The following is a 72,089-nucleotide window of genomic DNA, read 5'->3' as shown; positions in this document are numbered from 1 at the left end:
CAAGATAATTGTCCATTTTGTTTAGATTTTCTAATATTGGGGATTAGAAGCTTTGAAAATGAGTCCCATTGATTCTTTGGATTTCTTCAGTGTCTGTTGTTATATCCCAGTTTTCTTTGCTAATTTTGTTAAATTGGATGTTTTCTCTCTTTTAGCTGGTTTGGTTAAAGGTATGTTTATCTTATTGATTTTTTTTCAAAGAGCCACCTCTTGGTTTTGGATTATTTCCATTATTCTCTTTGTTTCTAATATGTTGATTTCAACCCCTAGTTTGATTATTTTATGCCATCTACTTTTCTTGTGTATATTTGCTTCTTTTTGTCCTGGAGCTTAGTTGTGCTTTTAAAATGCTGGTATGTGATCTCTCCAATTTCTTTATGAAGGCCTTTAGCAATGTGAACTTTCCTTTTAACACTCTTTTTATTGTGTCCCATAAGTTTGGATATGGTGTGCCTTTACTTTCATTGAAATTTATGAAGTATTTGATTTTGTTCCTTATTTTTTGTCTAGCCCAGCTATCACTGAGTAAAGAGTTGTTCCGTCTCCATGAGTATTTGAGCTTTTTGTATTTTCTGTTTTTGTTGAAGGTCAACTTTAATCAATAGTGGCCTGATAAGATAAAAGGCATAATTTCAATTTTCTTGTATCTGTTGAGGCTTAATTTCTGACCCACAATATGGTCAATTTCCAAGAAACTTCAGTGAGGTAATTAGAAAAAGGTATATTCTTTTGTGTTTGAGTGAAATGTTCTATTGGTATCTGTTAGGTCCCTTTGACCTGTCTATTGTTGAGAGTGGAGATTTTAAATCAGCCACTATTACTGTGTAGGGTTCTTTGTGTGATTTATGGCTTTGTTTTTTTTTTTTTTAAATAGGGCTGCCTTTGTATTTTCTACATAGATATTCAGAATTGAAAAGTCATCTTGGTTTATTTTATTTTTATAATGATGAAGTGTCCTTCCCTATCTCTTTTGATTAAATTTGCTTGAACATCTATTTTATTAGATATTAGAATGGTTACTTCTGCTTGCTTCTTGAGTCTGTTTGCTTTGAAAACTTTTTTTTCCAACTCTTTACTCTGAGATAAGCTATCATTTTTTTTTTCTGAGTTGTGTTTCTCGCTTGCATCAGAATGAGGGATCATGGTTTTTGCATACATTCTATTACCCTGTTTCTTTATATTATATAGTTAAGACCACTCAAGTTAAGAGATATTAATGACTAATGATTGCTAATTCCTATTATTTTGATCTTGGTGGTGATACACACACACACACACACACACACACACACATGAGAGAGAGAGAGAGAGAGAGAGAGAGAGAGAGAGAGAGAGAGAGAGAGATTGCAAATGTGTGGGGTTTTTTCTTCCTTTGTTTTTTCTGGTGTGTGTTTATTTATTTCCTGTCTTTTGGGCGGGGTGTGGTTTGCCTCCTTAGGTAGAAGTTTTCCTATTATCTTCTGTAGGGATGAGTTTGTGGTTTTAAATTTGGGTTTTTCAGGGAATATCTTGTTTTCTCCATTTATGGCGATTACAATTTTTGCTGGTCATGGTAGTCTGGACTGATATCTGTGGTCACTTAGAGTGTGCAGGATATCTTTCCAGGCCCTTTTGGCTTTTAAAGTCTCTGTTGAGAAATCATGTGTAATTTCAGTAGGTCTGCCTTTATATGTTATTTAGCCCTTTTCTTTTGCAGCTTTTAATATTCTCTTTTTGTTCTATAGGTATAGTGCTTTGATTATTATGTAGCAACAGAATTTTATTTTCTGGTCTAATCTATTTGCTGTTCTGTAAACTTTGTTTTATTATTTTTTCTTCTATGATTTTTTGAAAATATTTTCTGGGCCTTCTAGTTGGTAGGCTTCTCATTCCTCTGCTGTTATTATTCTTTGGTTTGTTATTTTCATGGTGTCCTGTATTTCTTGGATGTTTTCTGTAAGGGATGTTTTATATTTAGTATTTTCTTTGACACATATATCATTTTCTTCTATCACATCTTCTATGCATGTGATTCTCACTTCTGTCTGTTGTATTCTGTTTGTGATACTTGTGTTTGTTGTTCCTGTTCTGTTCCTTTAGTTTTCCATCACAGTGATACCCTCTGTTTGCGTTTTCTTTATTGCCTCTATTTCCATTTTCAGGTCCTGAACAATTTTATTCATTTCCTTTACTTATTTGATTCTATTTTCCTGTATTTCTCTAAGATAGTCCCTTTTTTTCCTCTTTAAAGTCCTCTGTCATCTTTATAAGATTAGATTTAAAGTCATCTTTTTGTGCTTTGGTTGGGTTGGGATATCTGTGGCTTACTGTAGTAGAATATTTGGACTCTGATTATGCCATATTGGCGCGGCTCTTAGTAGTTCTTAGGCTGGCCTTTAGCCATCTGGTTATAACAGGTGAAACAGAATGTTACTGGGTTCCCCCAGGCCTCGTTGAAGGAAGAAGCAGAGTCATGTGTCTTTAGATGGGGCTCAAAGGACACCAAGATGCTTATCTTTACTGGCTGTGCTCCAGGTGAAACTTAATGTTCCTGGGGTCCCCCCTCTCTGAGAAGGTTAGCAGGCCCTTGAGCCTGACAAAGGAGTTGGGAAGACAGTGTGCAGCTCACCTGGGCTGCCTCTGCTCTAGATTGGCCCAACAGTCAAGGGACTGTCTAACAGAAAGGGGTCTAACATGGATGTTCCTGGGTCCCTGCATCCCTGCTTGGTAGGCAATGAAATTCTGGGGACAGTGTGAAGCTCACCTCTACTTGTTTTGTTTCAGGTGGACTCAGCATGCAAGAGATTGGAAGGGAGGAGTCTGACTAGATGTTTCTGGGGACTGGTATTCGTGAATGTTCTTCTGACACAGGAGGCCTCTTCTGAAAGGCAGGTAATGGAGCTCAGAGGACAATATACAGCTCAAATCTGCCGGCTATGCCCCAGGTGGATCTAGCAGGCAGGGTATTGGCAAGAAGGGGTCTAACCTGAATGTTCCCAGAGTCCTGCAAGACTCCAAGGGAAGGAAGGATGAGTTGTACACCTGACAGTAGAGCTCAGGGTTCAGTGCTCACTTCCCTTCTCTGTGCCACAGATGGATGCATGAAGCTGAGGGTTGGCAGGAAGTGGTCTAACCTGGATGTTCTTGGAGCTTCCCTGCAGGGCTTTTTGCGAGGGCAGGGGATGAAGTTCTGAGGACAGACAGCATGCAACTCACCTTTGCTTTAAAATTCTACTTTTCTGTTCAAAAATGTTACTTCAGCCATCATTTCAAATATTTCTAGATTTCTTTCCTCTGAGAACACTTTAATTTTTTTTCATTCATTCATAAATAGTAATTTTTGTAGGTTGAGAGATTGGGTTCATGATTTTCTTCCTTGCAATGAGTAAAAAATGAATATCATGTCCATTGTTCAGCTATCCTCACCAGTTTCTGATGAGAAGCTCACTGACATGAGAATCGCTTCCCTTGTAAATACGTACTCTGTTGCACTCACTGTTTACAAGCCTCACGTTCTTGTCCTTATTTTTCAATCTATATTGTAATCTGTACCTCCTCTTCTTTGTATTAGATTAGTTAATTTTGTTAATACACAATCTAAGTCCTTAAAAGAGCATCAAATAAAATATATAAGATCTCTTTTATTAATTATTTCTAGAGACATTTAGCAATGTCTCCTGTATATTCTACATAAGCCCCCAAAGACAAGAATGCTAAATTCTTCATATATTCTTAGAGATTTACTAGTCTCTGCTCATTATTTTTTCATTCTATTGTCTTTATTTTCATATTATGTTCAACTTTTCCTATTCTGGTTCACTGATTTTTTTTCAATTCCTGTCCACTATTATTATTATTTTTAAGGTTATATACTAAGAATTTTATAGTGGAGTTATATTTTGAAAGTTTCTCTGTCTTTGTCTCTCTGTTTCTGTTTCTCTTACACACACACACACACACACACACACACACACACACACACACACACAAGTATAAACCTCTTCTCTCCTTGCAAATAGCATTGGCATTTGGGATATCAGCTTTATCACCTCTGAGTGAAAGATAAGAGGCAAAAACTTTTCTATAAAATTTATCATTTTGTTTTTTTCTTGAGACTATCATGTTTAGTTTCCCTGTCTCTCTTTCTCTGACTTTACCCTTCTAAAACATACCTCTATATATTCACAATGTTTATGTATTTGTGTTTGTATGGCGGAGGAATAAGCAAAGATGCACTGACTACATTTTACTTGAAGGCAACAGAATACAACGGATGTTGTTATTTTAATAATGGCAGAATAATAGTTTATGCTGAATTATAAAGGAATTTAAGATCAGACAGGAATCTAGCAAATAATATATCAGAAGAATTTATTAGCCATGAGATGATGAAGAGAATAGTTTAAGGGAAAGCCATTAGAGAAATATTGAATATTATTAACTCCAACCCCAACCTGCACAGACCACGAGATGATTTGAGAATGTAAGACAAGTGTTGAGTTTAGTACTCCCTAGGCAAAGGATCAATTGATAGCTAATAATTCCCAGACCATTTGGCAGACTATGAGCCATAAATGACACTTTTCCAGTAGGAAAATTCTGCTCATAACATTGTAGCACATCAATTAGAATACAGCTTTCCAGAATTTTTTGTGGACATTGGTTTAGAAATTATTTTGCCATTCAATGCTGTATACAGCACTTCTCTTGGCAAAGCACAATACTTCTTGATGTACACATCCTTATTAAAGTGACACTCATGCATTCAGAAGGCTTCCAAAATTCTCATATAAATCAACAGAATTCAAAAGTAAAAAAAAAAAATTTAATCTGTCAACCACTTTTTCATTGTGACATCACAGTGATATTTCCAGTTGCTTTGGAAAATCTTTAGTTTTTGTTGTTGTTTCTACAGAATAATATTGAGTACAAGTCCTGAGATTTTGTAGAGAACAGAATAGGCCCATTAAAATAATTAATTTCATGATTCATTTTAAGTGCTTAATAGCATATGTTTTCACTCATTTTAATGATCTCATTTTGTAAGTTAGTGAGCTGATTATAAATAATTTCATGAACTGTGTCAATATTGATTTCATTCAAATGTATAAAAATTTAGAACATGAGTTTAAACAATTTATTAATAGCTGTATAATATTGAGAACTGATTATATGGTTACCTTAACTAAATTGAATATTGTTAAACATAGTATCAGAATGGCATTTGAACACAAACACATAATTACACATTATAGATGATCAATAAAATATTTAGATTATGAAGAAATAATATAATATGATTTGCAGCAGTTAACAATTGACTTCAAAGAGTTGCCTGAAGCAATATAAATGTTTTAAAGTGTTGGCTTTCAAACATATAAAGGTGGGTGGCATTTGCTTGGATGCAATTTCTGGGTTGAATTTATGTTTTTAACTACTATACATTTGAAATGTACAAATAAGAAATTGTGACAAAATGCTAGTGTAAACAATGCTATAACATTGCAGAAATTGAAGCATGCAGAAATAAGGATTTATGCAAATATTTTCAATAGATTTCAGCTTTTTATATAGTCCTAGAATTTACATAGTATTCTTATTTTCAAACCACGCATTTATCATAAGTCACTTCCATTTTTATTAACCTTTAGAACATAAAATATTAGATATACTCTTAGAGGTTAAAAAGTAATTACAGAAATTATGTATGTTAAAAATAAATATATTCTTATTTTTGACCATGAAATAATCACATTGACATTGAACCAATATGATGAAAATATTTTGGATAACGTTACTTCATTTCCATTGTTAAAAATCATTTACTGAATATATGCAAAATTCTTTGTATTACAAATATATAGCTTTTCATATTCTTTTTATTGATCTGACTACTCTTTTTGAAATGTCCAAAACTACTATGCATTTTAAAGAACTAATGTTTTGGTCCAAGACCTTTGGCAAATTTTATGCAATATATTATATAAATACAATGGATTCTCTTAACTCCAAAATGGAGAGCTTCAAAAGGTCCATGGAAGATGCATTGCTTTCTAGCTAACATATCTGTCACATATAATAGCTAGTTAACTAATTTGCTAGCTTCTGGGTCATTTTTTTCTAGTAGTTATATATAATTTTTTGAATTCATACTCATAAAAAATCTGTTGATGAGATTCAGCTACAGAGGAGTATTTCCTGACTCATAATATTTCAAAAACACGTTTCTGGAAACTTTACTATATTAAATCTTATTAATACAGCGGTCTGGAGCAATCATTACTGAGTTGTCATCAGACTGTACAGAGTATAAATCTAAACAAATACATCGAATATAAAAAGCATTCTTTATTAAAACCACCTTTGTTTCAGGCTCTATTACCTCAATATGTGACTTTGGTGTGTTGAAGGAGCCCTTCCATCATGTCACTGTAGCTGGCCACTGCTAACTTGCATTCCATCAAATCTGACACCAATAAAGATGGCAAACCTGAGAACCTACATATCTCTCTTTATGATGACATTGGGTCAGCGTGAACAACTAAGGCATAGCTTCATCACAGAAAATGGAAGACAAACAGTCTTATGATTCAGACAATTAAATATAATCAGGATATCTATGGTGGCTTTTGATTGATAGAAATATCTTGCCCCTTCCTCACACACTTTTTTTTTTTTTTTTTTTTTTTTTTTGCTTTCTAATCACCCTTTATCCTTCAGTATCAGATTACTGAAGATGAAATCACTTGGTAACTAAATGTCTACCCTTTAAGCAAAGTCATTTAATCAAATGGACTTGAGATTTATATGTATTAGTGGTTAACTTTTTTAGCTTGCTTAGAATGCTGACATCTGATCCTTGCAAATTGCACCAGTTTTTAAAATGTGTTTCCAAGGGAATGAAAAGCCTGAGCTCCTGAGCCCCACAGACTGTTAAATGTGATTTGCTACAGCTCATATTACTGCAAGGTGGAAACAATGACAGCAGGAGCAAAATCAACTTCTTATACAACTGACTGTACAAAGACACCCGTGAGCTAATGAAGTCCTTATTAATACATTGCCACTGTGCATAATGGTCTCTAAATATGAGTTTCACACCTTAAATACAGCAGTCCTAGCATACCCTGTCATGACAAAATCTGATTTCAGTAATGTTCACTAAATTCCTAAACTAAAGCATGACTCTATATGAGTTTCCATGACTCTAATGAGCAGAAAAAGAATGTCCAGTGCTATTTTATTTCAAATCAAGGAAGATACCATCTGCTACATTCAAATGAGAGGAAGGCAAAGTTCATTTACCTTGCAGGCTGCTGACATGCACTCCCTGGTTCACTTGAGTAAGCATCTCTGATTTGGGGGATGGAGTTAGCCAGCTGCCTTGAAAGGAGGAAGACACTTTGACACTTTTGTTAAATGTGGCAAATTGTTAGAGATTTCAGTTCATTTTGTGGTTCATCATCCCTTCCTCATCCCTTAAATGTATCAATGACTACGTGAACTAAGATATATATACAGATGAAGCAACTTTCATAGTTTTATGCTGTTTCAGAATTCTCCTGACAGAATGAAGTGGAAATCTGAATGCAAGTGTCTGGCTCTCAATCTTGTGAAACTGACCAATCAATGCCTTTTGTGGCAGAGTCCACAGTTAGTAGCTATCACATTAAGAGCTATCCCTTCCTTTGGGCACTTCCTACAAAGTCGGGAGCATTCTACTATCCCAACATTGTTCATAATATGTATAAATCTTAACTGCACTATGAATTTCAAAGTTCATTTTAAAGAAAGCAAGATGAGTCTGAGCTGACTGCTGTACAACCTGGCAAGCCCTCACCCCAGTGATGTCAGGTCTCAGATCAAAACTAGAAAGCTGAATATATATAAATTTATATTTATATAAATTTATATTCATATAAGTTTATATTTATATAAATTTATATTTATATAAATTTATATTTATATAAATTTATATTTATATAAATATATAAAAATATATAAAAATATATATTTATATTTATATAAATTTATATATATATTCTGTGGCCTTTTTATCTGTGTAAATGGTTATGCATATATATATATATATATATATATATATATATATATATATATTGTTTTATACATTCAGGTGCTTTTCTTGAAATGTATGTCTGTCCATTATGTGTGTGTCTGTTGCCCAGGGAGGACCCTAGAACTGGAAATACAGACAGTTGTGAGCTACCATATGACTGTTGAGAATGAAAACTAGTTCCTTGGGAAAAACAGTACTCTTAAGTGCTAAGCTATATCTCCAGCCTACAGTGGAGGATTTTAAACACATCACCACTACACATTCTGGTGTCTTCCCTTGAGACAGGATCCAACCAGACCTTAAGTCCCTTTAGTTTTTGGTTACTCTCAGTAGACCTGGGAATCCACAAATCCCTCCCTAAGCTGGGGCTCAGGCAGGCATGACCATTCCTGGGGGTTTTCACTTGAGTTCTGAAGATCTGGACTTGGGTTCAGACATTCAGACTGCAAGCCCTTTTATTCACTGAAACCTTGTGATTTTGTGGTCACTCACATGTACACAGTGAAAGTGTGAGACAAAAGTTAACAAACATTTGATTGAAGTGCTTAATATTCAGACATGCATCTTGTCATTATTCAAATACTGCTTTTTATAATATCATCCATAGAGGAATTTGAACAAAACCAAGGAGAAAAAAGGCAAATGAATGCATTACTACACTAAAATCTAAGCAATTCATAAAACTGAGTAGGTCTGAAAAAAAAACAAAATCATATGTTGAGATATTTTTTATATCATTTTGATGTGATTTTTTGAAGTTTCAGTTTTGTTTGTGGTTATATATATATATTCAATCACAGTGTACATATATATAACACAGTAATATATTGCAGTATATAAGTCACTAAAGATGCATGTTAATAGCACCTATGGCATCACCATCTATCCTGTGCATTTCTGATCTCACTTGACCATGAAAGCAAAGCTGGGTCTGACTGGGTTAGCACTTGGAATGGAGACATACTGAGTATCAGGTACTAGGAGCATTTGTTCCTGCAGATATCTAGAATTGCTTCCCAGCACCCATATTGCAGTTTACAACCACCTGTGACTCAAATTCCTGGCTTTTAAACTCCTCATTTGACCTCCATGTGCATCAGGAGTTCCACATCAGAGGTATGTAGTACACATACATACATGCAGATGAAACACACACTCGCAAAAAAAAATTCTAAAACTGAACTTTAAAAAGTATATTTATACTTTTTAACATGTCTGCATGTAACATAATGCAGATCAGTAGTCGTTATTTTATCTGCTTTTAAAAAAACTCATAATTTTATAGGTACACTATGACTGAAATAAATTCTTTACTAATTTCTACATTGCTTTGGCCTGAGTTCCTTAAAATGTCAACAATAAATAATTTCAAAGCTATTTTTAAGGAAGAGAAAGAAAAGCATGAGCTACCAAATGTAAGACACAGGGCTGCAACTTTCAGAATGAAAACAAAGAAAATCAGAGTGATATATGTTAAAAGGTCTAACATTGGAAACTTAGAAAAACAGTAGGGACATAATTTACCCAGGTTTGTTTTTTTGGCAATCAATGTGACTTTAATGTGGTAGGGAAAATGATATTAGTCACAAGAAAAATAGTAAAATTAAATTGAGGAGGAAATGAGACTCGGTGGAGTTGCTGGAGATTTTTCCTGACTCTTGACTGAGGTGAGGTTTTCTTGAACCAACTGCATTTTCACTAGAGCTTCAGCATATTAATCAATTGGCTTATTCTAAAGCAAATTCATGTGTGCAAAGAGCCACAGAGTCAATGACTTTAAATAATGATTTACATTCCAATATAACACCATGTTTGAAAGACGTAGCCATTTCTACTTTCTGTGCACACCAGGATGATAATTTCAGCCTCACAGGATCAATAGTGTATTAGGAGCAAACAAAAGAGTTGAAACTCAGCCTCAAGAGCAGAGATTTTTCTTCAGGTGGAAGGTGGATTTCAAAATCTGGCTCACACACTCTCTTTATATAAATTTATATAAATTTATATAAATATATATATATATGTATATATAAATATACAAATTCTGTGGCCTCTTTATCTGTGTAAATGGTTATGCAAGCCCATGTGTAGACTTACATATACACATGGACCATACAAACACACACACACACATGCAGACAGAGAGAGAGAGAGAGAGAGTGAGAGACAGAATTTGTTAAAGGAAAAATATAAAAGTAATCAAATATTTAACATTATCTGTCAACCTCATCTTTCTGTAATAGAAAATTAAGTGTTTTAGAAAGAATAAATATAGCTTTCTTAATATAAATTTTAAATATGAGTTGAGAACAAGAGAGATGATCAGAAAATAGACCTATCTACAGCATGAATGTAGGTTTTTCAAAAGAACTATCTTGATCCTTTTGCGTGATCCCATATGCAATCAACTTACCATGTAAAAAGTCATACAAATTCATCACTCATTTTGGAAAAAAATATGAATTGACTTAACATTTTTTCTATAAGAAGTCTGAACAAATACAGATATCTTTTACTAAGAGGTAAGCAATTTAAATAAAATATAAATTATTAAATATAAAAGCTCCTACTTATAAACCTGGGATAGTAGTTTGTTAATTATAGTGTTCTTGCTGGTCATGTGTTTTAATATTAAGATCCTGTTTATAATAGATATTTTTGAAGGCTTAATATGTTAAATTCAATGATATAATGAAATATGTCTAATGTTTAAAATTTGGGGCAACTTATTTATATCGATTCTATGTGTATGATTTTTGTATCTGGAAGCATATCTTTACTTTATGTACATACATATCTCCTGCAGTCCTAAGAGGAACTGGTCTTATGGATGGCCATGAGCTATGATGAGCTGAAAAAAAATCACTAACAAATCAATAGCAGGCACTGTTATTTATCACTCAACCATTTCTCCAGTTTTATTCTCTCTAGTTTTAGATGTAGAGCTTGCTCTCCTGTGGTGTCTTAATCCATAGATTTAAATTCAATTTCATATGTAAGAACTGATCTTAATTCCACTTTTTCATTGACATTTTTTCTTCTTTATGGTTAAGAATTGATTTTGTTGATTTAAATCACTGATTTTATGATTAATATTTTCTTTCAGCTATTCTTTATACATATGATCACTAGCAAATTATTCTTTTAATTTTCCTTTATTGAGAATATCTTAACCATGTAAGACATAGTACCACAAAGATGTCTCCTGTATAATTTTGAATAACGTATGTTGTTCTGTATTAAAACTTGTACTACTTATGGAGTTTATGGTTTCAGGCAAAATAGGTGGTTATTGTCACTTCAATTAATCCTAGTTAACATGTAATTTCTCTCTGCCTTCAGTGTTGTTTCCCTGTCTTCTCTTTCTCTCAAGTCTTCCCACCCTCTTACCATCCTCCCTGCAAGTGTGATGCTGAAGATCCAAACACACAGCTGTTTGCTAAGCCCGAACCATATAACTGAGGCATGCATTCAGAAAGATATTTTACTTCAGTTTTTAGAGATTTATTTATTGTTTCAGTGACATGAATTTTTTAATTTTTGTTTTTCTTATTCATCTTTTCACCAGCTAAGTAAATTTTAATTGTGCTGATTTCTAACTGTAGTTTAATTTTCTATAGAACACTAGCATGGCCCAGGCAGATCTTGAACTTAACATTGTCCCAACTCTAACTACCTGCATGTTGCAGATTACAGGTGAGTTTTCCACATCTGATGAGTTGCTCTACTGAGTACATTTATAACTCTAATTAGACTTGACTAAACTTCCAATCATTGTTGCTTTAAGACTTTCAAACTGTTCACATCTGTTGCTAATGTCCTTTAGGATTTTTAAAATTGTATAATAAATCATATTGCCACTGTTGCATTTAGGAAACTTTAAATATTTCTTTTGGGGTACTGGACACAAGGGTCATAAGTTAAGTTCACATTAATTTTATAGAAGACAAAAATTTGGTTTTCAGTAACTGTAGAGAAAATACCTTATGTGCTGTATGGATGCAGCACCTGTCAATTAAAGATGATTGCCCTGTAGCCTAGGCAAGACTAGATGGTGAGACATCCAATAGGGAGAAAAGGTTTCAGAAGAGTGTGAAGGATGAATGATTGTGTTTTAGATTTAGATGAAGATGGTCACATATAAGTAAGGATCATTTAAATAGACATGTGGCAGAACTTAGAATAACAGAATTATTAAATTATATACCAGTCTGGGATCATGCCTAGGTATATGCTGTAGGTATTTGTAAATATAGTTGAGTCTCAGAGTCATTATTTCTAGGTATTTGGGTTGGGGAGAAAAAACACATTCTTGTAGAAAACCATCACATACCAGACAAGTAAGAATCACATGTAACTAATACTTCTAGGGTTCTGGCATCCTCTTCTAGCTCTTCCAGGCACTGGTATGCAAGTAGCAGACAGGGCAGACAGACAGACACATGCATACACACTTGCACACAAACACAAATAAAAATAAAATCTTAAAATTGTTCCCTTCTTCTTCATATTTTAAAAGCATACTATTGTAAGTTCTGTTAATTAAAAGATTATATGTGAATGAAGACATCTCCTATCTAAATAGAAAAATATATGTAAATTTTCCACTCTTTAAAAACTGATATGATACATTAATATCTAACACATATCATTATAAATAAAGTGCAATTTTATTAGAAAAGACAGACAGACAGACAGTCAGACAGACAGACACACCCACACACATACACACAGAGGGAGGGAGAGAGAGAGAGAGAGAGAGAGAGAGAGAGAGAGAGAGAGAGAGAGATATTGACAGATTCTCACTGTGTATCGTTGGTTGGCATGAAACTTGTAGTGTTGAGGAGACTGGCCTTGAATTCAGAGGCATTTGCCTGCTTTTGCCTCCCAGTGCCAGGATTAATCATATGCACAATCACATACAGATTAATTGGAACATTTAATGTTTTAGGGAAATTTAATTATTTTCTACCAGATATGGATCTTGGTAATATAAATTAGATATACAATTAAGGACAACCATAGGTTTTTAATCTCTCTGACACATTTGACTTATAACCAGCCCAAAAGAAAAATCTTAGTGGAGAAAATGATCAGATTTCATTGCATGAGTAAGAACTAAAGCTGAAAAAAATTGCATCTACCTATATACCAGTTTTAGTTATTCAAATATTTGTTGAATTTATTCTGTTCAAGGTGAGTTTAGGAGTACATCTCAGGTAGCTAACTGCAGTTTTAGAGAAAAGCACCAGAAGTTTACAGTGTTTGAAATCTCATGTTAAACAGCTAGATCTATCTATCTATCTATCTATCTATCTATCTATCTATCTATCTTAAAATCATTCTGTATCTGCTTTGCTGCTTTCTACTGTGATTAGATCCCTACATTCTTTTATCACAGTGTCTAGGTTTTTAATTAAATAGTAACTTTAACAACATGAATATCAATCACAACCACAACTAGCATTATAACAGCAATATACAACACAGATTAAAGCACACATACATATTTCTCTTTCTCTCTCTCTCTCTCTCTCTCTCTCTCTCTCTCTCTCTCTCTCTCTCTCTCACACACACACACACACACACACACACACACACATTTCTAGACCTCCAAAACTTTCTGAACATTTTTTTAATTTTTAAAAATTTTTAATGTTATTTTTTAACTTATATTTCTTCAATGTTAGGCATTTTGCCTAAGGTCACCCACAATTATTCCTGAGAGTCTCTAACCTCCTGAGTCTCTGTTACTTTCTAGAAGGTACCCCAGATTCCAACTACTGCCCATGCTGCTTACCTCTTGGGCCTCTATACTTTTCTTCTGTACCTGCCTCCATATCTGATTCTGTTACACTTTTGCCTTCCTGATCCCTTCTCCCACTCAGGTCCCTCTGTCCTCTGCTTCCTGTGAGTATTTCCTTTCTCCTTCTAAGTGGGATTGAAGCCGCGTCACTTGGATCTTTCTGCTTGTTATACTTCTTATAGTCTGTAAGTTATATCATAGTTATTCTGTTCTTTTTGGCTAATATCCAATAATCAGTGAGTACATACAATGCATGTCCTTTTGGATCTTATTTATGTCACTCAGAATTATATTTATTAGTTCCATCCACTTGCCTGGAAATTAAAGATATCTTCATTTTTAATAGTAAAATATTATTCCCTTGTGTAAATGAAGCACATTTTCTGTATCTGGGTTGTTTCCAGTTTCTGGCAATTACAAATAAGGCTGCTATGTACATGGTGGAGAACATATCCTTGTAGTTTGGTGGGGTATGTTTTAGTATACGTCCAAAAATGATATAGCTGGGTCTTCAGAAAGGACTATTTCTAGTTTTCTGAGGAACAGCCAGATTGATTTCCAGATTGGTTGTACCAGTTTGCAATCCTACGAGTGGAGGAGTGTTCCTCTTTCTTCACAACTTCACCAGCATGTGCTGTCATTTGGGTTTTTGATCTTAGCCATTCTGACTGGTGAGAGGTGGAATCTTAGGGTCATTTTGATTTGCATTTCTCTGATGACTAATGACTTTGAATATTTCTTAAGTGCTTCTCAGTCATTTGAGACTCTTCTGTTGTGAATTCTCTATTTAGCTCTATAACATATTTTTTCTTTTGAGTTATTTGATTTTGGAGTTTAACTCCTTGAGTTCTTTATATATTTTGCATATTAGCATTCTGTAGTATGTATGGTTAGTAAATATCTTTTCATATTTTGTAGGTTGTTGATTTGTCTTATTGAAGGTATTTTTTGCCTTACAGAAGCTTTTCAGTTTTATGATGTCCCATTTATCAATTATTGATCTTAGAGCCTGAGACACTGGTATCCTGTTCAGGAAATTCCCCCTTGTGTCATTGAGTGTGAGGCTTTTCCCACTTTCTCTTTTATTAGACTTCTTAACAGAGACCCTAAAACCCACAAGATCCTGGACAAATATCATCAAGACCCTAAGAGAATACAAATGTCAGCCCAGGATACTATATCCAACAAAATTTTCAATCATCATAGATGGACAAACCAAGATATCCCATGACAAAACCAAATTTAAACAATATCTTTCTACTAATCCAGCTCTTCAGAGGATACTGGAACAAAATATCTAATAGAAGGATGGTAACTACACCCAAGAAAACATAAGAACTAAACATTTCACAAAAGAGAAGAGCATCATACACACAAAATACCACCTCCAGCAACAAAAATAACAGGAACTAACAATCATCTGTCTTTAATATCTTACAACATCAATGGACTCAATTCCCCAATAAAAAGACAAAGGCTAATAGACCAGATACATAAACAGGATTCAGCATTTTGCTGCATACAGGAAACACACCTCAGTGACAAAGACAGACACTACCTCAGAGGAAAAGGCTGGAAAACAGTTTTCCATCAAACGTTCCCAAGAAACAAGCTGGAGTTTCCATTCTAATATCCAATAAAACAAACTTTCAACCAAAAGTTAACATAAGAGATGTGGAAGGACACTTAATATTCATTAAACGAAAAATTCACCAAGAGGAAGCCTAAATTCTGAGCATCTATGTCCTAAATGCAAGGGTAACTACATGTATAAAAGAAAGTGACTAAAGCTCAAAATATACATTGAACCTCACATAATAAAAATGAAGACTTCCAAACCCTACTCTCACCAATATACAGGTTGTTGAAACAGAAACTCAACAGAGACACAGCAAAACTGCAGATGTTATGAACCAAATGAATTTAATAGATATCTACATAACATTTTGCCCCAAAACATGAGAATATATCTTTTTTTCTCAGCACGTCATGGAACCTTCTCCAAAACTGACCATATATTTAGACATAAAACAAGACTAATTATATACGAGAAGATTGAAATAATCTCATAAATTCTTTCAGATCACCACGGACTAAGGATAGACAAAACAAATCAATAGAAAGCTCACATATTCATGGAAACTGAACAGCTCTCTACTCAATGATAACTTGGTCAGGAAAGAAATAGAAAGAATTCAAAAACTTTATAGAATGAAAATGAAGGCATATTATACCCAAACTAATAGGACACACACACACACACACACACACACACACACACACACACACAAAACAGTGTTAAGAGGAAAATTCATAGCACTAAGTGCCTTTATAAAGAAATGGGATAGATCTTATACAAGCAACTTAACAGCACACATGAAAGCTCAAGAATAGAAATAAGTAAACACACACAAGAAGAGTAGAAGGCAGGAAATAGTCAAACTCAGAGCTGAATCAACCAGTTAGAAACAAAGAGATCAATACAAAGAATCAATAAAACCAAGTGCTGATTCTTTGAGAAAAATCAACAAGATAGATAAATGCTTAGCCAAACTAACTAACTGGCACAGAGACAGTATACAAATTAACAAAATCATAAATGAACAGGGAGAGATAACAACAGATATTGTGGAAATTCAAAATTACCAGATCCTACTACAAAAGCCTCTACTCTACAAAACTTGAAAATCTAGATGAAATGGATGGCTTTCTTGACAGATTCCATATACTAAAGTTAAATCAAGATTACATGAACTATCTAAACAGTCCCATAACCCCTAAGGAAATAGAAATACTCATTTAAAATCGCCCTACGAAAAACAACCAACCAAACAATAAAAGGGCCAGAAAGTTTTAGTGTAAAATTCTACCAGACTTTCAAAGAAAAGCTAATACCAATACTTCTTAAAATATCCCACAAATATTTCTAATAACTTTGCATTTTAAAACATTAATGAATGTTCTTAACTAATTCATAAAATAGTAAAGGAATAAGAATGGAAACTGAAGGAAGGACTGTCCAGAGACTGCTCTACCTAGGTATCTATTCCATGTGCAGTCACCAAAGGTAGACACTGATGTGGATGTCAGAAAGTGCATGCTGACAAGAGTCTGATATAGCTGTCTCCTTAGAGGTCTGCCAGAGCCTGAAATATACAGAGGCGGATGCTCACAGCTAACCATTGAGGTGATCATGGGATTCCTAATGGAGGAGTGAGAGAGAAGACTGAAGGAGCTGAAAGGGTTTGAGGCCCCATGAGGAGAGCAATAATACCAATCAACCAGAGCTCCCAAGGTCTAAAACACCAGCCTTGTAGTATATAGGGTGGGACCCATGGATCCAGCTGTATATGTAGGGGAGGATAACAGTGTCAGACATAGGTGGGTGAGGATGTCCTTGGTCCAGTGAAGTCTGGATACCCCAGTGTGGGGGAAATCATGGATGGGGAGGTGGGAATGAGAGGGTGGGTGGGGGGCATATCCTCATAGAAGCAGGAGGATGGAGGATGGAATAGGGTGTTCCTGGGTGGGGGAGAAAGAGGATTGCATCTGAAATGTAAATAAAATATCCAATAAAAAATTAAAAATAAATAAATAAATACTATAAAAATAAAGAATATTAAGTAAAAAAAAAAAGAATGAAAAATTGTGTCATCTTATTTGGACACATTTAAATTATCTAGCCTGTGTAAGGTTGTTCAAAGTTCACACATAAGACGGAATATACATCACCTACAATGAAAACACCCAGAAGAAGTGCACATAGTGTGGAGAGAGCTTTTCATAACAGAAAGAGTACTGAAATATAGTTTATTTTGAGAGATCCATTCCTTAGAGGGAAAGAAAATTGCTCAGGAACTCAGGCATGTAAATGGGCAAAGGCTTCCAACACCAGGTAAAAACAGTTTGAAACAAGAAATATGGAGAGATAGCTCAGTTGGTTAAGCACTGCATAAACACAGAAACCCAAGTCTGAATCCTAGCCCACATAAAACCAGGCACTCATGGTGTCCCTAAGGAATGGGAGGATGAGACACAAGGATTTCTGAGGTGTTTTTTTTTTTTGTTTTTTTTTGTTTTTGTTTTTGTTTTTTTGTTTTTTTTTTTTTGTCTTAGTTTCATCTTAGCTCAGGTAGCCTAGAGTATGCACTAGCAGAAAACAAGAGAACCCATTTCGAAGTCACTGAAATATGAGTATTGACACCTGGGCTTTTCCTCTAATCTCACTCATTTTCTCAAATGTGCATATACATAGCATAGACACACAATTGAAGCATTGTTATTTATTATTTTTATATGTTAGGGAGATAATGTTCAAGCTTTATTTTGCTATTTTTATATTTACTTTAAGTCTATGTATGTATGTATATATGTATGTATGTATGTATATTTTATTGGTTTTAGTTTTGTTTTATCTATGATAAAAGCTGGATAATACAGAGATAATTTTACATAGAAGTAAAGAAAGTTATAAACATAGAGTCCACATTCTGGGTGTGGGGTGGAACTTTCAAGGCATTATCAAGACCCTTGTTAGGGGCAGTTTCAGATATGATGGAGATATCTGTGATCTGAGTTGTAAGACTTTGTCATCATTTTATGAATTATAAATCAAAATGAGCAGCATTTGCTCATAATTTGAGTACAAATTTAATAGGAAATAGAAGAGAAAGCTGACTATAAATCTTTTCCAGGAATATCAATACTCAGTTATTTATTGAGGTAGAAAACCTTTCAGAGAATCATGTAAAGGAATATAAGCTGCCCATGTGTTGAACACCTTGCATTTTAAGTGTGTCATCAAATCTCATCCACAGCGAGCCCTGCTTACTTAGTGTGTGCTCTCAAGGTTCCATTTCTCAAACGGAAGGTGACTATGCTTCACCAATAGACATGGCCATAGTGTATGTGGAACCAAAAGCCTATTTCATAGAAAGGATACAGACAAGAGATAAGGGCATGTCCACTCTATACAACTAGCATTGTGTGTACAGTGAGATTGAGCTAAGAGAGAGAATGGCCAGAGAAAAATATGTCCTGTATCAAACTTTAAGGTAGAATATCATCAGGAAGTTTTCTTTCTCTTTTATTTCCTGTCACCATCCTCGAACCAAACGTTTATGTCTTATATCTCTTTTTATCCCCATCCTGGGAAACCAATGGTGTCATTAAATCCAAGTGTGACCCCTTTGAGGTGGAGATGGCCTTTCAGTCAGGTGATTTCTGAACTCTGTCGCAGTTCAGAAAACTCCTGTTTACACACACAGGCTCTACATTGCAACATTTATATCTGCATCTGGAAATACACTAGAAAAAAATGAATTGTGTGACACAAAGCAACACAAGGCAATATTCCTCACATGAAAAGAAGAAAACTTAGACATACTGGAATGCATTTGTCATGACTAAGGTATGTACTTTCTGGTAAAACTTAAATATGATTCATTATTGCATGTAGTTCACTTCTGATTGATAATAGACATAATTTCAAGCTCTTTTCCATTATTAATCAGGATAGAATTTGGAATGTTAAGGCCCATTTGGCTGGCCCCCAAATTCAAGAGTATTAACCATATTTATTATGCTCCAAACTCTACCGCATTTACAAACTGACAGTGATTGACTTCAGCACATGATTCCTATTGAGGAAGGGACAGTTCAAAGGATCTATAGTTTATTGCTTTTCATGTTACTTTAGCAATACATGGCCGATTCCATCCCTATATTTTGTGTCAAGAAATAAACGTTGATCATCTTTCCTCAAATGGCAGTACTGGATATGTGCCTGCTATAATGTGGCTGGCTGGGCTAACTATTTGAACTGGTTTCTAGTACAGTTCCTGACTTCTGCATCATATTATACACAGTCTGCTGGTAGCTAGATTTTAGAATGTAGATATTTATCTCTTCAGGTATGTAATATTACCAACAATGGGGTCAAAAGAGCTAAATTTTGTTCACAGATCTGAAACTCTTGAATCTTTGAAGGTGTGTATAGTGACAGAGATGAACTGTTAAGCAAAATCATTGGTAGAAAATCTAAGTTGAGTACGAACGCACATGAAATTCTAAAAGCCATCTTAAAAAAACTGGAAGAGCTAAAGAAAGAAAATGTATCTTTGGCAGTTTTTTACTTGCACTTTCTAAAGTGTTCTGTTAGTAAAATGCTGTACATGATGCAAAATAAAATTTAACAAGTTGGTTTTGGCACATAGAGCTGAGCAATGTTAAGCTGTCCATTGAATAGCACTCTCTGTTACACCATTACCGATTGCAGGACCAGCCTTTGGCTTTAGAAAGGCTGTAACAGACTATTGCTTCAGTTGGAACCAGAGTTTGGCAAGATTTTTCAGGAAAAGTCCAAAGAGTAAATATTTATGACTTGGTGGGCCATGGACTCTGTCGTTGGCTTCCTAATAGCAGGCGCAGACAAAGTGTAAACCAAACACTTTGGCAGTATTCCAGTTAAACTTACAGTGTAGATGTGGGTAGATCCCAGACTTGGCCTAAAGGATTCAAAATGCTAGCTTTGACCTAAATCAGAGATGTAGCCACTACATTGTCAGCCCACTTCACTTGCTGAAGACCCTGGGGCTCACCCTCTAGAAAAAAGAAAATTTCAAAATAAATCAGATTTAACCTTCCCCAATGGCATTATTCTAAAAAGAAAAAAAGTCTGTCCAATTAAAATTGTCTTTAAAATGTCAAGTGTTATACATTCCCAGGCTTACTTCCACAATAATTGTGGGATGCCTTAAACATAAGCTCTGCTTTGGCACTTCTGTGTGTATCTCTGAAGCCAAACAGGAAGAAGCTATATTTACAGACTAGGTAGGCTATATAAATTGTATGTGCCATATATTATGTCATATTTCAATAGTCAAATAACTCATTATAAGCTGTTCTGTACACATGCATATATATGCATATATCTAATTATACAGTTATTTATGCACTATTTTTCAGAAAGAGAATAAAGATATTTTGCTTAGCTCAGTTTTCATCATTCTAAACACATTTTGTTCCATTGTCATTTGCTCAAATGTGCACATATTATTTTAAGGAACTGTATAGCCTCAGAAAATTAAGCAAACTATCTGGAATACAAGGCTTTTCATAATTATTAAATGTGTTGGGGTATCAAAGAACATATTCTTCTAAAAATCTGAGTTAAGTAATAAAACATAAAGTCTAGTATACATATACATATATTTCAAATAATTGGATCAAAATCTCTGAGTGTGACTTTTTTCAATATATGTACAAAGTACTATCATTCAGCTAACATTTATGATGGTTCCAGTAGAATCTCCTACACTAGATTCAGGAAATTAATGTACATATTGTAAACAATGTGGTTTTTTTATTGGTTATTTTATTTACATTTCAAATTTTACCCTCCTTCCAGGTTTCCCCTCTGCAAATCCCCCCATCCCATTCATCCTTCCCCTGCTTCTATGAGAGTACACCCCCATCTACCCACCCACTCGCCCCTCACTGTTGCATCTAGCCTACACAGGAACAAGGGCCTTCCCTCCCATTGATGCCAGATAAGAAAATCCTCTGCTACATATGCAGCTGGAGCCATGGGTCCCTTTATGTGTACTCTGGTTGGTGGTTTAGTCCCTGGGAGCTCTGAGGTGGGGGATCTGGTTGGTTGATTTTGTTGTTCTTTCTATGGAGTTGCAAACCCCTTCAGTTTCTTCCATCCTTCCTCTAACTCTTCCGTTGGGATCCATGTGCTTGGTCTGATGTTTGGCTGCAGGCATCCATATCTGTGTTGGTCAGGCTCTGGCAGAACCTTCCAAAGGACAGCTCAGGCTTCTGTTAGCAATAGTGTCTAGGTTTGGTATCTGCTGCAGATGGGATGGATTCCTAGTGGGACAGTCTCTGGATAGCCTTTCCTTCAGTCTCTGCTCCACTCTTTGTCCCTGCATTTCCTTTAGACATGAGCAATTCTGAGTTAATAATTTTGAGATGTGTGGCTGGTCCCATCCCTCAACAGAGGGCTATGCCTAAATGGTCTCTACAGGTTTTGTTGGGTATTTCAGAAACTTGAATGGAGGTGTATAGTAGTGGGGGATGGGGAACCCAGGGTAGCCAAAAGAAAGTCCTAGATGCCAGGGAAGCAAGAGGTTCCCAGGACCCAAGGGGGATGACATTAGCAGAACAATGCATTTATTTCAATGCTTTGGATAAACAGCTTCTCTCTCTCTCTCTCTCTCCTCTCTCTCTCTCTCTCTCTCTGTATGTGTGTGTGTGTGTGTGTGTGTGAGAGAGAGAGAGAGAGAGAGAGAGAGAGAGAGAGAGAGAGAGAATGAAGCTTCAGTGGAGATTTTAAATGATGTACTTTGTGCTACTAATGATTCACACATAACAATTCACAACAACCCGAATGGAACTTGTTGACATGAATGTATTGAAATAAGAATATCTCAGATCGCTTGCTATACTCTCAACACAAAAGTTTTAAAAAAAATTCATTATCCATTTCTGTGTCTACATACACATGTTATATATTTTAATAATTTATATATGTAATAATAATGCATATAATAATTTTATGTTAATTTTAAAAGCCTATCTTGTGAACTAAAACTACTGTTGTAAGTTTGTGCCAATTGCCTTTAGAAACCAGTTTTTAAGATTGAGTGGACCCTTAGTTTCACTGATTTGTACAAGTTTATAAAAATCAATGGTATTTTAGTATGAAATGTTCACATATTTGATGTGACACCTAAGAAATCTTAGAATTTTTCTAAAATGTGTTTGACTAATTTAAAATGTGTTTGACAGTAAACTGCACATTGTATTTTTTGTTATATGTGGTAACTACTGTGACTCTTTTTGTGCAGGTAATTTTAATATAAACTGTTCTTGAAAGATTGGGTACATTTTCTTTGCATACCTTCGAACTGCTATGGCTAGTCTATTAACTCCCAAATGCACTGGGTGAGATTCACACAGTATAGGAAGATACCAAGGAGTAAAGTATATTTGATAATAACTCAAGGGTTGTGCTTTCCATTGTCACCGTGCAATGACACTTCAGACCCGTCTGAGTTCTTCCAAGATATTTTTGGAAACGCTGTGCTTTTTAATATATTCTATATTTATAACAAGCTAGATTCTTTCCACATATTACTAACTCCCCATTCTCTTTCCATTGCCCGGTGAAATATCCCTGGATTCACTCTATATAAGTTTATAGCTATAACAAAAGTAAACTTACTGTTTTGATTGATGGGTTCTATTAAATAACAAAAGAAATGTTATCATTGAATTCACCCTTCTTGGTTAGGAAAAGAGCAATAAAAGGACAGGAGGAAAAAGAGGGATAAGGACGGATGGGGAAAGTGGAGGTTTTCTTTCAGAACCTTTTAACATCTGCAGGAGCTCAGTGCTGCCTGGCTTCCTTTATGGTCAGAGTCAAGGAGACTCCCCTAGAAGGCAGGTGCACCTGCTGCCCCTTGATATTTGAGTTCATTTGAGAAGAAGACTCCCTAGGAAATTTACTGAGTGAAAACTAATGAATCCGACATTTTGCTGGCACATTAATTTCCCCCCTCTTTATTATAAAGGGAAAATAATAGATCCCTGAAGTAGCAAGTTTGTCTACAAGAAAGGACAAATCAGCATGAGAGAAAGTTTTGAGAAAATTATGTTTTTAGAAGGGATTTCTAGAGTGATCAGAAAATAGAAAGGTGTCATGGTTTGTAAATGGCTGTTGCTGAAGTGGCCATTACTGTGGGATCTGTAGAAGATTAGAACTAGGAGAACCCCTGAACATGATGCAAGAAATACATAACATTTAAAAGTGGAAGAAGTAGATATATAAAAGATACAAATGAAACAATGCTTGTGTTGTGACTTCTTTAAATCAAGGTATATATTGAATGTATGCATATATAAGTGCATATAAATAACATAACCATGCGATTTTATATGTTCTTAGAATATTTGTGTTACTACTCGAATGGCCCTTGAATGACTAGCAGTTCAACATCACAGTTATTACTGAAAGTGTCAAGGCAGGAAAATACTGTTATATTCTTAACTCTTGTTTCATATTTAAACTCAGTTCTGAATGAGCAACAATTCAAAGAGCCAGCAACTTTCCTCATATAAAAGCGTGCTTCATGGTATTGATTAAGCTCTGCCTTAATGCTTTCTTCTCCATGTAATATGTGAGGACACAAATTGATTAAGTCCAGAGATGCTTTATTGCAACTGCCTTTTTAATGGTCTATGGCATGAGGTCAATGTTCATTTAATCGATTTCCAATTCATTTATGATTGGAAAATCAGTTAATTATTTCATTCGGTTTGAGAGGTAGACTCATCACAAAGAAATTTAATTGAATTGAACTTTGGCCATAAATCTGAAGGGCATCCCATGGCATAATTAAGTAAATACATAAATTTTACTTTATAAGGTGAGTATTGCCCCGTAGGGATAGACCAGATTCTTGGTTTATATCCAGATTACAGAAATTTTGGCACAGTCTTTCAGAATAAATGCTACTACTTGTGAGAAGTGTAATTATATCTTTAATATGTACCTATGATGGTGTAATTTAAATTTCTTATGGAATATGCTTAATTGTTAAATAAATATGGGAATCTATTCCCACCCACTCACTGTAGCATTTATAACAATTAACAGAGTTTCTATACAATGAATGGGTTAATTCATTTGATTTTTATCTAACAAAAAGTATACAGTTTGAGATTATATTGAATAAAAATATTCTAAGAAACTTTTGTACTTAAGAGGTCATTTTCAGTTTGTAAGACCCTTTGGACTATAAAAGTGACCAGTTCATTACACACCACACACACACACACACACACACACACACACACACACACAAACACACAAACACACAAACACACAAACACACACACTTAAGTTATAAAATATGACCAAAGCCTGACCTGCTTATAAATGGAATTTCTCTTCTAGATTTTAGACTTAGAAAAGTAGAAGTCTATTTTGCTCTTTCTGTTTCTGCTGAATCAACCCTAACTAGCCATAACACTCCACCACACTGTTCTCACATATGAAATGTATTGATAAACTTTACAGAGAAATGGAAAGTCAATTGGTATAATTAGTCACAAATACTTGGTATGGAGAAACAGGACAGTGATTTCTACAGTGCAGTGCTGCAGATATAAGAACAAACAGGCACACATCTGTTGGTGATACCTGCTTTATTGTGTCACTAAAACACTCCAGGATTATGATGTATGCAGTACTTTGCCAGGCTGAACAGAGTATTCTGTAATCTGGTAAAGGGAAAATCTAAAGCAGGGTAATTTATAAAACCAGACATAAAATCATTGGCTAGTTTTTCTCTCTTTTCGTTTTTCTTGTTTATCAACACATGAGGCTCTGATAATGCATCAACTCTTGAATGGAATCTCTCTGTCTAAAACAGAGTTCTTAGACTGGAGAGATTGCTCAGTGGTTACAAGTTCTTGTTGCTTTTGAAAAGGAACCAAATTAAAATCCCTGTCACCCACATGGTGGCTCACAACATTCTTAATTCCAATTGTATGGTATCTGATGCACTAAAGGGAATCACTTATAGACATGAAATAAATTAAACAACATTTTCAACATGTTAAGCAGAAGTTATATGTTCTTCTACATAAAATCAGACATGGATTTTTTTTCAAACCATGTGATGTTGTTTAATGATGTCTTTTGCTTTAAAACCACAGCCACAGAAAGTGAGTAATTTTACAACATGACAGAGCAATGATACCCTTCTGTATTTTATTTTTAGTATTATTATTTTGGAGGAATTTATCCTATAGGTAAGCTCTGAAGTGTTATTTTGTCACACAGTGCATGACACTGCTTGTATTAGGATATTTTCAGGGTGTCCAGGCAATCACAGTAGTTATGAATTGTAGAGGGTAATGATCAATAACACTCAGGCATTAGTGAATTCTGCCCATTTAGAAACATTTTCCTGAAAATTAATGTGAAAAAAACTATCCTTCATTTGTAATACATAGTATGTAATTATGTATTTATAAATGAATGCCTTCTATTTCCCTATGGATGTATATAAATTTGTTTATTTATTGCATTGTCTGATACTATGTTTTTCTTTACTTCTGTTACACAAAAGACTGTATTTTATCTAGGTAACTAAAAATAAGACAATTCTTATGCTTTTGTGGCCTGGAATTCTTTCTTTGAGTTCTTAGAAGAAATTAATTTAGTTTCTCTTTCACGAGTGAATCTATTTTGCCTGAATGCAAACATGGCAATGTCTCAGTGCTGAGTGATTACTTCTCAATAGAAATACAGAACATGTATTCAGGAGGCACACACACCCCGATACCTCCAGTTCCAAGGTATTTTAAGCTCCACTCTGTCCTCCATGGACAACTTCTTGTACAGACACACACACACACACACACACACACACACACAAACGCAGTCATGCTCATACTAAATAATAATAGTAATAATAAATAATAATAATAATTTTAAAAAGAAACAGCAGCCTAATTATTTTCAACATAGAGAACACTATCTACCAAATGAAAACAGAAAGAACACACTATAACTTGTGTTCACTTATGTAGTGACTCTACTTTACTTTGTTGTTCTGTGTGCCGCGCCAACCCTGACCAGCAGGAATTAAGACACGGAACAACCGGTTCCTTCTCCCAGCAGTTTATTCAGGATGCTTAGCAGTTGGCAGTCAAGGTGGCAAGCCGCGATCCTTTCCCGGGTGCAGCTTATAAACCCTGCCAGGAGCCCATGAACTCATGCCACGTGCACCATACTGCTGAGGTCACTAAACAGCAAAACAAGCTATGTGGGATAAACAATATATTTATCAGAGTGGGCTTCAGCTGTTATAGGCTTTTGAAAACCAAGTCTTTCATCAGAGTATATGATTCCAGATGGCTGCAAAGTTGATCTAGCCGCTTTCTACTAAAGTCGGCTCCCAACAGTTCTGCCCATGCTTGAAAAAAAAAAAAAAAAAAAAAAAAAAAAAAAAAAAAAAAAAAAAAACCAAAAACTACTCTAATTTACTTCCAGCTCCTCTCACTTCATTGTAGTCTAATTTAGATAACACTGAGACCTTAAACTCACAGGCTTTTGTGTCTGTCCCAAAAGGGTGTGTTTCTGTGAAGCCAGCTGCTGTCAAGTCTCCTCTTAGTAAAAGCAACTATCTGCATTCCAGCAACAGAAGACAACAGTGGACCAAGAAACTAGTGTCTCCTAGACAATTTATTAAGACTATGTATACTGAAAACTTGTTACTTTGTGAGAAAAGACTACTGTATTCTTCAAGGTAATTGAGTCATCTGATAAACTTGATTTCTTTGAAAATGCTATCAAGTATAGTGTGAATTTATGATATACATGTATATATCCTTAAACCGATTTACTTACATCAAATATGTTGTTTGTAATACTAAATCAAAAGACAAAGATAATAGTAACTTCTATATCATGACTCAGAAATCTATGTTCAAAACCTGGTGTTCCACTACACAGTGATAATCCAAGCAGTCTAGGGATTGGTGCAGGAGGACTGCAATAGGTTAAGGTTAATTTGGGCTACATAGCTAGTATTTGGCCATCAAAGTGTACATAGCAAGACTTTATCTCAAACAAATAAATGTAAGTAAGACTATAAGCTCCTCGGAGATTTAAAAGATTTTCATAAATCAACAAAAATGAAGTATCATGAGAACACCAAGATGTGCCAAGATGTGTCAAGTGTCAAAGCTATGGCTCACACAAGATCAAGGGTTTATAGTTATCGGTGCCCAGATCTAGCACCATCTTTGAGTTTCTAATATTGTTTTCAAGCATCATGTTTACATAGACCATTTGTGTCAGACATTTCAGATTGTGAAACCACATCATCACTTCTTTATATTTTTTCAGAGAATTTTACTCTGCATTTCTTTCATTCTACAGAGCCAATGTCACAGACAAAAATAGAAGGGCGAATTTTTCTCTCTGAAACTGCCTAAATGTTAGCAGTAGTTTGGTACTTGTTGGTTGATTGCTATGTGTATCACTCTATTGATTCATCTGGCCAACAGTAAAGGGCAAATTTCTCTGCATTTTCCCAGATTTTGTATAATGATTCCTTGAAAATACTCAAGTGCATTCCACACTTTCAGCAATTTTATTAGTAGATATATAAGCTCAGGACTCTCATGAATCCTGTGTAAGTATTGCCATTCATAAATTTGTAAACATTTTCTGTAGATTGGATGTAAATGTAGGCACATAGCTATGATATTAATTCTGCTTATAAAATGTAACAACATAGTAATGATACTTTGAAGCAAAAAATAGAACATTATTAATGTTTAAAAGTCAGTTGTTATTAATACATACTAATAAAGACAAAGTTGTTGCTTATTTAATAAATTAAGTTATTGAAATTAAGTCCTTCGAATAAACTTAGTATTTTTCTTTGCTATGTGAACAAATCATCTAGCAAGATCGAATATGACTCCATCTCAGAATATTTTGTTCAGGAGGAATTACATGGCATCTATGCAATAGTTCACATATATATTGATGCAATGGTGCACACATAAGTGTGTTTCTAGTTCAGCAAGAAAAAATAAAATTCATATGGATATTTTGTTGGAGAGACTTTGTCTATCTTATAATATTTTTAGACTTCATTTTATACCTACTGGTATGTGCTAACAGTGTCACAGTAAGTAATATTCAGAATAGAATCTTTCCGAAAGTTAACAAGGATTCATGAGATAGACTGCTTTTCTAAGATAGCTGGTATTCTAGTTTCATTTCTGTTGCTGTGATAAAATATCCTGGCAATAAGCAACAAGGGATAATGGGATTTATTTAGCTTACAGTTCCAGGTTACAATCAATCACTTAGGAAAAGTCAAGATAGGCACTTGAAGCAGGTAAAATCCACCATCAAGAATAGAAAGAAGAAAATGAGTAACTCCTTGTTTGTCTGTTTGTTTGCCCTCAGCTAGCTTTCTTCTCCTCTTATCACACCTTCCCTAAGGAATGTGCTGTCAACAAAGGATGATGTCTTTTTACATTAATAAACAATCAAGACAATCCCCACAGTCATATTCAAAAGTTAACTTGTTCAAAATAATTCTTCACGAAAACTCTCTTCCAAGGTGATTCTAGGTTATAATAACAACTAAAACTAACAAGAACAACTGATTTTCTCAGAAGAAGAAAATCTGGACATAAGCAAGCATTCTCTGACAGGAAAGAAGATATTCATGGACTAAGAGTAGTGGAAAATCATCAACAAGTTCAAGAAGCTGAATGTCACCATCCTCCAGATTCATCCTCACAGCTCTCAGCAAGTGCAATCTTTGCTCACAATTTGGTAATGGACATCTACTAAAGAACCACGTATCATGTCTGCTTTGTCTGCTTAAAAGATCCCCAGCACCTTGTGAATACAATAGCCATAGGAAACATATTACTGACCTTGTTCCTAGGGAAATAAAATAAGTATAATGAAGGAAAATATGTTCAAAGGAATAGTTAGCAAACTTTTTATGGAATTAATGATAATCAATATGACTTTTGCATTGTCCTGGAGATCTGTGAAAGCCAGGTATGATTCTGTCTAGCTACAAATGAAACAAACCTTTTCAGTGCATATGGATGACACAGCTGTTGAATTACAAGGCTAGGATGCATATGTTATGGAATTTCATCTTCAAGTTTTACTTACAATGTATTCACTTATGTAAATGATTTTCTTACTATGTATTAATTGGTACATCATCTTTTGAGATTACTTACTCTGTACTCCCTTTTCTTCCTTCCTTCCCGTTTCCCCCTTTTCAGCTCTTTCACATACCAAGAACACTTGACTACACTTAACTGTCTCTTATCATTTTCAATTTTCTTTTCTCTATAATTTCAGGATTCTCAATATTGCTATGTGAGTTTTTCTCAGACTTCTTTAAACTAGGGATTTGCAGTGCCTTTTGTGAGGTCATTTATGAGTGTCTCTTTCAAGGTCAGTGCACTCAGCTTACAAGTTCAACTCTTGTCTGCCTCTGTCACTACTAGCTATGTTCTCCACCCCCATAATCTCACATTGAGCCTGCTCATTGCCTGTGTGCTGACTCTCAGCATTTTGGATAATAGCTGTGCTTATTAAGTTTTCTGCAAATTCAACTGAATCCTAAAAATTTATGACTATCATGTTTGCTGCTTTATCATCCTTATTTTGCATGCTTTATCTTCAGAATAGTAGCTTTTATTTTCATGAACTTCATTTCTACCTGCTTAAGCACAGGATTCATCACCATGTGTCCAACAGCTCTCTCCAGGGCTCTTGTGATCTTCCATTTTCTCTGCCACTTGGCACATACAGTCCAATTTTCCAAGAGTTATGAGTATTTTTGCCAAATAGGCATTTAAGATGCTCTTTTACTTCTAGTGCCCCAGTTTATTATTGTCTTGATTTGATTAGTGTTTCCATTCAGTGGTTCATAGAAGAATTTAATAACACCAAGGCAAGTAATGAACTCATCACACAGGTTTGGAGAATTTAAATCTGACCTTTGGTATGTCATTGATTGGGAAGCAACAGACATAATGAAGACTAGTTTTGAAGTGACTGTATTAAAGGAGGGTTTCTTGCTCAAGGAAGATGATGGGTTAATTCTGATATTGACCTTCTATTTTGTAGTCTATGGCAATATGTAGTGACTTGCTCAATGCTGAAACATGTTAGACTCTTGCTTTAACATGATTTATATATAAGAATTGCTTTTGTTTCTTCAGATGTATGGATGAAATGAGAGCCAAACCCAAGCCAGTAATGTCAGGAGCCATCTAGGAAATGCTAGTGGCAATTAAATAAGTCTTCTTGCAATGGCCCACCGCTTTGCATGGCTCTAATAGGTAACCTCTGAGTTGCAGAACCATCAGAGATTTTATCCCAGGATGGTTTCTTGTTTCTGATATGCCTTTTCTGTCACTATTACTTATTCTAATGATTCCTGAGCATTAGCCTAGCCTATTGGGCAGATTTCCTGCAGATCATCATTAAAATGAACTTTTATTAATTAATATTATTTAGATGAATTAAAGGTTTTATAGAATTCCTGATTTGATTCAAATAATTTTAAGAAGAAAGTTTTAAGAGATGGTTTTAGTGCCAGAGAGATATACTAAAGTTAGATTCAAGACTAGAATATGCTCACTGCTAGTGGAATAGTAAGTAAATGGGTGCATAGTAAGAAATACAATGAGCTTTCACAATTACACTAAAAAGAGAAATAGGCTTGGGACAAATTTGTAATCAAAGAAAACCATTCAATCTAGGTCAGATCCATGGATGAAGCTACAGATGTGTACAATGATAAAGTGAGGCTATATGAAACTGGTGCTTTGAACTTATAATGACCTTATAGAATGAAAAACTACTTTGAACTTGATATCAACACTTTTCTGTAAATCTCCTTTCATGGTATATTTTATCTACAGGGTAATTTTCTATAGAAGGTATAAAAAGTACAGGGAGAAGAAATAAAGTAGTGGCTTGGGAGGTTCTTTGGTTGGATGTCATCAATCCAAATATATATGTCTGTCTGTCTGTCTGTCTGTCTATATGTATATACTCTTAAGGGTTAAAAGAGTTCAAAGTCTCTCACTCTGCATTCTTGCCAGCCCCAGATACACAAGTTTTGTTCTGTCAGTAGTACATATCCTGTCACCCCATTGACTATTAGCATGACCCCAAATGCCAATGCTATACACCATTTTGTTGCCTGGCTTAGTTAATGCTCTGATGTCAAACCTGGTATTTCATACAGGAAAATGGCTTCTCTGTCAAGGGGTTGTATCTGAAGACCTTCTAGATCTATATGATCCAGCCAAAATGCAGACATGCCAGGGATACAGTATAATCTGGCTGGAATACAGACATGTCCTTAGTATACATCTTTAATCCCTAACAATGAAGTTAAGGTTGATTTGTAGAAGAAATATGCCATATTTGGAAGGGATATCTAATTGAGGGGAAGTCAAAGTGATGAATCAGAAGATTTGACAGAATGAGTCAGAGATATGATACATCTAACTCTCAGAAGAACAGGGCAGAAAGAAAGGCTACTTACATGCTACAAGCAGAGAGAGAGAGAGAGAGAGAGAGAGAGAGAGAGAGAGAGAGAGGCAGGGAAGGAGGAAGGGAGAGAGAAAGGGAGGGAGAGAGACAGAGATAGACAGAAACAGAAAGAAAGACACAGACAGAGAGAGACAGAGAGGTAGTATGTGGTTTGTGGTATATATATAGCAGTTTTATCTGGACAGTTATACAGAGACACATTGGAAAGAGAACAAGCTAGCCACAGGTGAAAACAGAATGAGCTAGAGAAGGAGAAGGAACCAGCAGATTAGAACATATTGCTAAAGTTGGTATGAGGCCAGGCAGAGCAATTTAATCAGAAGCTGAGAGATGCAGGAATGAATCAGTTGTCTTGTAAAAGTAATTGTACAGAGGCTTTAGGGATAGTTACGCTAGAGAGGGAAACACTCTGATTTCAGCCTAAATCAGCCTAAATTGTGTATTAACACAGCTCTCACCTCATCACTTGCTCTGAGGAAATAAAAACTACATTTCTCACTTAGGTGCAGAAGTTACTTTGTAGCTGTATTAATTGAGACTCGACCCCACAACTGTTTTTGGTTGGCTGTGGATTTCAGTAATGGTTAATCAATCACAAGGAGAGTTTCTTTGTTGAAGGATGAGAACTAAACTGATCTGTGGATATAAGGAGAGATTTCTAGAATGTAGTTAATTATTATGCTAGCTAATAAAGTGATAAATAATAGGTTCTCCTCCAAGAGTCACAACTTCACAAGCCCTGGGTAGTAGGCTAGGTTTCCACTACTAGGCGTGATACTCCACATCTTCAGCAGTTATTAAGTCCAACTCTACACAAGGAACCGCAGGCAAGTAAGGAATGCTAAGAGGAGGAGATAGTCTTTCCACGGAAGAACAGAACAGTTGCTTATACCAATGATCAGCTCTGAAAACATACATGCAAGTAACATAATGACTGAACAGCTTGTATTTATGTAATGTAACATATATATGTTACATGTATATACACGTTTGTATATGTGCGTGTGTTTGTGTGTATGTCTGTAATAATAATGAAAAACATGAATTTTGCAGAAAGCAAGAACAGGTATCTGGGAGAGTTTGGAAGGAGAAAAGGGAAGAAGAAATTGATACCTCACAATTATAACCTCACAAGAGTTTTAAAGGGACTTTCAGTAAACCTGATGCTCGCTACTGTGTCTAGACTGGATAGCCACCAGTCACAGGTATCTACTGGTCACCACACCCCAGCACAGGCATAAGAGAAACATGTAAATAAACCGACTTTTCTTGTAGGTACCATAAATGTGAAACCATGTTCTTGCACTTGTCCAGCAGGCATGTTACTTTCCTAGTCCTCAATGTACCTTCTAAAATTACTTTTGAAAATTTTCTATAATTCTAAATCTATGTTTCAAATAAGTAATATGAAGTTTAGAAAAGCAGACTGAAAACAGAAATATACCATGGTGATTATAACCAAGTCATCTTTCTTTTGATTGAATGTCTAAAATTTAAGAGGAAATTTATCCTTACCTTGCATACAGGGAGACCATCTATACTATTATATAAAACTTGTAGATTATCCAAGTATCTGCTTTTAATATAGGCAAAGTATTTGCCCAGAACACTGTCAGGAATATAGGGGATCATTTATGGAGCAGGAAAAAGGAGGCTATGGCTCATATTAGCCATTTTATGACGTTGTACAGGCAATTAACATAAACAAATAGATATGAACGGTTTGTGCAGTTCTCTCCAAGATGTTTGAAAATGATCTACATCTAGTTTACCCTTGTGCAACAATGCATAACTTCAAAATTAAGAGAGAGAGAAAGAGAGAGAGAAAATCACCTGAATAAATGTATACTGCTTTCACTGTACTTTTTGGAATTTTATTGCTCTTTGTATTCTGACTAGTAACCAAAAACAGGATTCCTTCAGATTCCTGGGCAGCGTGCCACTGGTTTGGGCCAGAGGGCCAATAAAAATCATTAGCAATACATAAATTTTATCCTGTGGGCTTTCCTGAACATGTGCAAGTGTTCATAAGGTTAGAGTACTGAACTACAAATATTCATCTCATCCTCTAAACCTCCTTCACTCACGTCCAGTTAGATGTCACTCTGTCGCTATGCGATATGTTGTAATCTATGTCACATGAAGATCAATAACCCATTCAACAATATAAATGGTGATCAGATAGACGGGGTTACTAATAAAAGTCAGCGGATAAGAGTTAGCATAGTTCTGGATCTGTGAAAACTGGGGCAGATAATGATGTTTGTATTTTATTCATTCTCTCGCAGCTAAGCCAGTTTGGATAACCTCCTGTGAGGAAAACCTGAACTGAAACAAGTCATCACATCACCCTCTTGAGAAACTGAGCATCTTTGACTTCCTTTTCATCTGAAGTTTTGTCATTTGTCTACAGTGATGGAATTCCTTGCCCTGCCCCTGCTTATATTTTGTAAGTTTTGTGCTTTTCTCTTAAATGTGTTTACCTAATGGCCTATTGAAATATCTGCATACCTATGTAAACATGCATGTGTGCACAAGCACACATTGTGTGAACCTACTGTAATGTTTCCACTATAGAAAAATTGTCACAAACATTCAATCACTACTCTTCAATGACTACAACCAGACACCAACACAAGCTCCAAATCTATCTGTGCCCACTGAGGCAATATGAGGAAAGTAATTCCACATTTGAGAATGCATTACACAGGCCTGCTGGCTACAAAGTACTACAGAGAAAGATCTGTATTGAAGCCTTCTTTGGAACTGCTGTTTTAAACAACTTTCATCCTCTACTGATTTGTTCCATTCCACTGAACGCACATGATACCCTGGTCCAAGAAACTGCATTCAGTTAAAGTCCCAAATTCCAAGTTTCAGGACTGGAGAAAATCAAAGGATACCTTCCTTCTTATTCAAGCCATAGACTAACCAATCTATCTGAGACTGTATTATTCTACAAAAAATATATTTTGTCTATTAATGTCTGCTAAAAACATTTTACAAAAAAATGTTCCATTTGAAATAATAAATTTAATATTTTTGAGTTCTATGTTCTAATTCAAGTGTTTTTATCAAAGGCATCTCTTTCTTTCTCTTTTTCATAAAAAGTTCAGAGAATTCAAAACTTGGATATATTTTGTACCTTGGCAGAATTTTATTAAATTATTCTAAACAGATGGGTGTCTATTTTTAAAAGCTCTAGGGAAGGAAGATTCACACCATGTCTAGGTAGTCCTTCTTGTTTTCATTCTCACAAATCCTGTGAGCTTTCAATTGCTTCCCATGTCTATGCACAGAATCTTGTTTACTAGAGAAAGCAATGATTAGCACTCAAAAGTCAATTAGATATTAGGTCAAAAGTATGAAAATAGAGGCTTTTTATTCAAAAGGCAAAAGAGGTGGAAAACTAAATTTGCTAGTTCCTACATAAGCTGCATCTCACCTAAGATTTATTTTAAAGTATTTCAAACAAGGCTTTTCTAACATGGGCTGATTTACACCACAAGATTTCTTCAGTAATTTAATTTACTGCTATTAATATTTAGATAATTGAGGAGAGACATTTTTCTTTTCTTTCATTCTCTTCTTTTATTGTTGTTTCTACATTGAATTCTCAATGAATAATAATTATTTTTCCCCAAATGCTCTGTTTCTGGACATTTATAATATTTATTTCCAAATAGTAAGCTTTAAGAACTATAAAAATTAAAACTCTTTCACTGTGCTTATCTATAGTGTTGCATTTTCCTTTTAAATTTAAACCATCATATGCAATTTAGAATAAAATAATAACTCACACGCATGCACACATTTATGATTCTAAAATGTGTTAACACAAATATTAGTTGGAAATTTTGCCTTTAAAAATTATATTTTTTCTGTGACATTCAGTGCTTCTTCAGCATGATTGTACAAAGCTGGTGTGTGCTGTGGACACAAGGCTGTTTGGCACAGGCATCAAGTTCAGGGTAGGTGAACTCAGTCCATACCTGCCTGAATGTGGGCTTTGGTAATTGCCCTTAGCTGCTCAGCACTGATGATGGACCTTCTCCAGAAAGGTTGGCTCTGAATTGGTGATTGGCTGATAGGGGACTTAAAAGCCCACCATAACTGCCTGGATTTCTGATTACTGTTACTGGGCATTTAGTCCCCACCCCCACCCCCAATCTTTGGAATCTAGTAGATCTACAATTGTGAGTAGGTAGGAAGTCCTATTCTAACTTCCTTTCTTCAAACAAATGCCTATATTGTTAAATGTTCTTTTTAAGCTTTATTCTAAAAAAAGTAAGCATCCATATACAAACACAGACACACACACACACACACACTTGTGTACACATGTGTGACACTAACAACCAACCAACCAAACAAACAAATAAACAAAACACCAAGACACACATAGTAAAATTACTGCCTTACCTTAACAAAAAATATTTTCTTGTGGTAATTGGCAGACATAGCCAAGTTGACCTGATTTAGTATTGCAATAATGAATGCTCAGAAAGCAACCCTTTTTGGTGCCTGGATCCAATATAAGATTCCTACCTTCTTTAATGAAATTTTGCATATATTTGGTAAACTTTCTCTAGTCACTTCAATGTTATAAAAAATATAACTATTGTTTTATTGTTTTCATGTGCTGGAAATAATCAAGTACATTTAAAATTTATTATTTGTGAGGTCCAAAAATGGTGTCTTGAAATTTTTTCTTTGTTTTGCTAATATTCACCAGGGACACATTACAAACTACAGTTGCTTATAACCTGAGAAAAGAGAATACATGTATTCATATATTTTTCATTGAACTGATAGATATTTCTGTTATTTCTATCATTTCTATTTTTATTCATATTAACATCACATATCATACCTGAATCTTAGTTTCAAGTGACCAAGATTATTTTTAAATATAAAATTTATCAAAATATGATTAAAATATTCTTTCTACTCTGTAACACTATTATGAGTAAGAGTTTTGTGAAGAAAGCAAACATGATCAGAAAGCATAGAGACAGAATATGAGAGGCAGATGAGAATAATTGTAATGAGATGTATTCTATGCATGTGTAAAATGTCATAATGAAACAGTATTAAATATAATTGGTGTATACTAATCAAATACTTACAAATGAAACTATCGCTTGATTGGAACATTAGAACTTCAACAAAAGAAAATACTTCTAAGGCCACATCACCAGCACAATATCATGATGCATGTAAAGTCACTCCTGGACAAATGACGTTCTTAACAGTACATGAGGTAACCTAAACTAAAAAGACACACATGGTATGAACTCATTTATAAATGGATATTAGCCATAAAGTACAAGATACCCACAGTGCACTCCACAACCCAAAGAAGATAAACAAGAAGAAAGCCCAAGGGAGGGTGCTCTAATGTCACTTAGAAGTGAAAATAAAATAGTCATATAAGGCGGATGGAGGGTGAGAACTGGATGGGAGAGAGGGTTGGGAAAGGAACAGGGAGAGGAGGGTTCAGGATTGGTTGTGGGGAAAGATAGGAGAAAGGCCCAGAAAATGGTGTAGGTAGATGGTGGGGGGCATCTCTATGACATCCCAGAGTCTGGGGTAGGGTAGGCTCCCAAGAATCTATGGGGGTGACTGAGACTCACAGTCCTAGGGATATGGAACCTGAAGGGGCACCTCCTGTAGCCAGGCAGGACCCTCAGTGGAAGGATAAGTTCACCAACCCAATCTATAAGATCTGTAGGCAGAATGGATGGAGTAGAGACTGAGGGAATGGATAACCAATAACCAGTGGCCCAACTTGAGACCCATTCCATGGACAAACACTAATCCCTAACACTATTAATGATACTCTGTTATGCTTGCAGACAGGAGCATAGTTTAATTGTTCTCTGTGAGGCTCCATGTAGCAGCAGACTGAGACAGATGCTGAGGTCCATACCCTAACAGTGGATGAGTTTGGGGACTCTCATGGAAGAATTAGAAGAATGATTGAGGGCCCTGAAGGAGATAGTAACTCCAAAGGAAGAGCAACAGTGTCAACTAACCTGGATCCTTGGGAATTCTCAGAGAGTGTACACAGGCTGGGCCTAGGCCTCCCACACATATGTAACAGATGTGCAGCTCTGTCTTCATGTGGGTACTCCAGGAACTAGAGCGAGAGCAGTCCATAAAACTGTTGTCCATCTGTGGAATCTCTTCCTCTGGCTAGGGTGCCTTGCTGGCCTCAGTGGGAGAGCCACACAGAGATTTTATATGCCTGAGGTGGGCAGATACCCAGAGGAGGCCTCTCCCCTCTCAAAGCAGAAGGGGAGATAGGATGGGGAAGAACTTTGTGAGGATGGACTGGGAGGGGGACAGTGACTTGGATGTAAAGTGAATAAACAAATAGAAAAATAATGGAAATTGAGTCCTCCTGACTATTAGTGACAGCACTAATTTTTTAATTAGTGCTTTTAAATTTTAATTTAATTTAATTTAATTAAAAATTTAATTTTTAATTAGGGATTTTAATTTCATCACAAGGAAATAGATTTTTTTTTACTTCTGGTATATTTTAGAATAAGGATTAAAAAGGAGATTGATCTAACATTTTAATATGTACTATTAATATTCCAGATTAATATAATAATAAACTGATGTAATGACGAAATCTGACAAGCAGGGTACAATGTTTTAGCACTTAAACCTGTTGTGAGAAAGGCAAAGGACAAAGAAGGTTCAGAGCCAGTAATGTTTTCAAAGCAGAAAGGAAACTCCATCAATTCATCTGGATTTCAAAGACAAATAGTTGACTTAAAGAAAATGAACCTCAAATATTTTATTGGAAAGACAATAAAGGGCTTAAACGTAAGAGCTAAATGAGAATGCAGACCCTTGGAGAAGGAAGAAATTTTGTTTCTGGTTTCATTGAATTTGTAATGATTGCTACAGATCTGGATACAAAAGGAACCTAAGATAGAAGAACAGCAGGAGAATATGGAGATGCTATTCAAAGACTGCAGGGAGAAGACACCTTAGGTAGCCCTCCATAGAGAGCCATGCCGTCAAAATTTTAGTGATAGACTCTCTTTATATAATTTACTATTGTTTTGTGTTGCAAAAATATGACTGCATTTCTCACAGAAGTGTTCCTTTTCCTTCAAGGAAACAATCTTCTGTTTTTCTATATGCAAACATTTTCTTCTTAATTTTAACTTAAGCCTGCTCCAGTGTTTCCTTGTGAAACTTTCTCATGTGGTTTTATCCTCAGGTTATCAGAGACAGTCTAAGATAGATTTTTATACCAGATGTTTTCCAAGAAAGCACAATAATCAAGTAGAATGTCCTGTCCTTGTCTTTCCTCCCTAAAGTACTGTAAGGACTCAATGTCAGCTGCTATCATTTGCGTCCTTGTTGCATTCCTTCACCTAATATCTCAAAGCCATCAGTAACCTCCTCTCATCATGCCAACCGTTGGTATGTTTACCTAGATAGAAAATCTATGCTTACAAATCTTGCCCATTAATACAACGTTCCTTTCAGTGTAGTCTTCTCTCGATTAACCTCTCTCACGTTAACCTGTCTGTCTACCTACCACTTATTGATATTCTACTAGAGGTATGCGTTATCTTCTCTTTCTCTATCTGCATTTTACTTAAATCTTATTCCTCTTATTTTTTCCCTTGAATGAAAACACCCATATGCTACTAAATCCAAAACCAGAATACCAGGAAAGCAGTTATTTTTTTTATATGTTTAAGTTTTTTATCGATCATAAAACTACTCATCACAAAATCACACCACACATTTCACTGATTATATTAAAGTATTTCAACTTATTTTTGTTTAAACAAGTTTTCATAACTCCATATGCTTTTCAAATCTCTAAGTCCTAGAGGCTACTACCAAGTAAAATTGTCTAATGCACTGCAGTACCATCAGAAGCAAAGGTCACATGTTTTCTTTGTATACTTGATTATATTTCTATATAAATTAATATTTTATTTATATTATTTAACATATCCTGAAACTCTACTTATAAAAATCATATGTATATCAGTATATAGTCTTAGAATTTAGAATACAATAGATTGGCGATGAATTATGGCATCACCTCTATTTTGTGTATTGATTAGTTTTATGTGAATTTTTCCAAAACCGTATGCTACTTTCTCTTCATATCACAAACTTCCATCTCCTCTGCAGCTGTCTAATCTTTTAAATGTCTGTGCTATAACTATGTCTTAATTCCTGTGAGACACTATTGTATGTGTCTGATACAGAAGAATCTCAAGTTTTAGAACTAAACGAATTTCACGTGTTTCCCAAATCCCTGTGATTTTTCAAAATAAAATCGTCTTTTGGGCTGCTTGACTCTGCCATTCTGCAGACTCCAAAATGTGTCTTTGACCTTGTCTGTGTTTGGCATTCTGCTCTGCCACAGTGGAAGGACAAAGTCCCAGAAGGTTAGAGGATAGAGAGACTGCAGCCATCCTGAAGTCCCATCTGCTCACTTACCAGGGCTGAGAGTGTGGCCCGGAACTTCTACATCAGAGCAGCACACCTGCTTACTCAAGCTGTCATTGCTTCTCCTCTCCTCTCTAACTTCCCTCTTCTCCCTCCTCAGACTTCCTCCCTCTGTAGTTAGTGTTGAGCTGTGGGTCTCTTCTGAGGCTGTAACTCATTGACTCTTCTCTAAGGCAGGGAGCTTATTACAATAGATATGAAGGTCATGTGTGTACTTTGAGAATTGCTCCCATCAATGACGTGGAAATTCTCTCAGATTTTCATGACTGGTTCTGTCTTTGAGTTATCATTGACCTTGTTTATTTCCATTTTCCCTGTCAGGTGCAGGTTTTTAAATCTTAATTTCTATACTTAGTTTGTCATCTATATTCCCCTTGTAGGGCAATAGGGTTCTATTTTTTCATGTTCTTTCTGTCATAATTTATTTTGTTCCCCTTCAATTCATTCACTTTAGTTCTCCCTTTTACTGAAGGACTGGAGACAAAGATGTCTCCTCTAACATCTTCATCCAGTTCCTCAGTCTCCTTAAAAGTGAAATGACCTCTATAGCAATGTCTCTATTTTTGAAGAAGATCAGCTTGTCATTTCTTCCCATTTCTTTCTCATATTTTCCACACCTAAGAAAAGTGTTGCTTTCTCTCACAATAACCTGCTGTATTCCTAAAACCACTCTACACATAAATTTGACCATCTCATAGTAAAACTGAAATGTTATTTCCAAGTAAATAATAGGCTGATTAAACTCTTTGAGAATGAATAGATGAATCACAATATATAATAAAATAAAAATCTAATAAGGATGTTCCTTGTCATATACCATAAATAATATTCACCTCTCTCCTCATTGTGTGTGTGTGTGTGTGTATGTGTGTGCGTTGCCTTTAAATTTTACTTTCTGATAATTTTCCACATGAGTAGGGTAATGATATTATCTCCTCTCACTTTTTCTGAGTTTCCTATGCACTTTTAATTTAATAGACTCATCTATAAATATTTAAATGTACTTTTCAACTAGTTTTTTTTGTAGTGTCTTATTTTATCTTACAAAAAAGATGCCAGTTTATTCATTGAATATACTGATCTAATAAAACTGAATACTCTCAGTACCTCAAAGATGATCAGCTGCATGGTTGTAATTAAGTATAACTAAGTAAACATGTGAGAAGGGAACAGATACTTCAGGAAGGCTCTATGGGCCACAGGAGAGAGTACCATCATGTGTGTTTTCCTGATCTTTATTGCCTGACATCCTAGATGAATGCAGTCCTCCCAATGAGACACAGAGTTGTGATTGAATGTTATGACCCGTCTACACATGAGAATGAGCAATACCCATTCAGAATTTTACTTCTGAGAATATAGAACTTATCTACATAACATAATAAATTTCAGTCCCTAAAATTTCTGCTTTTGTAATTTGTGAAAATAATTTTGCAATGAAAAATTGAAAATGCAGTGTGTTTTCAACATAGTGTGCTACATCAATTAATATTGTCACTTTATTTTCAAAACCTGAAGTGAGGCTTTTTAATAATAAGTGAATAATTTTAAAATAATTAAAAAGTAAAATTTATTTTATATACAATATATCAGGCCTTCTTTTAAATTACACCAATGAACATAAATTATTTTCCAAGTAAAATATTTGAAGCAATTTATGGTATGGAATTCACTTGGTAATTCTAAAAGTGTCCATGGAACATTAACCTCTGAATTGTCATTTTCTGAGTTGTAAGAGAAACCATCTCAATTGGTAAAACCTTATGAATTTTAAAATTTTGATGACCCAGAAATATTGTCTAGTGTTTTTCTTTTCTTGGCTTTTTTTTTTTTTTTTTTTTTTTAATTGCCTGTTAATTCTTAACACTCTCAGAGAACCTGGCATTAAACAAAATGCTTAAGCTTCAATCATGCAACACATTGGCTCTCTAGCAAGTGTTTCAGTTCTTAGATTTATTAAGCCTCTGTGTTATAAACATTTTAAATTTAAACCTCCAATAACTTCACCCAGTAATAAAATTGCATAATATGAAAGCTAACAAATGACTGATCTTAAAATGTTCAGTTTAGATGAAAATACCTGTAAGACAAATCTTTAAGCAATGGAACTCTATTTCTTGGTAAAGAAAAACATTTTTTTTATGTCTTAACAAACTATATGTTGTATTGTTTCTTCTCTAAAAGTTTAGCAAATAATAAATATTTGCATAGATTTGATTTGATTTGATTTGAGAGAATAATGAGTATGTTCAGCAGACTTCAAACAGCTTCATTATGCAGAACTCCATTTAATGTTGTCACCATTCCATGTGAGGAAGACCTGGATACTTTTAAGGGAACCAATATAAATTCAGTAACATATGTTTCTGGGTCCAGCATTTCCTGTCTCTCCTAGATGCACTGTGCCTGGTTATGCCCTTTTTCATTTCTTTTCCTTTATTTTTCTTTCCTTTCCTTTTCTTTTTGCTGTTCCTTTTTTCCTTCCTTCCTTCCTTCCTTCCTTTCTTCCTTCCTTTTTTCTTTCTTTCATTCTCTTTTTTATTTCCTCCTCTTCCTCCTCCTCTCCCTCCTCCTCCTCTTCCTCTCCCTCCTCCTCCTCCACTTCCTCTCTCCTACTCCTCTTCCTCCACCTTCCTCTTCCTCCACCTTCCTCTTCCTCCACCTTCCTCTTCCTCTTCCTCTTCCTCTTCCTCTTCCTCTTCCTCTTCCTCTTCCTCTTCCTCTTCCTCTTCCTCTTCTTCTTCTTCTTCTTCTTCTTCTTCTTCTTCTTCTTCTTCTTCCTCTTCTTTCTTCTTCTTCTGTATATTCTGGCTGTGATCCCAAAAGGAGAAGTTGGGTCTCACTGCCAACACATGCTGAATGAACAACATGCAATTCACAGTTTACTTCACATAATCTCTCTTGTTAGTTCTTTTCAGAAGAAACATAGTTGCACAAATATTAGCACTAACAAGACATAAGCAGAATTGTAATCAGGCTTAGCTTTCCCTCCACTGATGAAACCATCATATTCTTGCTTATCTGACTTGTAGCCTTTGTTGAGCCTTCTGACCAGGTGAAGTCACTGAGTGTCAGTATATAAAAATACCACAAACCATCAGTGAGATTAAGAAATCATCCTATGGATCAAGACAGAGAACTACAGTCTTCATGAAAACTACTGGAGTACACAGAATCTTGTTTTGCTTATCTGCAAAATGACTCTGCTGATTTCACCTAATTCGATACAATATCTCATTGGGATCTCAGTGGTTGTTAAGGACTGCATGCAACTGTCTCAAGCAAGGGTATGTTTCTTCAGTTATAGTAATCATATTGCATCCCTGTTTCCAGATTATTTTTACATTTTTCCTATTATTCTCAAGATATGATATATATGTAATCATGTATTCATATGGTTGTACAAGAGTAAAAATTCATCAGATACATGTCTAACTATGATCAAAACCCACAAGGTTTTGATGCTATTGATCCTTGAGTTACTTAGAAATGACAGCAGATTGTATAGTCTGCATATGGATGGACAGTAGTAAAGCAGTTCTAAATCTATAGTATTTAGTCAGATGGTAAATTATGAGTAAATAAAATACCATGTTTGGGTAAATATTGCAATGTGTGGTACAGTGGTCAGGTTGCTTCTCAAATCTGAACTTTCAAGGTGTCATTGTAAAGACACACATCCTGTGTCCAAGGACCAAATGTATGACAAGAAACAAAAATAAACACTATACTAGCCATTCTAAGATATATAATATAAATATCTGTAATTTGAATTCCCATGACCAAAGAGTACCTAATGCTTGGATGTCCATTTTTTCACCATTTCAGAGAAGTTCTTTCATTATGCTACATCCTATTTGTTTGTATTTAGTACTGGTAACACACCTTATAAATTTCAATTTTAACAATAATTCTGGAAAAGTTTATTCTCTTAAAATGATGTAAAGATAAAGCATTATATTAGACTTGATTTCATATGATTTCAAATAGTAACACTATTTTTGTAGAGAACTGTAATGAAAACGTCAAAGCATCAAGCAGAAGGGGAAAGTAGATATGTTAAGGGGGGCATGTAGGAAAACGCAAAGATGCAGAGACAGCAAGGATAAAGATAACAATCTAAACTGCGTGCACAAGGACTGCAGAGTCAAGACAGAGAGCATCCCATCAAGGGCTGGGAAGGAAGTCATGGTTTAGTTCTCTGTAATAGCTAAGAAGCAACTGTCATTTGATGTCTGCTAGAAAAGATGCATGGGAAGCTCACTATGCATAGCGAATGGTCCTATACTTAAGCATATAGAGGCAGCACTATATAGACTCACTGGATTTGAGAAACAGTGCAGTGAAAAGGCAGAGATGGAGAGATAGCAAGTGGACACATGAAGGTTATGAACAGAAATGTGTGGTGAGGTAATACAGTGGTGGAAGGAATAGAGGCCTGAATTTTATCAAATCTATGTAAAGGTGTAATTATCAATTAAACAAAGAGAAAAAGGACAGAGAAAAGATTGACGAAGGATATATTGATCATTATGAGCAAAACCATGAATCTACATAAAACTGTTTCTCTGATGCAGTGGTTCTTGACCTGTGGGTCATGACTTTTTTGGCTAACCTTTATGTCTAAAAAATATTTACATTATAATTCATAACAATACAGAAATTATAATTATAAAGTAGCAATGAAAATAATTTTATTGCTGGGAGTCACCACACAACATGAAGAGCTGTATTAAAGGATCAGAGCATTAGGAAGGTTGAGAACCACTGCTCTAATGTCTCCTTTTCTGACCATTGACAATGTTTGTTGTTCAAAGGCAAGGAAGGAGTCACACAGCCAGATTTTACATACAAAAATCTGGAATGCTCCTGGTAAAATTCTTTCTGCTTAAATCAGGTGAGATCACCTTCAAGAGAAGTTAAGCATCATCTTTACTTAATGATGTCAAGTAGGGTCATCATTCCAAGGCTGTCAGCTTTGGTGTTGCCAGTTTAACTCTGGCATATGTGCAGCCAGCCCGGCAAGAAGGATTCATGCAATTTGATCTACCTTGACTGTCTGAGAAACCCATTTTACTCTGCTTATAAATGACAGCATGAGTATAATAGCTCATTTTGATAACAAGAAAATCTAAAGTTTGGCTCCACAGTCTGGGAGAACAAAATGAATTTTGACATGAGCCTAAAAATAAGAACATCTGTTTGCAGCAGGAAATAGTAATGATTTATGATTTCAACATCACCGTGTGATGTGTTATTTCACTTTATGGTAATTTACAGCATTTAATGTACTATATAAATCGACATAAACTGAGGTAATGCTCCCCAAAATTGCAATAAAAGGAACAGCAATGTAGAATATAAATGTTTGGTTTCCTGTGTGAAAGTTTTGGTTTTAAAGTGGAGATTCATGTGGAAAGAATAGAGTGACTCCAAAACAGAATTGCTCTCCAGGCAGCTTTGAAGTCATGTTGGTGTCAGCATCACATGCATGTGGGAAGCCTGTGCTCAGAGTGTGTTCCACAGCAGCACTCAAGAGCCAGAACCACTGTGGGTGATTTGTAGTTACAGTTTTAAAAGTATGGCTCTTCTGCAACATTCCAAAAGACAGCCAATGACCTCCGAGTCATGCCTGTTTATCAGATTTCTTTAGCTAGGCTTTCTTTTTTTTAACTTTAAAATCAAGGAAAATATCATATATAAAATTATTTTTAATCTTTGAATCTGCCCTTGAATTAAAAACAATTTTAAAAGTTGTAAACCAATACCATTTTCTTAAAACATATTGGTTTTAAGAGGAGCTTGTTACTTTACCCAACAATAACAACCACAATAAAAAACAATAAAAAGAACTCAGTTTCTCTGGTAGATGTTCCTTAAGTTAGAAAATATCCATAAACAGATGGATATATAAAGCACTGTGGTACTTATACACAGTGGAATAGTATTCAATCATAAAAGGGTGTGATCTTCCCTTTATATCACAGTGAATACATTATATTAAAGGAGAAAAACCAGGCACAAAAGACAAATGTCACACACATGTCTTAGGGTTTCTACTGCTGTGATAAAACATCATGAGAAAAAGGAACTTGGAGAAGAAAGGGTTTATTTCAAGCTATAATTTTCAGATTGCACTCCATCACTGAGAGAACTTCAGGATCTCAAGAAAGAGACCTACATACAGAGACTAGAACAGAGACCAGAAGGAGTGCTGCCTACTGGCATGTTCTTCAAAGTTTGCCCAAGCTTGCATTCTTTAATTTAGCCCAGGCCAGCAGCCTAGTGGTTATACCATCTTAAGAAGACACAGGCCTTCCACTAATCAAAAAACAACCAACAACAACAACAAAAAACAAACAAAATAAAAACAAACAAACAAACAACAAAACAAAACTACCCTACATGCTTGCATGTAGCCTGATCTTGTGGAAATATTTTTTCAGTTGAGAGTTCCTTTTGCCAAATGACTCCAGCTTGTGTCAGAATGACATGAAACTATCCATTGCACATGTAAAAACTAAATCATCATATACTGTTAAGAGTACTAGTATTTAGCAGAGGCTTGGTAGAGTGAAGAGAGGAGACTGTTGGGGTTTGGTCTAGTGCTGCTTGTATTCAAATGCTAAATTCTCTACCCCAAGGTCTGGTTCCACCAAGAGGAGCAAATTCCCAAGTACACCAACCTTTTTGTACAAAATGTTACTCCCCAATTTAAAACCTTTGGTTAAATACAAATGGCAACAGCCAATTACTGGGGAGCATAGAAAGAGGTGGAGTTTGAGTCACTGGGTGTTGCTGGTAGGGTCCAGTTGGGAGGAGAAGAAAGAGAATTTTATAGATGATAGATAGATAGATAGATAGATAGATAGATAGATAGATAGATAGATAGATAGATAAGGGGAGGAAAGAATGGAGGGATCATAGAGGAGAAAGCAGAACAGGAGAGCTCTATCAGACATAATCAACCTGAAGTCATGTTCCCTAGTGAAATGCTTCCCCAGGACACCAGACTGCTTGAAGCAGAAATAATTCAGGAAAATTCAAACAGCAAGTATTTGTGGAGCACATTTGGGGAGGTAGCCAGTTAAGCCTTAGAGAATTAGAATAGGGGTAATCCCCCCAGTAATTGAGCAGAGCCTAATAAATAAATCATAGTTTGAGTCTAATTCATTTTAAGCTAGATGGGGATAAGCACAACTCATATTATTTTTTAGAGATGGTTGGGAAAGTTTGTCCAATGCTTGCTTGAGTCTTGTTAGGTGGGAGTAAGAAGCCTTTATATGTTATTGCTCACCAAGTTGTCTATTGATAAAGAATATGAGTTGAATATCTCAAAAATACAAAAGGAAACATTTTCAATACTTCTAACACATTGAGTACTTCAAAGAATCATAAGGTTCATTTTTCTTCTGTTTCATTTTTTAATTGGCAACTTTTCTCACACAATATATCCCAATTACAATTTCTTCTCATTCTGCTCCTCCCAGCTACTACTCATCCCACCCTCACCCAGCCATTTCCTCTTATGAAAAGAGAAGGCTTCCATGAAACTGTAGTCAAACAAGACAAAACAAGAAGACAAGGTAAAAGCCCTCATATCAAAGCTGGACAAGGCAACTCAACAGGAGAAGAGTTCCAAGCACAGACAAAAGAGTCCATGGTAAAGTTTCCACAGGCTATGTTGATGCCCTAGGTCCTTGTGGATAGCTATGCCTGTGCTACTGCCTGAGACAGTGTGGAAGCCTGTGCTTTAGTCTCCTGATAGAAGGTATATAAATATTAGTGGTCTGTGCTGTTGCCAGATCCCATGCTGATGTACATGGGCCAGGCTGCCATGTGGGCCATGTTGGTGTTCATAGTTCATGGTTCCCCTGGAGGCTATGTTGATGTCTGTGGCCTGAGCTGCTATCAAGGGCCATGACTGTATCCATGATCTATGTGGGGCTGGGGGCTATGTTGATTGTCCATGGTATCTCCTCCCAATGGAGACCATGGTGAAGTCTATGGTCCATCCAGTCCCCAGAAAACATGAAGTTTATAACCCCTGGTGCTGCTTGCTTACTGTAAAGGACAGGAAGCTTCTTTTGAAGTAGTATCAATGACTAAAACCTACAGTTGTCAATAAAGCATAGCAGGCTTCTGGGACAACCTCTCTCATACTGCCTACAACCCTCCCTACCTCCAAAAATAAACCAGTCTAAATAGAAAGAAATTGAAGAAAACTCTTAAAAATGTGACAGAGATGCTGAAGTGTAGCTCTTCACAGTTGACGACTTTTGGAGGAGTTAGGAAGTGGGTATGCTCTCAATTTTCTTTATAGGGCTGGCCCCTGAGAGTTTGACCATGCTCCAGTGAGTACATAGGTAAAACAGACAGACTTGGTACCTCTTTTCCCTTTTCCTTTCTTCTTCTTTTATTTTCTGGGAATAGGTCAAAATGGGGTGTGATGAACCTGAAATGCCTTCAAAGTTCAGGGTCCATTATGTGAAATTCCAAAATAATAAATAAAAATATTATATTGGGTTAAAAAAATACAGCAGAGATACAGTCCTACTGACAGGAGTTCCACAGAAACATCAGATTAATAGTTTTAGAACCTGGTGCAGACCCACGCAGGCCTGATGTTTGCCAGTTCAGTCTTTATGAATCCATGTAAGCCCTGCTTAGTGGTTTCAGTTTGCCATGTTATTCTAGTGCCCTCCAGCCCTCTTTTACTTTCTCAGTTTCGTTTTGAGGTCCTATATAACCAAAGTGAGCCTCACACTCACTTTATAAGATGACAATGACCTAGGACTCCTAAATGTCCTCAATCTACCCTCCAAGTAGTGGGATTATTTGTGTGTGCTACCATACTCACCATGAATCCTTTTAAATGGGAAAATGATGGATAATTCTCATGAGGAAAAAACTTATTTTCTTGCAGAGGCAACTGTGGGAAGGTCAAAATCTTGCTGGTACATCTTACAAGTTTTGAAAGCATGTGGCTCTCATGTATACATGGGAAGATAGTTTTCATTTTTATGTATTTGTCCCAAGTTCCTAAAATTATTTTGTCATTAGGAACAATTTTAAAGCATTCAAGTAAGCTTAGTGTTGGTAACATGATGTATAAGTAAGGGATATACAAAACACATGCTAAAAAAAATTAGATTCAGGAATTGTCTTGAGTTTTGAACTTCACAATCCTATGAATCCCCTAATCATACATAAATGATTTCTGTTTCGCAGAATAAGGAATTACTTTTCCTTAGATTTTTCTCTGTACAAAATGACTCTTCTGATTTAGATATTTTAAGGACTTAATTCACATGCAGAATCCAATACTCATGAAGTCAGCATCAAGAAAAAAATCAAGTATTTTAAATTTTCACTAATAAATAAATTTTCCCAAGCACCACATGTTTTAATATTGAGGGTCAACTTGACAAGGTCCAGAGACACTGAAGAGACAAATCTGAGTGGTTGACTGTGATGGTTTATCAACATTAGGTTAACTGAGGTGAGAAGACCATCCCACATGGGCTAGAATGCTAGACTGAATACCAAGGAGACAGTGACTTGAGGATCAACATCGATTACATTTGGCTTCCTCACTATTGATACAGTACCAACAGCTACTTCTTGCCTCACTGCTGTTCCCTCCTTAAACATACTCTTTCTTCAAACTGTGAACAATAATACACCTTCTTACTTCCAGTGATTTTTGTCAGTTACTCTGTTACAGCAAAGGGAATTTTAACTAACTTTCTGGGAGAAAAGTACTTTGTTTTATAAAACTGCAGACTTCCATCCATTCTTCCCTAGAGCTTACTCTCCTCTCTTAGCATTGTATAATGTACATCTCACATTTCTTCATTTTTATCTCTCCTAAATTATGTTTCTCTACTTCTTTTGTACCCTTTTCTAGTGTTCTTTATATAAAAACATAAATAATATTTTACAAGTTAATTGAAACTATCATTTGCTTTAACATACATTTTCTTCTGTAAATAGAAAAATGATTTATTTTTGAAAGCCATGTGTATATCTACAGTTATGTCATGTTCCAAGAGAACTGATAATATAGATTAGTATTCTTTCATAAATGTTTATAAATTACAGTAGATTGTTTATAATACTTGCAGTAGTATTTGATTATACCTTCTACTCTTTATATTGTAATCTATGGTAAATGCTATATTAACTTTTTAAAGTTAAAAAACTAATCACTAACTATAATTTATATCATATTTATTCTCACACGGCTGCTAGCTGTGAACTGAGATTAGATATACCTGGGTACATTTTGGCATGAATAGGCCATTAATCAACATTTCATTCTTGGATTTTTTAATAGGAGCTTGCAATTCTCTTTCATACACATTGATACTGTAAAATTTTTCTTATCACTCCACTTCAAGAAAGGTAAAATTATCATTTTCTATATTTATCTATTCTCCTTATATAGTTATAACTAAATCCTTAATATTAGACTCATATAAATGAACATTCCCTACAAAGTACAGTATTATTAAACTTTATTTTATATTTTTATTTTCCTTCAAAATGACATTTCTATCATTCTAGAATACTTTGACAGATGCCTGCATGAGGTTCTTTTTTATGTTTCACAAACTTCTATATTAGTTAAAGTAGTTAATTGTTATACTTCACTGTATTTATTTCCACTAAAGGCCATTTCCACTAAAAAGACCATTTTATAACAATTTAACAAACTATATTTTCATAATGTCAAATAGTAAGTAGCATTATGAAATGCTATATTTCTCAAGAGTCTGTGGACAGATTGTCATATAATGCATTAGTTCTTGATTTAGTGAAATGCTGAAGACTAAACATTACTCCTGGATTAAGGACAACATAAAAACATCAAACAGAGAAAATACTGTTAAAGGGGTATGAGAAATTTGATAATTTTATGAAAGAAGTGCTTGCAGGCAGAAACCGCTATGAGGGACATACCAGGAGATATGGTGCCCTGCCCTGCTTAGTAAATGTAAAGGTCGCAAGTAACAGTACTTATTTCATAAGTGACTTACTGTGGTTTCACATTAAAAGTCATTATTCAGTGAATGAATAACCCTGGTAGATCTTAGAATTATGTTTTATCTAAACTAACTATATAGCTATAGATATATCTATATCTATAACTATATAGATATAGATATAGTTATAGATATAGACCTGATGGATAAATGGATAAATGAATAGATGATAGATAGATAATAGTTGAATTATATGTATAAATAATAGATGATAGATAGATGGTAGATAGATGATAGATAGATACATAGATACATAGATACATACATAGATACATAGATAGATACATAGATAATATGTAGATAGGTAGATAGAGACATAGATGGATAGATGATAGATAAATGGAAGCTATATATTCATGTAAAATGATACATAAATAGTGAATACTTTCATTCCCAAATTTCATATTACTCTACAGGATTTTAACTGTAACATTTAGGACAAAGTTGATTGAACATTGCATGTTATGTTTTTTTTTTAAATTAATTTTAGATTATTTCATTAATAGGAAAATCAGAAGAGGATAGGAACCATATAAGCCGAAAGACTGAATGTTGGAAAAACTTTAGAAACATATAAGAAAGGATAGATGTTGACAGGAATTGTGACACATTTCTATAACCCTAGTATTTGGGAAGTTATGGTAGGAAAATTGCAGGTTTAATGATTCCAGTCCTATATGGTGTAAATGTAACAAATGATAAAAGTAAGGAAGAAAGGAAGAAACAGAGGCATAGAGAATTGAAGGAAGAAAGAAGAGACAACTGGCTATCAAAAATTTGCTTCTCAAACCAGTGATGAAGCTTGGGCCAGTTAGGTCAGAATTACCCAAAAGAAGTTACCCAAACACCTATCTCACTCAAGAAGAAGACAGCATCCAAAGGAATACCTTGGTTCATCTTTGTACATTATGAAAATATTAAAAGAGTGTTATAAAGGATTTTTGAGGTACCAGAGGAGGATCACTAACATAGAGAACATACTGGTGGAATGCCACAGACTCTCAAAGCAGAGTTCATTCAAGCTCCTCAAGTCTCTGATTTTTAAACTAAGTATTTATAGTCAGAGATGAGAACTCTAGAGAAGAACCAGCTAAGTATTGTAGCTATATGTTTTGAAGGCTGCAATTGGCTTCCACTTACATGAAACAAAATACAGATGAGCTTTGAAGATGACCAACAGTACCATGTTATTTATGTATAAGTTTATATATATATATATATATATATATATATATATATATATATATGTGTGTGTGTGTGTGTGTGTGTGTGTGTGTATGATGTATATATATTGTGTGTATATATAAATTCTCTTTAAAATTTTAGAGAATAGAAAATACAAACATTTATATAATAAAATTATTTATTTCAATCTGAACACATTTGCTTATCTACAATCTAAAATCAAAAAGTGTAATAATTCTATTCCTTGGAAGCCCTTCTTGTGAGGCCTTATTTATGTCTGAACTCTACATTCTGGTGTTGGAAGAACCCACAGTTATTTCTCCATATACTACTTTCTTCATTAGTTTAACTCATAAAAAGTGATAAATAACTGTGGACTCATTTATATCTTATTTTTTAATGACCATTATTTTGAGAAATTCACTCATACCATTTTATGGAACAAGTAGTTTGTTCACTTGAATGGCTATATGCAGTTCAATTTTATTTCTATCAAATTCTATCTTTGCCTATTCCTTTTGTCATTGCTTTGGCAATTACTAGAAAGAAGAAATATAAAAGAAAAAATGTTCATTTGCTCATCATTTAAGAAGTTTATTCTATATTTGCCTTGTTCCAATGCCTTATAATTGTTGAGAAGTAGATCAACTTAGCAGCAAGAGTATAATAATAATAATAGAGAGAAGTTCTTACCTCATAGTGGTTAGGCAGTAGACAGGCATACAAGATATGGTGAAGTCAATATTTTTTTTAAAATTTGTTTTTTTTCACTAGCTATTTTGTTAATTTGCGTTTCAAATATTATCCTCTTTCCCAGGTTCCCCTCCAGAAATCTTGTATCCAGTCACCCTCCCCCTGCTTCTATGAGCATGTTCCCTCACCTACCCAACCTGGCATTCCCCTACACTGGGGCATGAAGATTTCACAGGAAGAACGGTCTTTCCTCCCATTGATGCCCAACAAGGCCATCCTTTGCTATATATGTGTCTGGAGCCATGGGTTGCTTCTTGTGTACTTGTTGGTTGGTGGTTTAGTCCTGGAAGCTCTGGGGGCGGGGTCTGGTTGGTTGATATTGCTCTTCCTATAGGGTTGCAAAGCCCTTCAGCTCTTTCAGTTCTTTCTCTAACTCCTCCATTGGGGACCCCATGCTCAATTCAATGGTTGGTGGTAAGCATCTCCCTCTCTATTTATCAGGCTCTGGCAGAGCCTCTCAGAAAACAGCTATATCAGTCTCCTGTCAGCATACAGTTCTTGGCATCCTCAATAATGTCTAAGTTTGGTGACTGTATATGGAATGAATCCCCAGATGGGTCAGTCTCTGGATGGCCTTTCCTTCAGTCTCTGTTCCATACTTTGTCTCTGTATTTTCTTTAATGAGTATTTTGTCTACCCTTCTAAGACACATGTTTTTTTCTAGTCTGTCTTTAAATTTTGAATTTTGTTACATATTACAATGAATAAACACATATAAACATAGATTTTAAAAAACCATTTGAATGTGGCAGATCCAATACTTTATTATCATTAAATATTTCAGCTTTCAACTGAATATCAAGATATTATTTTATCAAATAACAATGCAGTTTTTGAAATTGGGAAAGGGAAATTGGCACAACAATATTATTTCCAAACACTGGTTTTCTAAAAGAAACAAAGCACAAATCACAGATACTGCGTCTTGGCAGGTTTGTTTTTCTCCTTAGACATACTGTTGAGAGCTCATTCACACAAATTGTCGTCTTCATTTGTCTTGCCTGATGTTTAATGAAGTTAAACATTATATTGAATTTTACTGAACAATTAGCATCTTAGTATTGTAAACTTTTGCTTATTTTTATGTCTTCAATATTGCTACATTATAGAGTATAGGTTTTTCCTTTTCGTTATCTGTAAATGAACAGATTCACAGATATTTTACTATGTAAGAATTTACTAATGTATATGTAAAATGATTTAGATTACTCTAATTATGTTTTTAAATATTATGTATGTTTCAAATAACATAATTAATAAGCATATGCAATAAAATAAAAATAATGTTTACTGAAAAGATACTATCTCCTTTTTAGTAATTAAAAAGGTTGAAGATTTATGTTCTGAGATATTGTAGTCATCGGGATCCTATCTCATTTATTTAATAATCTTCTCATAAAATGGGAATATTGTCTCATTGTCTTCCACATGAAGATTAGAATGGCCTTTTACAAATGCATATTCATAGACACAACTCTATTCCCATAGCATGTTGTAACAATTTATGTTTTTTTCAATATTGCTGAGAGTATAGTCTATGTCTCACAATTCAGTTATAACCTGTCAAATGTAATTCCTAACATAGTATACATAAATATTAAACAGTAAAAGCACAAACTTGAGTCCACAAAACAGAGTTCAAACTGCCTCCTTTGTCTTACATTATCAGTAACAGTAAAACCTGTTTACTAAATAGTCCCTAAATTGTCCCTCCAGTTTTCTGTATATAAGCATAGAAATTTCTAATAAACATAAAGAATTATAATATGTTTTGATTGCAAAAACATGTAAAGCTACTAACATCAATTGTAAATAAAAACTGGACACATTACTTGTTTCATTTGAGAGATACTTCTCAGGGACAAAGGTATAACAATATGTACATGTACACTATCATTATTATTATTATGATGATGATGATGATGATGATGATGATGATGATGTCTTTTTTACAGTTCAATTGTTATCCCCTTCCCAGTCCACCTTCCAATAATTCCTCATCCTATTCCTCCTCTCCCATCTCCAAGAGGATGTCCCCAACCCCTCTACCCAACTAGACCTCCCCCATCCCTGGGGCCTTAAGTATCTCCTAGGTTAGGTTCTTCTCTTACTGAGGTCAGACAAGGCAGTCCTTGGGTGTATATGTTTTGGAGGCCTCATATAAGCTAAGCTAATGTATGCTGTCTGGTTCACATACGCTTAAATAAAAATGACTGAAAAAATTCTGTAAGGACTAACTGACAACCTACAGATTGGGAAAATATCTTTACTAAACCTACATCTGACAGAAGGTTAATATCCAAGATATATAAAAAACAGAAAAAGTTGACATCAAAAAACCCCAAATAACCCAATTTAAAAATGGGTATAGGGCTAAACAAAGAAATCACAACAGAAGAATCTTGAATAGCCAAGAAGCACTTAAAGAAATGTTTAAAGTCCTTTGTCATCAGAGAAATGGAAATCAGAACAGCCCTGAAACTTCTCTTCACACCAATCAGTATGGCTAAGATTTAAAAAAAATCAAATAATGGCACATGCTATCAAGGATGTAGAGAAAGAACATTCCTCCATTGCTGATGGGATTTAAAACTGGTACAACCACTCTGGAAATCAATCTGGTGATTCCTTAGAAAATTGAAAATAGTTCTACCTAAATATCCAGCTATACCACTCTTGTGCTTATTCCCAGAAGATGCCCCATCAGACCACAATGACACATGCTCCACTATGTTCATAGCAGCCTTATTTGTAATAGACAGAACCTGGAAACAACCCAGATGTCCTTTAACTGAAGAATGAATACAAAAATCTGTGGTTTATTTATACAATAAAATACTATTCAGCTATTAAAAATGAATTTTGCAAGCAAATGAAAGGAACTAGAAAATATGAATGAGGTAACTCAAACCCAAAATGACATGCATGGTATTTACTCACTGATAAGTGGGTATTAGCCAGAGAGCTCCTAATACCTATGATACAACCCACATACTGTAAGAACTGTAACAAGGAGAAAGGTCCAAGTGAGTATGCTTCAATCCTACTTAGAAGGGGGAAGGAAATAATCACGAGAAGCAGAGGGACAGAGGGACCTGGATTGGAAATAGGAGGTGAAGGGGGAAAATGGAATAGAATCAGGGAGGGGGGCAGCAGGAGAGAAGCCCAGAGAACCAAGAGAATGAGTGGAAATCTGCAGTTTCCAGAGTGGGGGGTGGGGGTGTGGCTCTAGAAAGTACCAGAGACTTGGCAAGTAAGAAACTCTAAGGATTCATTGCTGGTGACCTCAGCCAAAATGCCTAACACTGGGGGGAGGAAACCAGAAGAGTCTACCTCCAGTAGATAGACAGGGGTCCAAATAGAGGGATGGGGTTACCAACCCACAGTCAATATTTCTGACCCAGAGTTGTTTCTGTCTAAAATAACTGCAGGGATGAAAATGGAGAAGAGACTGAAGCCAGAGGGGTCTCCATCATAATGTTTGAGTGAAAGTATCTGTGTCTGTCTCAGTCAGCTGTTTGTTTGGCCTCTCAGAGGACAGTCATGTCTGTAAGCACACCATAGCAGCAGTAATAGTACCAGGCCTTGAAGCCTCACCTTGAAATGAATCCCAAGTTGGGCTGGTCACTAGACCTCCTTTCTCTCAGTCTCTTCTTTACTTGTTTCTGTGCAACAAAAACTATAGGAACAACAATGGAGAAAAAAGGAGGACACGATACATTTCTTTAGGTGAGTCTCAGTAATTTGAGATTTCTCTTAAGAATTCTCTGAATTCTCTGTTTATCTCTGTACCCCACTTTTAATTGGGTTATTTGGTTTGCTAGTGTCTAATATCTTGATTTCTTTGTGTGTGTGTGTGTGTGTGTGTGTGTGTGTGTGTGTGTGTGTGTGAGTGAGTGCACATATGAACCCTTGGTCAGATGAAGGGTTGACGAAGATCTTTTCCAGATCTTTAGGCTATTGTTTGTCCTAATGACTGTGTCCTTTGCCTTACAGAAGCTGTTCAGTTTCCAGAGGTCCCATTTATGAATTGTTAGCCTTAGTGCCTGCCAGTGATATTCTGTTCAGAAAAATGTCTCCTGTACCAATGACTTCTAGGCAATTCCATGTAGGAGGAGCTAAGTTGGAAGGAGTAAGGAGAGGAAGAGAAGGAGTAAGGGAGGAGGAAGATAAGGAAGAGGAAAAGCTAAAGGAGAGACAGAGAATGAGAGAGGGGGACATGGAGGCTGATGTTCACTTGTCTGTAGCAGTCAAAGGTAGTTGGTATAACTAGGTTTGGTATTGGGTTACACTTCTGATTGTAAGGGCATCTTGTTATTGATCATTTCCAAATATATAAGCCTTTGGATAATGTAAGCATTAGAGTCTCAATTGTACTGAGCCCGAGTGGTTGGCAGGATGGTCTGGGCAATACCCAGTCTTGCAGAAACAGCATGAATGATTGACAGAGTTATCTCCCATGCTGGCATCTCATGGGTAGCAGGGCTGGTGTTTCTGGCTGGCTGTTTCTAGCTGTGGTGCGCACATGCTTTCTGGAAACACAACATAGCAGCTGAGCTAGGCAGAGACACTGCAGCTTAGATAGTCAACACTACCGGTAGCTGTTTTTAAATAATTAGTTCAGCAATTCCATACTTTCTGTTCCATTAGATTTAGTTCACCCAGTATTACACTGAAATGTTAGATCCATTTGGGATTGAGTTTTGTGCAGGATAATAAATATTTGTTGAAGATGCTATCCCTTTTTCATTGTAAGGTTTTGTCTCATTTTGTAAAAACATCAAGTAACTGTACATGTGTGGATTTATTCCTGGGCCTTTGATTAGACTCTATGGATGCACCTGTCTGATTCTATATTAATACCATGCAGTTTTTATTACTATTGCTCTGTAGTCCAGTACACCTGAAGTCAGGAATAGTGATACCTCCCAATGTTCTCTTACTGTTTAGGATTATTTTAGTTATTTTGGATTTTGTTGTTGCTGCTGTTTGTTTTTCTACATGAAGTTGGAAATTGTTCTTTCAAGATCTGTAAAGGGTTGTGTTGAAATTTTAGTGGGGATTGCACTGAATCTGCAGATTGCTCTCATTTTAACTATGTCAATCCTACCAATCCATGAGCATGGGAAATCTTTTCATCTTATATAATCCTCAATTTCTTTCCTCTGAGCCTTGAAGTTCTTATCATACAAATTTTCACTTGCTTTGTTACAGTTACACCTAGATATATTTTATTATTTGTGGTTAATATGAAGGGTATTGTCTCCCTAAGTTTTTTTTCAGCACATTTATCATTATATGAAGGAGGACTACTGTTTTCTTGGAGTTAATTTTGTATTAGACCACTTTTAATAAAAGTGTTTATTAGCTGTAAGAGTTATCTGGTAGAATTTTGGGGGGTCATTTATGTACACTATCATATCATCTGAGAATAGCAATACTTCGACATCTTCCATTTATATTTGTATCCCATTGATCTTCTTTAGTTTTCTTATTGCTCTAGTTAGAAATTTAAGTAAAATTTTGAAAAGATTGTGAGAAAAGTGGACAGCCTTGACTTGTCCCCAATTTTAGTAGAGTTGCTCTAAGTTTCTCTCCTTTTAATTTGATATTGGTTATTGGCTTGCTGTATATTGTCTTTATTGTGTTTAGGTATATAAAGTTACATACCTAAACACAATAAAGACAATATACAGCAAGCCAACTTTATCACTGATATCTCCATGAAGGGATCTGGAATTTTGTCAAAGGTTTTTTTCAGTACAATGTGATTTTTTTTCTTTCAGTTTATTTATATTGTTTATATTTGTTTGATTATATTGATGGACTTTCTTGTATTGAACATTCCCTGAATCCCTGGGGTGAAGTCTTCTTGATCATGGTGAATGAAGTTTTGATGCATTTTTTATTGGGTTTTCAAAATTTTAATGGCATATTCCTGTGTCTATCTTCCTGAGCAAAATTGGCCTGAAATTCTCCCCTTTTATTGAGTCTTTGTGTGGTATATCAGGGTGACTGTGGACTCATAGAATGAATTTGGCAGTGTTCCTTCTGTTTCTATTTTCTGGAATAGTTTAAGAAATGGTGGCTTTATCTCTTCTTTGGAAGTCTGGTAGAATTCTCTGCTAATACCATCTGGCTCTGAGATTTTATTTGGGGGGGGGGGTGGAAAAATTTAAAAACTGTTTCTATTTTCCTTAGGATTTATAGGACTAATCAGAGAGTTTACTTGATTTTGATTTAAGTATAAGTGTTATCTGTCTAGAAATTCATCTATTTCATTTAGATTTTCCAGTTTTATGGAGTATAAACTTTTGAAGTAAGGCCTAATTATTTTTTAAATTTTCTTAATTTCTGTTGTTATGCCTCCCTTTTCATTTCTGATATTTTTAATTTGGATATGATCTCTGTGCCTTTTAGCTAGTTTGGCAAAGGATTGGTCTATCTTGTTGATTTTCTCAAAGAACCATCTCTTGGATTTGTTGATTCCTTATATTGTTCTGTTAGCTGCTAATTGATAAATTTCAGCCCAGAATGTGATATTTGTCTCATCTACTCCTCTTGTGTGTGTTTGCTTCTTTTTGTTCTAGAGCTACCAACTATGCTATTAAGTTACTAGTATGAGATCGCTCCAATTTCTTTACAAAAGCAGTTAGTGCTATGAACTTTCCTCTTAGCACTACTTTCATTATATCCCACAAGTTTGGGTATGTTGTTACTTCATTTTCATTGAATTCTACAGAGTTTTACATTTCTTTATTTATTTATTCCCTGGCCAAGTGACCATTGGAGAGTTGTTTAGTTTCCAAGAATATGTGGGCTTTCTGTTATTTGTGTTGTTTTTGAAATTCAGCCTTAATGCATGGTTATCTGGTAACATGCAAGAGGTTATTTTAATCATCTTGTATTGATTGAAGCTTGCTTTGTGCTGGGTTATATAATCAACTTTGGAGAAGGATCCATGAGATGCTAAGAAGAAGGTATATTCTTTTGGTTTTAGGTGAAAGGTTCTGTAGATATCTGATAGATCCTTTTGTTTCATAACATCTCTTAGTTTCATTATTTCTCATTTCATCCGTTGGTGAGAGCAAAGTGATGAATATTCCACTTTATTGTTTGGTATTATAACTCAACAAGAAATTTGAGAAATTATGAAAAGAGCAAACCTAAGAATAATAGGAAAAAATGAAGGTGAATGTTCTCAGTTCAAAGTGTCAGAAAATATCTTTAACAAAATCTTAGAAGAAAACTTCCCTAATCAAACAAAGATATTGATATAAATGAAGCTTACTGAACACCAAATAGATTGGACCAGAAAAAAAATTCTCCTACCACATAATAATCAAAACACTAAATGTACACTACAAGGAAAGAATATTAAAACCTGCAAGGGGAAAAAGTCAAGTAACATACAAAGAAAGACCTATCAGAATTAAATGTGATTTCTCAACATAGACCCTAAAAGCCAGAAGATTCTGAACAGATGTTTTTTGGAACTTTAGCAACCACAGATTCCAGGCAAGATTACTGTACCCACCAAAACTTTCAATCACCATAAATGGAGAAACAAAGATTTTCATGACAAAACCAAATTTAAACAATATCTTTTTACTCATTCAGACCAATAGAGGATAAATGTTTGCTGGATTATCTTGCTGACAGCAGGACTTCTTGGGCAGGCAGGAGGAACTGTGGGCCAGACAATGGAGGTTCATGAAATTTGCAAGTTAGTGTAGCTCACAAGTACAACTCAGGCTACACTAACTACATGTACACAAAACCCTAAGCCACGGAGTGATGAGCTGAAGAGAAACATCAGTTAGCTAGTATCCTTTTAGCAGTATCTTGTGATGTAGTTTAGAGCTTTGAATATAGATTAATAGCACTTTGAGCTATACAGGTTTTACTCTTCCCTAAAGTAATAGGGATTTTCTTTTGATTGAATATTGAATAGACAATGTGGATATTTATTTACATTTTCAGAAACAAAATAGTGTTTGAAACTAAAAGAAAACATTGCTTTGACAAATGTTTACTATTCCCTTAGCTTTAGATATTATTTAGTGAGAAAGTATTTGATTTTGTTTTCTCATTTATTAGATAAGTCTTATTTAGTATCTGAATAAAACAAGTAGATTTGCTGTTTAAAACATAATCTGTAGTTATAAGGAATGGAATGATTTTTCTTCCTAGTAGAAATGGTGTTCATTTCATATCTTATTGTAGCAAGTGTACAAAGATCAATGTACCAGATGATTTTAATCATTTTAGCCAATTTCTGCTGTATTTTAATATCTATGTACATTTTATACAATTATTTAATTATGGCATTAAAACATTCCATACAAACTATATCTACAAATTCCAAAGTGTAAATGTGAGCTATAAACAGCACTCGGCAGCCCCTGCAGTGTAGAGTGACTGACCAGCTGCTAAGAAATTTCAGCAATTGCCATTGTACAGGATGTTAACATATTTATCAGATACTTGAGATGAAAAAAATGGTATTTCATGGGGACTTTTTACCCTGTGCCATCTGGTCCTGAGGTGCCTATTACATAGATTATTGACTCATTAAAGTCAATGAGGTGAATAACACAATTAAACTTGTTTACTTATCATGTTATAGTCAGTTAACATTGAGATGTAACTTTCCATTTCTTTACCACCACGCAGCACAAGCTCATTCCAGGAACACTTAGTGATACCTCAAACTATTCTCAGAATACTATCTTTCAAATTTATAGTGCAATTCAAGGTGCATGAATATTTGAAGCTATGTTTTAACATATAAATGGCATATAACCTTCACAATGAAAATCAGTCTTTCCAATTAAAATAATAAAGCAGAATAAGTGGTCAATGGGGACTTAGCATAGGAAACACATTCCTGAATTCCACTAATCACCCAGTTGCAGATGGCAGTGCATCTGAAAATAGCTCACATAAAATATGGTTCAGTTCATGAATGTAGGAGAGCAAGAGGCTATGTTATCAGTGTATGAGAACTTATTGTCAAAAAGAAAGCTAAGGCTGTACTATTAAATAAGCTTTTAAGAATACATACATAAGTAGTTGGATAAAATGAAGATATCAGTTTCATATTTTAAAAATTATCTCAATATCACATAGCAAAATTAAGGCTAAAATAACTTTGACCTAAATTTATATAATTACATGCTAAAGTCTACAGATACTGAACAGTTATATAATAGTATATCCTTGAATGCACTTCTATGAAGTAATACTTGAAATAATCTAAATGTATATTTCTTATTATAGACTGTTAATTATATGACATATACAAATGTTTGTTCACTATACTCACTGAAATTTCAGATAAATTACTTAATTGTCATTAATAATATCTTGGTAACTTACATTGCCTCAGAAATAAGCATGGAAAATTATTTCAATAGCTACCAGTGCTTCATAGTACTATAATATGAAGGTCACATATTTGCATAGGTAAGTAAATGTCATAAAAAATATATAAATAGATAGAAGATTGTTACATAGGTAGTTGATATTTAGCTTATACATCAAAATATGATAGATACACAATAGATAGAAAAATGGATGTATGGATAAATAGATGACAGATAATTGTAGCATAATGAATGTTCTAAAATGTCTTCAAAACCCATCTTGTAGGACACATAATTTTAGGTTTTTCTTTGTCCCCATTTTGTGTCTCTTTCTGCATACCAAATAAAAATTACTTTTAGAAAAGAAAATTCATAAAGAACTTCAACCTGTATTTGAGCTAAAAGAAACACTCATTGAATGTAAAATCTGTCATTATTTTTAGCCTAAATTTCTGCTAAGTAGAATCTAAATAATATTTTATAGATAAAGCTTTTATAGGCTATATTAGTATATCTTCAAATAAATATATACAAAGATGTCTGATAGATATTACTAATTCAAATAAATTATATACAATTGCATGAGAATAGAGAAGGATCATTAGTCATTAAACTTATATAAATAATATGTTGAAAAATATTTACAAAAGCCCTTATTAGTGCTCAATAATATTTGAAAAATTGTAAAACTTGAGAATTCATACTCTAAATTATTTAAATGTATAATGTGAATTGTGCAATAGTGTTCGGTAGTAGAATAGGAAGGAGAAGAAAAAGGGGGAAAAAGGGAGGACAGACCAATAATATAGCTACTCATATTCATTCACCAGACTACTATGACTAAAATTCTAGTGTCTTCATATTCAAAAATGTAATATATAAACTCAGCTCACACAAATAAAAACCATTTCACTGCCGTGTTACTGAATAATGGGCAAAGATACACTTAACAAGCCAGAAATCTGGCAATGGTCCTTCCATTACAGCGTAACTGATGAATGTCAGATACTAAAGCTGCCTTAATGTTGTAGATAGAATAGAGGTAGGTAGAATAAAATGCTTCATTGTATTATACTTTATTACAATAAAGGTTTAATGGATAATCAGGAAATAAGTGGTGTTAAATTGTGATCTGAGGTGGGAGGGCAGAATAGAGGAAGTTATAGGGAGATACCAAAAAAAAAAAAAAAAAAAAACCTAACATAATTTTGAAAAAGTGATATGGAAACTTATTCCATATATATATATATATATATATATATATATATATATATCCAGTATATTTAATTTTTCTAAGGACACTAAGGTAGGTGGACCTAGAATTAGGGGTAAAATTTGGAATGGCTAATTGAGGGGTGGATATTATCAAAAACTACATTGAACAAAATTCTCAATGGATTAATAAACATGAAAAACATACATAGAAGCAGTTGCTTCTTCACTTAAGCAAATAAGGAAAATATTTGATAATCAATGATAAGTGAACACAATACTAGCTGTGAAACTTCATGCATTCTAAAACCATTTCTGTGATCATAGCTCACACCACCGTTAAACATTACACAAAATACCCAGCTTTAAGCTGGTTTAATCATTGATTCTTTTTGAATACCACAGAATAGTAGTTGTTTCCCATAATTTAATACTTTGTTGTATCTTTTATGAAACAATTGTGATGTTTTCTGGTCATACATAGGCCAGGGCAAAGGTTAACTGGTGTACATATTACATTTATTGATAATTTCATGTAGCAAATGCCCTTTCCATTAATGAGCATATCACTAACAGCACATAGTAAAGGCTAACAATTTGTTCTCTAAATGGCTATTTAATCCATTAAAACCTACAAGGTAGACTTTTATCTAAAGGAAAACAAAGTCTATTTGCTTTTCTAACAAGGAATTTAAATTCTGTAAAAAGTAAATATACCATTTACAAGCTCTAATAATTCTGGATGTTATTCAAAGGGAAAAGACTTCAGAACACACCTCAGAAAATATCATTATATGGTATAATTTCTGTATATGGGATCCACTTAGATAAAATACTGTATAATAGCACACTGTTAATTGTCAGATCAAGTAACCGTAGAAAGGGAAATTGATCTTCAAATGGACAGTGGAGATGACATGATAGTAACTGCTCCATATGGAGTGGAGTAATAAATGAAGTACTAAATATTTCATTTGGGAAAATGAGATAAAGAAGAGCTGAATGAGTAAAGAGTCACTTAAATATTTTAATATGTGTGTTGGATCAGGAGCAAAACATTTAACTGCAAAAATACAAAGGCTGAACAAAATTACCTACCTTAAAACACACTTTTATTCCCAAACTCCTCTTTCTAATAGAACATTAGAGGTAATTTTATCTACTATGAATACAACACTGCCACACAAAAACATTTTTATGGAATCAGTGATATATAAAATGTGTAGTAATTTTTACACCTTATGAGAAAATAAATTACATTTTATGTGAAAAATACATTGGAAAGGATTTAGTGAGCACTTTTCAAATAAAGTGTAATAAAATGCTTCATAATATTGACTAAGCAGTAATGCACTGAAGTATAAAAACATAAAATCAGGTGCTTAGAGTGATGCAAAGTGATGCAAAGGAGTGCTCTCAGAACTGGTCACACAATGGGGAGGTCTGAATGCTCCTGAGCTCTGTGTGGTCTTTATCACACAGGCTCTCTGTGGTATCAGAAGCCTCAGCAGATCTCTGTACATTACCAGCTGTGTTTGTCCGTCTGCCTACTGGAGAGTAAAGAACCTTTAGGAACCTGGTTAGAACCCATCTTCAGTGAACTCACCAGAATCACATTTTTTTTTTCTTGGAAAACCAAAATTTCCTGGATTATTTTCAGGGACAATAAAAATTATCAGAATCATTCCATATGATTTTTGATTTTTCCATACTCCTCCTTCCCCCACCCCCCGCCGTGCTGATAGCTACAGTTTGATTAATTGTGTGCTAAGAATCAGAAATTATGCAAATTATGTTTCAATTAATATACACAAGATTCTCAAGGTCAAAGACATTGTATCCCAAACAGGACATTAGTTGCTTTACCTTCAAGTGTTTATAAGCAGCTCAACGTATCTACTGAAAATATCTGAAGACAGGACTACTCCTCATCACTATCTGTACAAGACAAGATGATTTCCCATCCAAGCTAACTTGTACTGAAATAAATCCCAGAATCACAGAGATTTCATCCATACTTTAATCTTGCTAAAATTAAAGAGCACATTAAAATCATTACAGGTATCATACAAAATAAGTATGTATATCTTTCTTCACATATAGGAATCTCTAGTTGACTATTTTGAAATTAAGTGAGGAAGTGGATAATTATGCTGTCACTGGAATCTTTCCAGTGAAATGTATTTTAGATCCTTTTACTGATAGTTCACCTGAAAAGGTTCACAAATTGTGGCACATAAAATGTAAAAGAGACATGGAAAATTGCATTGCTGATAGGCAAAAGAATGAAAAATGAAGCCTACTTACCTAACAAAATTCTTTTATTCTACCTATATTAGGATAAAACCTTATTAGTCACAGTTTCACTAACAATTGACTGATTTTTAGTATACTTCCATAGCCATGCAGAACTTTGTAAATGTTCACTTTCAACAGTCATTGGCCACTACTTACAACCAGTCTACACATCCCCAGTTCATTGCTTCTGATGAGTCTTTATGTCTCCATTGAGATGACTCCTCAGGACATTTTGAAAGGAATTATCAGTATCTGATGACCTTTGAACAAGATCCATAGGTCAGTTACCATAATTTTGGTTCATTTCTTCATTGAAAAGCAACATCATGTTAACAGATGTCATATTTAATCTTTCACTCTTTGACTTAACTGGTAGAACCATTTCTTCTTCCTGGCTCCTATAAATACTTACATGTAAGCTACATTGTCAACTTGATTTCAGTCCTCCAGTGTTGGTGCATAACCCTGAAAATGGCAGGAATCACTTTATGCTTAATCTTTGAAGGGAGCAACATGTAGTATTTTCTTAACCAAAGAAGGTATTTTCCCCAACAGCAGGGAAGGGTAGATGGAATGAGATATTCCATATCTTCACCAACACTTGGTATTAACTGAACTTATCTTAGCCACTTGAGCAGATTTGAGCTGGAATGTTCCTGGGGTTTGTATTATACGTCTTTAGTGGTATTATAAATATCCTAGTGTGGACCACTTGCCTCAGGTGTACAAAGTGAGTTACAGTGAGTTTCAAACAATCAGACAAAGAGAGCTGAGGTGTATAATATGCAGTAATGTGAGATACTACAGAGTGGGGAGATGATATTCAGGAACCAATAGTTTTATGTCAGCATTACACAAAATGTCATCTGCTCCAAAGGACCCACTAAATGTCTGCTTCTAGGTAAACCTGTGGGGCACTTTTCTAATTAATGATTGATTGGGGAGGTCAGAGCCCATGTGTGTTAATATTCATGGGTTAGTGGTCATGGGTGGTCTATAAGGAAACAGATAAGCAAGCTATGAGAAACAAGCCAGTAAACAGCACCCCCTAACCTATGCAACAATTCCTGACTCCAGGATTGTGCCCTGTTTTGAGTTTCTGTCTTAACTTCCTTTGGGGATGAATAGTTATGAAAGTGTAAGCTAAATAAACCCTTTCCTCCCCAACTTGTTTTTGGTCAAGGCCTTTCATCACAACAATAGTAGAGCAAACCCAGAGAGTAGGTATGGCCAGACTAGATAGCATATGAGTTTAAATATAAAAGAATATTTGTAAGAAATTTATTTCAGAACTATAAAAATCTTTTCAATAAAGGAATTTGGACTGATAATAGTCCTGTTAGAAATGAGCCTATAATTTCTCAGTTTGTATTGGTGTTATTTGTCTGAAAGCTTTCCTGTAGCCCCACCTCTCCACCATTCTCAAGGTGTATTCTCCACCCTGCAAGGCTGTGCTGAAACTCCTGAGTTCTTCTGCCTCAGCCACTGAAGATCTGGGAATACAGTCAGGCAACAAGATGCCTGGCTAAATTTGACACTGCCTCCTATACTTTTTTGTTAGTTCTTTGATATATTTCTTTTATTTCCTTTCCTTTCCTCTTCTCTTTCTCTTCTATTTTCCTCTTTTCTTTCTTTTATTCTTTCTTTCCTTCTCTTTTTTCCTTCTTTTCTTCTTTCTTTCTCTTTTTCTTTTTCCTTTTTATTTTTATCTTATTCACCTCCTTCCCCAAATTTCCCTGAGATGCCCTCTCCTTTCTTACCCATCCAACCTTTGTCCTTTCAATACCACTCTATTTCAGGTTATTAGATAGATCTTTTCCGTGCCTCCCCAGGAAAAGTCATACAGAACAACAACATTTTAAATGCTTTTTGTGCTAGCTACCAACCATGGAACATAAAGTATGAAACAATGAAATTTTATTTTAAATTCATAAATGAAACTGTCTTAAAACTACTTACTATTAAGGAATATTTGGAGATCAATTAGTGACATAGGTTAATTGTAGAAAGAACTAAATTGAGAAGACTCCTTGGACTGTGTGTTGATCTGAGCAAGGACAAAGTTATGAGAATATTTTTCTAAGAAAAAAGCAAAAGGAATTTCTTGTTTCAGATAAAATTTGTATAAAATATCATGTTCCCAACCCACATGAAACCCCTGATATTTCCTCCTGTGAGTGTTTCAGAAATCCTTTTAATATTCTAAATTCTTTCTGTAAATGATGACTGTTTTATTTTAATCATTTCTTTGGTGTCAGCTTTGCTTATGTGGGTGCCTGTTCACAAACACAATTCTTCAGCTAGATCCTCCAGGCTTTGGTCCCTGAAGGGCCAATTTGGGAAGTGTAATGCTTGCTGAACTTAAGTGTGGTTTTCAATTTGGCCACAAAATCTGGTGCAAGCTCTGTAAAATTATTCCCAGGAAATGGAAGTATTAGAATCAGGGAAGCTATGTGTATTTAAATTGAGTTCACCGTAGCTCTCCACAACAGGCAGACTCACTGACAAATATGTCTCTCAAATAATACTGGAGCTACTCTTTTTGCATTACCTTTAAGTATAATGGAATGAACAGTACTTTTTGCTTCAGATTCAATTAATGTCTAAGAAGAGAAACAATGATAAAGAGTATCTTTCATTCTCTCTTTTAAAGGTGCAGGTTAGCCAATCCAATGGATAACAGCAGCTTTGTCAGAATGCTAAGATAATTAACACAGTCAACTTAGAGTAGAACTCAATAAGTATTTTACATCTATTCAAACACGGAGGTGTCCTCCACTGAGTAGGAAATCCACAGTGCTGTGAACTCAGCAGTCTTGTCTTCTCATCTCTAACCCTGTTTTGGTAAACACTGAAAGGGTACAGTTTTTCCAGAAAACTGAGTTCTCAACATCTTCATGAAAATATCAAGAAAAAGGAGGGATGGAGGCAGTGTCTTAGTTGAGTTTTCTAATCCTACACAAATATCATTATCAAGAAGTAAGTTGAGGAGGAAAGGGTTTATTTAGCTTTCCACATTGCTGTTGATCACCCAAGGAAGTCAGGACTGGAACTCAAGCAGGTCAGGAAGTAGCAGCTGATGCAGAGGCTATAAAGGGATGTTACTTACTGACTTGCTTCCCCTGGCTTGCTTAATTTGCTTTCTTATATAACCCAAGACTACCAGCCCAGGGATGACACCACAATGGAAAACCCACAATGGGCTGTCCTCGCTTGATCACTAATTGAGAAAATGACTTACAGCTGGATCTCATAAAGGCATTTCCTCCACTGAAGCTCCTTCCTCTGTGATAACTCCAGCTTGTGTCAAATTGTCACACAAAACCAGCCAATACAGGCAGGAAATAAAGCCCTGGGAGAGGAGAAAGAGAAGGATAGAACACAATTTGCTCAACAAGGTCTTGGGTTGATTTCCAATTTCTAGTTAATTCATTTAACAGAGTTGAAAGTCTCTTTAGTATTTAAAACCCACTACTCTAACAATGGATCAGGGTTGACCCAGAAAGACCAGAAATGCCTGTAGTTCTTAGAAATACCCCATACCATTTTACCCATAGAGTCAAAGTCTTACATTTAATTGGACATTTAACTTCTAGATGATGCCAAAGAACATTAGCTTCCAAGGTGTTAGATGAAATAAGTATCTCCTTATATACATTCTTAGATGAGGAAGGACAGAGTAAATCAAAGCTCTGTACGATATGAGTGAATTAAAGTAAAGGAGTTTTTGCACGGTAACCATACAGATTTTCAGTTCCATGTAAGAAAAAAAAAACATAGAATGCATGAATAAGCAAAATATATTCTGATGATTTTTCTTCAGTGAAAACATGTCTATTTTCTTTTATTAAAAATAGATTTTATCATACAGATCTTTCACTTGCTTGGTTAGATTTACTCCAAGATAGTTTATGTTATTTGTGACTATTGTGAAGGGTATCATTTCCCTAATTTCTTTCTCAGTCTGTTTATCCCTTGAGTAGAGGAAGGCTACTGATTTGAGTTGATTTTATATCCAGCCACTTTGCTGGATATAAAGTTGTTTATTAGGTATAGGAGTTCTCTGGTGGAAGTTTTAGGGTCACTTAAGTATACTATCATATCATCTGCAAATAGTGAAATTTTGACTTCTTGCTTTCCTATTTGCAACACTTTGACTTCCTTTTGTTGTCTAATTGCTCTGGCTAGGACTTCCAGTACTATATTGAATAGGTAGGATGAGAGTGGGCAGCCTTGTCTAGTCCCTGATCTCAGTGGGATTGCTTCAAGTTTCTCTCCACTTAGTTTGATGCTTTTACTATGTTTAGGTATGGGCCTTGAATTTCTGATCTTTCCAAGACTTTTAACAGGAAGGAATGTTGAATTTTGTCAAATGCTTTCTCAGCATCTAGTGAGATGATTATGTAGTTTTTTTCTTTGAGATTGTTTATATAGTGGATTACATTGATAGATTTCTGGATACTGAACCACCCTGCATTCCTGGGATAAAGCCTACTTGATCATGATGGATGATTGTTTTGATGTGTTCTTGGATGCAGTTTGCAAGAATTTTCTTGAGTATTTTTGCATCAATATTCATAAGAGAGATTGGTCTGAAGTTCTCTTTCTTTGTTGGGTCTTTGTGAGGTTTAGATATGAGCATAATTGTAGCTTCATAGTACGAATTGGGTAGTGTTCCTTCTGTTTCTATTCTGTGGAATAGTTTGAAGAGAATTGGTATTAGGTCTTCCTTGAAGTTCTGATAGAATTCTGCACTAAAACCATCTGGTCCCAGACTTTTTTTGGTTGGGAGACTTTAATTATTTCTTTGGGGGTTATGGGACTGTTTAGATGGTTTGTTTGCTCCTGATTTAATTTTGGTACCTGATATCTGTCTAGAAAATTGTCCATTTCATCCAGATTTTCCAATTTTGTTGAGTATAGGCCTTTGTAGTAAGATCTGATGATTTTTTTTTAATTTCCTCAGTTTCTGTTGTTAGCTCTCCCTTTTCAGTTCTGACTTTATAAATTCGGATACTGTCTCTGTGCCCTTTGGTTAGTCTGGCTAAGGGTTTATCTATCTCGTTGATTTTCTCAAAGAACCAGCTCCTGGTTTTGTTGGTATTTTGTATAGTTCTTTCTGTTTCTACTTGGTTGATTTCAGCCCTGAGTTGGATTATTTCTTGCCATCTACTCCTCTTGCGAAATCGAAGAAAATCTCAGAAGATGGAAAGATCTCCCATGCCCATGCATTGGCAAGATTAATTTAGTAAAAATGGCCATCTTGCCAAAAGCAATCTACAGATTGAATGCAATCCCCATCAAAATTCCAAATCAAATCTTAATAGAGACAGAAAGAACAATTTGAAATTTCTTTTGGACTAACAAAAACCCAGGATAGCGAAAACTATTCTCAACAATAAAAGAACTTCTGGGGGAATCACCATCCCTGACCTCAAACTCTGCTATAAAGCAATAGTGGGGAAAAAAAAACAAACACCTGCATGGTATTGGTACAGGACAGGCAGGAAGATCATGAAATAGAATTGAAGATCCAGAAATGAACCCACACACCTATGGTCACTTGATCTTTGACAAAGGACTTAAAAGCATCCAGTGGAAAAAGGACAAGATTTTCAACAAATGGTGCTGGTTCAACTGGAGGTCAGCATGTAGAAGGATGCAAATCAATCCATTCTTATCTCCTTGTACAAAGCTCAAATCCAAGTGGATAAAGGAC

At 35.0% G+C, this 72,089-nt stretch overlaps 1 long non-coding RNA gene across 3 annotated transcripts; it reads left to right on the top strand.

Annotated features, from left to right (window-relative positions):
* The first annotated feature begins 19,145 nt into the window (after nt 1-19,145).
* On the top strand, nt 19,146-55,173 carry LOC143434584 (uncharacterized). 3 transcript variants are annotated; one of them, XR_013104192.1, is made up of 6 exons: nt 19,146-19,272; nt 34,296-34,456; nt 43,539-43,793; nt 47,997-48,092; nt 50,846-50,913; nt 53,557-55,173. It is a non-coding gene; the product is annotated as an uncharacterized LOC143434584 (long non-coding RNA). The 3 variants fall into 3 exon arrangements; XR_013104191.1 differs by having other exon boundaries at nt 47,997-48,169; XR_013104193.1 differs by lacking the exon at nt 19,146-19,272 and adding an exon at nt 33,080-33,212 and having other exon boundaries at nt 47,997-48,169.
* Nucleotides 55,174-72,089: the final 16,916 nt, after the last annotated feature.

The sequence above is a fragment of the Arvicanthis niloticus genome, chromosome 16, assembly GCF_011762505.2.
Source record: "Arvicanthis niloticus isolate mArvNil1 chromosome 16, mArvNil1.pat.X, whole genome shotgun sequence".
Taxonomy (NCBI): domain Eukaryota; kingdom Metazoa; phylum Chordata; class Mammalia; order Rodentia; family Muridae; genus Arvicanthis; species Arvicanthis niloticus.
The sequence above is the reverse complement of the archived record's forward strand: the minus strand, read 5'-3'. Positions and strand labels throughout refer to the sequence as shown.